General features: G+C 51.2%; 2 protein-coding genes across 4 annotated transcripts; one reads left to right on the top strand and one right to left on the bottom strand.

Moving 5' to 3' along the window:
• Positions 1-6,254: 6,254 nt before the first annotated feature.
• Positions 6,255-8,335, bottom strand: Tmem185b (transmembrane protein 185B). Its single transcript, XM_052736733.1, has one exon. The coding sequence runs from the start codon at positions 7,980-7,982 to the stop codon at positions 6,930-6,932; it is 1,053 nt and encodes a 350-aa protein (XP_052592693.1). The 5' UTR covers positions 7,983-8,335; the 3' UTR covers positions 6,255-6,929.
• A 17,871-nt stretch (positions 8,336-26,206) lies between these two features.
• On the top strand, positions 26,207-69,220 carry Ralb (RAS like proto-oncogene B). Of its 3 annotated transcripts, none has more exons than XM_052736730.1 (5): positions 26,207-26,398; positions 52,016-52,178; positions 59,943-60,151; positions 63,214-63,391; positions 67,702-69,220. In XM_052736730.1, the coding sequence occupies exons 2-5, from the start codon at positions 52,065-52,067 to the stop codon at positions 67,819-67,821; spliced, it is 621 nt and encodes a 206-aa protein (XP_052592690.1). In that variant the 5' UTR covers positions 26,207-26,398; positions 52,016-52,064; the 3' UTR covers positions 67,822-69,220. The 3 variants fall into 3 exon arrangements, with proteins under 3 accessions (XP_052592690.1, XP_052592692.1, XP_052592691.1); XM_052736732.1 differs by lacking the exon at positions 26,207-26,398 and adding an exon at positions 26,760-26,779; XM_052736731.1 differs by lacking the exon at positions 26,207-26,398 and adding an exon at positions 38,279-38,299.
• The last annotated feature ends 1,055 nt before the right edge of the window (positions 69,221-70,275 follow it).

Here is a 70,275-nt window from a genome sequence, read left to right as displayed (position 1 = left end):
CCCAGAGTTCTGACTCAGGTCGGCAGGCTCACTGACAGTGCCTTTATCCAGAGCCATCTTGCCATACCCTACCCCTATCTTGCTTTTTTTTTTAGTTAGTTAGTTAATTCATCAATTAATTTTGAAACAGAATCTCACTATTGTAGCTACATCTGACCTGACTCTGACTATGTAGACCAAGGTGGCCGTAAACTCAGATCTGCCGTCCTCTGCATCCTGAGTTCTGGGATTAAAGGTGTTTGTCACTATGCCTGGCTTCCCATTGTGTGTGTGTGTGTGTGTGTGTGTGTGTGTGTGTGTGTGTGTGTGTGTGTTTATGTATGGGTTTAAGGGCATCTATATACATGTATACATGTATAGAGGTTAGAGGACCACCTCAAATGTCATCCCTCAGACACCATCCACTTTCTTGTTTGAGACAGTCTCCCAGTGGCCTGGAACTTCTTTGAATAGGCTAAACTAACTGGGTGATGAATTCCCGGCTGTGCCAGGCTCTCCCTCCAACTGGCCTGCTCTGGAAAAAACACACCACCTCAGCTGGTTTTTCATACCAGCTCTGGGACTCAAACTCCAAGTGTACAGTTGGATAATATGAATCTTGGACCACTCTTTGAAGAGCACGTGGCAATTGTCTTTAATCCACACTTACCTGAAAATACAAGTCCTGACATGACTGTAGGGCAAAGGACCCAAGTCCATGTCTGGGTTTGAAGCCGGGTGGTGGTGGCGCATGCCTTTAATCCCAGCACTCGGGAGGCAGAGGCAGGCAAATCTCTGTGAGTTCAAGGCCAGCCTGGTCTGCAGAGTGAGTTCCAGGAAAGGCACAAAGCTACACAGAGAAACCCTATCTCGGGAAAAAAAGAAAAAAGAAAGAAAGAAAGAAAAAAAAAAAGAAAACCTACTAAAACCCACCAATCCCTGGGCACAAAAATCCACCAATCCCTGTGCAGGGTAAAAGGGCCAAAGAAAGAACACCTTGCTCCTGACTTGACCTCAAGCCTGGGACCAGGGCCAAGAGAAAAAAATCCCACCAGTCCCCGAGCTTGCCCCAAGATCAGGCCACAATAATCCCACCAATCCCATGCCACCCTGGACCGCTCTGCCCACCCCACAGGAAACCCTAGATAAAGCCGGCCTCCTGCTCAGTCCCTGCTGCTTCTCGCCAGAGCAGAGGCAGCCACCCTCTTGTGTCTGTCCCAACAAATCTCTTGTGTGAGGTTTGTTGTGTGGTGTGGCTTTGTGGTATTCCTTGGCTCCTGACTGCCAGGATGCCTTTCCCTTCAGAGCTGTAACACTTACAATGGCAAAAGCAGAGGAAGAGATGCCCCAGATGCCTGAGGTGGAGTCAGGGACAGCGGCTGGCAAAGGTTTAAATTGTCTCTTTTCCTCGAGGAGAGCGCTCTTCTTTGCTGAGAGGTGAGATTGTAGTGTGGGGAGCTTCATGGAGGAAGGTAGGTGTATGCCAGGCAGCTCAGGAATGGAGTGTGTGGACACTGGCTGGTTATGTAGCCTCGAGGCACGTTTCCTGTTTTGGAAACCCTCTATCAAGTGAGTGTTGGCATGGCCCTGTCTGCTTCACTAGACTCTGGTGACTAGAGGTAGGGAAGCCACATGACCTTGTTTCTCCAGCTCTGAAGGCTACAGAGAGAACCTATACCAAGGCCAACCCAGTCCTACCCTCCTCCTAGCCGACCTAGCAGGTAGTTACGTGACAGACTCTTCCTGGAGAGATGCAACACACGTCTGCTCACCCCAGATGCGGAGCCCACAACTGACCGAAGTACAGATACCACCAAAGCCCAACATGGTGGGCCAATGAGTTTTATTGGGGTTACTTACAGGAATATCAGTGAGGGATTACTTACAGGAGAATGGATGAGGGCTTACTTAAAGAAGCAGAAATGGCTCACAAACAGCTACATCACCGAGGCCCACTCCAACATGGGTGACAGCTCACAAAGCTGGGAACCTGGAGCCCAGGGCACAGCCTTCATGCAGCTCAACAGGTTGAGGAGTTCTTTCCAGGTCCCAGTTGGTCTGTTGGTCTAAAACCTCTTCCATACAACTGAGCTGGTTTCTGCTTCTTCCAGGCATCTTGTCTGGTCGAGAGTCTTATTTACAGCTAGGTTTTTCTGAGTCTTCTTGGCAGCTCTGTTCCCATTGTTTACTCTGGTGGAGAGGCCTAGTGAATCCTGTAGGTTTCAGGAACTTCCTGAAGCTATTTTGAATTATGTACTTTCTTGCTTGCCGGCCTTCCCTGCAGGAAGAACTGTTTCAATCTCCGAGAAGACTGTTACAGAGTATCAGGTGAGGAATTTCTATGGCGGCAGGAGTAACACTAGCAGTCTCTTTTCGAATCATGTAGCAAGTGGTTGTGGTTCCAGCGGCAGCCTCCTCACGACATGGTTCTCTGAGGTACTTAGTTAGCCCTTGACTAGGTTTCCAGGTGTGGCTTCCAGTGTCCCAGCATGTACTTCCTGCTGCCTGCTACCTGTGGGCTCCCTGTAGTGCAACAGCTTCCTCTTCTAACCCTGAGCCCTGGAGACTGTGGGGTGGTGGCTGCTGACCAGGCCACTGTCATCTCTGGCTTCCACATTTCCCAGTACCCTCTACCTGGATGGCCTTCCTCTACCATCCTGACTCTTCCAAAGTAACCCTCAGGGAAGCCCCTGGACTCTAGTGTTTTGTTTTTTTAATGTGTGTGAAGACATATGTGTGCAATGGAGGTGGAGGACACTCTCTGTGTCATCCTCAAGAATATGGGTCACCTCAAATTGCTTTGGAGCTTGCCAGATTGGCCAGGCTGTTGGCCAGCAAGCCCCAGGGACCCTCCTCCCTCCTCCCCCACAGCTGGAATTACTGGGATCCACCATGGAGCCCAGTGTTTTTGACATGGCTACAGGCTTGATCTCGGATCCTCATTAAAGGCTAGTACATTACCATGGCACCACTCCAGCAATTCATAAATGGCTTTTATTTTGATTTGCTTTTTGTTTCTGAGACAAGACCTCATCCCAGGCTGGCCTTAAACTGATCTTGTTTCTACTGAGGAGGGCCGAGATTGGCACCTTTGTAACACTGTCCTGCACAGCCCACTGTTGACAAAGAGATCTGAACACGGGGTCTTCCCATCTCATGTCAGATCCCAGCAGGTTCCTTCCAATGTTCGAAAAATACAAAACAATTGTAAGAGAAGAAAATCATTCATGATTTTGATGACTTCAAAGCCATCTTGTGACACTGTCAGCTCATGGCCTGACAGCTCCCTGTGTAGACGACATTATTGTCCCTTGGACAGATACTGCCTCACCTGACAGGCTTGACCATGTGCTTGGGCCACTGGGATGGAGTGGACTGAACATCTGTCACGTGTGAGCAGGAACTGTCTGGGCTTGCAGGCTTTGGCCTGGCCTCCTTGCGTCTACCATACAGGGCAAAGTCTAAGATTGCTGCTCCTTCGACCTGGCGTCCTGAGCAGGAAACATCCAAGAGACCTGGACCAGGTCCTAGCCTTGAGTGTAACCCACAGGCAACTTGCAGCTCCAGAGAGGGGTTTGTAGTTACAAGTCATTGAGATTTTTGTGTGTGCAAGTTGATGTGTGCAACAAATCACTACTGTTCACGTGAGTACATGTGCATGCGTGCTACTGTACTCGTGTGAAAGGCAGAGAATTTTCAGGGGTCTACACTCTCCATCATGTGATACAGAGATCCCACGTAGGTCATTGGCTTATGTAGCCAACACCCTTTTCTGCTGAGCCCCCTTGCTGGATCTTAAATTTCTTTTTTTTAATTTTGATCTTAGGTTCGCTTGTTTCTTAAGACAGTCTCTCATTGGCATAGAGCTCACCAGTTTGGGCGAGCTGGCTTGTAAGCCCGCGGGATACAAGCTCATGCCACCACACCTGGCTTTTGTGGGGGTCCTCATGCGTACACAGCCACGTGCTCTGAGCCAGTCACCCAGCCCAGCAGTGGGATCGAGTTGTTAAGCAGAAGCTATGGTTACAGAAGTGACACACACCTCACGGGAGTTTCTGTGCTGTGTGGCCATCACTCCAAGGCACAGCCCTGTCTTTTCGGCCTCGAGACTCCAACAGCTGCTCAGTCCTCCACTGGCACTTACCTAATGGTCTTGAGGTAACAGAGGCCTGCCTGTGGACAGCCGATTTGGGTGGGACTCTTGTAGCGTGCTTCCGAGGGCGGCTCCCCACCACCACCCACATTGTTGGGGGGACAGCAGGCTGTCGGTAGGGGTCTGTACTGAGGTCCACCAACCTCTTAACTATCCTGCAGCAGCGCCTGCTCTTCCGTCCCTAAAAATTTTTGATTTTTAAAATTATTTTATGTGTATAGGTATTTTGTCTGAAGATATGTCTGTGTGCCACATACATGCCTGGTGTCTGCAGAGCCCGGAACAGGGAGTTGGATCTTTTAGAACTGGAGTTACAGATGGTCGCGAGCCACCACCTGAGTGCTGAGAATTGAACCCAGGTCCTCTGGGAGTGCAACCAGTGCTCTAACCTGAGCCACCTCTCCAGCCCCCACCTTTATGCCTTACTAGGGCACAAGCTGTTGCTTTTCAGGTACTTTGGGGGGTGGAGTGCAGAAAGGGTGGAAGGAAATGTTGGGTGCCTGAGGCCCAGGGCAAGTTCACCCAGAAGCCAGCAGCATTCCTTCAAGCTTTTGTGTCCAGCTCCTCAGCTTCCTTCCTCCCTCACACAGGCACCTTGCTCTGTCCCACAGAAGACCACCCATCAGGGTCACAGGGCGCCCTGAGGCTTTGTGGAGAAAGCCGTTTCTCAATGATTCCCGTGTAGGAAGCATTCCACCCACTGCTGCTCACCACCGTCTCTCACATCGGCCAGCTGTGCAAACCAGCTGGGTTGCAGGCACACAGAACCCCAGGTAACTTTTCATGTTGTTATGCAGATGTTAACGTGGTTTTGAATGATGCTAACACAGTGAATTCATCTTGTTTGCGTGCATGTGTAAACCCAAAGTGAATGTCAGGTGTCTTTGTCTATTGCTCGCTACCTTTTAAAAATTTTTGTGTATGGGTGTTCCTCGTACACACATCTGTGCATCACTCATGTGCCTGTTGCCTGCACAGACCAGAAGAGGGCATCGGATCCCCTTGAACTGCAGTTACAGTTGGGAGCCACCACATAAGTGCTGGGAATCAAACTGTGGTCCTCTAGAACAGCCAGTGTTCCTGACTGCTGAGCCACCTCCCCAACCCCTCCCCCTTATTTTAAAATGTTATGTGTGTGACAGGCACATTTGAGGTGGCTCTCTTTTCACCATGTGGTCCCAGAGATCAAACACAGTAGCTTAGGGGCAAGCACCTTTCCCTACTGAGCCATCCATCCCTGGACACTCCACCAGAACCAGGAACTCTGTGCCTTAGAATGGCCAGCCATAAAACTTCAGGGAGCCAGCTGGCTCCACTGCTCCGGTGCTGAGGTCACACGTGCTGACTTTCACATGGACGCTGAAGATTTGAACATGGGCTAGCTTGCACAGCACACCGTCTTGACTGAGCTGTCTCCCTCGTGCTAGGTTTACCTCATGGCCAGAGCAAAGGGGGCAGTTATGTCCATGGAACCCGAACTAGTCATTGCTAGTAAGCAACTAATAAAAAGACACACACCCCCATTCTTCTTCTCGGTGAGATGAGCAATCCAGTTTAACTTCCATTTCCAAGTATTTATTTCTTCCCTATCAGAGCCTTATTCTGTGAAGGTCTGGCTTTGATTTCCTGGAGTGACTCCAGCACCTGAAGAAACACTGTACTCATCTTTTAAAAAATACCCTAAACATTTGTTCCCTTGTTACTGATGGACCAAGAAGGTTGGATCTTACAGTAAGACCTCATCCTGCTGGCCACTCTCTCAGCATTCCAACACAATTAATGCTTTACATTATGACAGGCCTCAGAAATGGCCAAACCACGTGCCGGTTATGCTTAAGAGATGATAGCACCTGTGAGGAGGAAGCTGAGGAGGTAAATGACTGTTATGTGGCCTGGCACCACACTGGAGCATGCCACCTATTCTCAGGGTGTCCCTTCTCTCTGGGGGCACTATGTCAAACCTTAAAAATCTGTAGCACTCTTGCATCTACCACTAATTGCTCTGATGCACCAGAATTCGTTCCTAGTACTTTGACAGCATCCCACATCAGGGACACCTCAGCATCTTATGTAGTCTTTAAGGACAGTTATAATAAACATGTATCTTCACACAGAAACTTAAAAAAAAAAATACTTTAACACAATACATTGGTATTGCCAAGAACTACAATTCAACAGAGAACACTGCTAAAACATTCATATAAATACTAACATGTGCAGATTCACTCCATTAGAAAATTCGTCTATTAGAATACTAAAGACCTATCTCAGCAAAGCCCACAGAAAACAACTATTTGAACAGTAGGAACACTAGAAATACCAACTATGAGGTTTATGGAACAGTGAGGGGAGAGAATTTGGTTCATTTGCCATTAAGTCACAACGGACACAATCTAAAATACAACTTTAGACTAGCAGTGTATAAAAATACTTTTTAAACAATACTTTTGGTAGGCATACGTAGCGCTTAAAAACAAACAGCTATGTAGTCTTCCGTCTTCTGAAGGCCTAGAAACAATCCAATTGACCGCCTTTGGCTAGCTTTTACGACTCGACCTGGAAAGCACGTTCTCTCACACATCATGTACACACACACACACACACACCGAGAGTAACACAGCCTCCTCCTTTGTCCTTGGTACACACTGACAATTACAAAGAGGCTTCCATCTCACAGAGGATGTAAAACAAGGAGAGCCCATTTCCAATTCCAGGGCTGGATGAACACAGAAAAAAAGCAAAGTGGAATTCATGGGTACATGGTTTCTATTTCACTTAAAGGCCCCAGCCTGTGAGTTTAGTCTGGCATATCAATGTTTAGCTTGGGAGGTGGAGGAACGTATTTTCCAGGACTCTGTGTTATAACTACCCTGGCCTTCTTTCCAAACATGGGAGCAATTTTCGGAGCTTCTGGAACCGATGAGTCTTCGGCATCTTCACGGTCTTCGTGATGGAGATCGTAAGAGATATTCCCATATTCTCTTAAAAACGGGAAAACTTCAAGTAGAAACTGACAGAAATCCCTGCGAATACCAAACCACCAATGATTGCCCCCTTTCCGCCTAAACGTCGTAGCCATCAAAGTCAGTAATGAGAGCCAAAGCGGGGTGAATATGGAAATGTATGAGAACGTATTGTGGTCATCCAGTCTGTGAACCAGCAGGACCTCAAAGGTGAGCAGGGGTACGACGATGGTGATCCAGCTGATGGCCATGGTCACATGTGTTCTTCGCTGCTCAGCAACCACATCCAGGGACCGCAGGAACAGGAGGGACCACACGATGTAGTAGAGAACCACCAGGCAGAGGAAAGACATGAGGATCCACAGGGGCACAAACACCACCAGCCATGGCCAGTGGATAATCCTGTCCAGCTTCAAGGCGATGAAAATGAACTGCAGGATGTTGACAGAGCACAGGATCTCCAGCTCCAAGGACCTGTCATGTCGGAAGCCCCAGACACAGGCAGCCACGGACACGGGGGAAACGAAGAAGAGCGGCATGAAGACCAGCAGCCAGAAGTGGGTGCCCCTCTCCACCCTGTCGCAGACTAGGATCTCAAACATGAGCAGCAGCAGGTGGATGCCCACGGCAATCAGCATGGCTTTGAACTCCACGCAGGCTTCACCCTCCGTACGGTAGCGAGGGTTGCGTGCCCACACGCCCGCACCCACTGAGGCGCCCACGATGACCAGGAGCTTCCACAACCAGATGGGGGCGAAGACCGCCCAGTAGCTCCACTGGATGATGCCGTCCAGGCGCAGGGGCAGCAGCACGGAGAAGAGCAGCAAGCAGGCATAGATGAGGAACTTACTGGGGTTGAAGTCCTGGAACAGGCCCCTGGGGTTCATGGCGAAGGTTGCACCCTCTCTAGATGCACATCCGCCCGCCGTGCGTGCGGAGGAGGCTGCAGACCGCCGCTCCGAGAGGCCGGAACACGTGCGCGCAGTCACGTGGCCCGGCCGGAAGCGAGCTGAGGGCACAGCGTGCGCTGGCCGGGAACGGTGCCGTGCCTACGCCGGAGGCGCTGCCCGGGCCCTGGAGCCCAAGCTTGGGTGGGTGCCCACGCCGCCTGCCTTCATTCCGCACCTACGGTGGCCGACGCCTCGCTGCGTGCGGTGTCAGGTGGGACCTGGCGCGCCGCCGACTCCGCAACCCGCGGGCCGCTGCCTGGGAGCGGGCCGAGACCTCCGGAGGACGCTTCCTGGAGGAGGCCGGAACATGGAGGAGGGAATGAGCTCACATCCTCCCGGCAGGCTTGGGGGCGGGGCCTGGGGTGGGGCGGGGTCCCCGGGGAGGGGCGGGGCCCGGGGCGGGGCGGGGCCGGAGAACAGAGGGAGCGGCGCTAGGCTCCCAGCAGGGCGAGCCTGTCACCGCAGGGGCGGGGCACGGGGATTGGGGGCCACCCCCGGGGGCGCGCAGTAGGACTCCTGCGAGGTGCGGGGAGAGGCGGCTGTGTGATGTGTGGTGCGGGAGTCTGGGTGTGCAAGAGCACAGGCGGGTGGCTGGCGGGCGTGGGAGTGAGAGCGCGCCGGTAACTGTGCAATTGCCCAGCACTGATGGACTTGCCGCGAGGAGCAGTGACTTTGACCCTGGGTCCGGTACGAAGGTCGGGTGTGCAGACAGTATATCGATTAGGACTGTGCCCAGGGCAAAACTCCCACCTTGGCAGGGCGACTAGCGATTCTCAGGCTGCTCCCAAAAGGTGTTGTCTAAGAGCGCCTAGGCAGTTAGCAGGCATCTTCTACCCGTGTCATGTGAGAAGTGGAGGGTGGGGACCTGGGAGGGTGTCAGACCCCCGACCCCCCATCCCCCAGTCCAGAAGCAGTTCCCTGAGGGAGCAGGTGAAGAAACTGGACCCGGAGAAGGCCTTGGTTAGCGGCGGAATTAGGACTTGGATTCAGGACTCCCAACCTTGAGTCCGTTTTTATTTATTTGGCTCTGCATGAGTCTGATTCTTTTAGAATTGTGTTAGGAAAAGGTCCCGTGGTCAAGAAATTTAGGTTGTAAGCCAGGCGCTGCCACCCACCGGCTGAGAAAGGAAGCAAATCCAACCCTCTCTCTCTGATAAGCTGTTGTGGGTCTGTGGTTTGGAGCACCATCTTCTCTGACCTGGGCCGAACTAGACGATTCTCCCCTCCCTTCTCCGCTGGCCCCACGCTCAGCAGAGCCCTGGTTGCTAGTCCTTTTTGCTTTTCAGCTCCGGGGTTAGCCTTCAGGTTCCCTGAAGTGGGTGTAGAGCGCAGACGCGAACATCTTAGGTCTTCAGAGGAAAACCAGGATGTAGTGGGGTGGGGTGTTGCCACTCTCTGCATAAGGAGGAAGGGCTACCCAGGGAGAAGCAGGGTGCCTTCATGGACCCCCAGTGCCCCTGCCCTAAGCCCTCCCAGAGAGAAGTGAGGGCCACCGTTCAGCCCTAAGCTTTCCTCAGGCGTGGTTGAGCATCGAGGAGTTGCATATGGGCTGCTGGAGGAGACCAGTGCCAGACAGCAGAGGTCTCCCCAGCCCAGTACCCACCACCAGTGCCCATAGCCAACTCTGAACAGACAGACATGTCTGCAAGACCCCTTAGGAGTGATGACCTTTGCTTAGGGGTGCTGTAGTCTGTTTTGCTTACTGGCCTTTTGGTTCTCCTACGTTTCAAAAAGGATGTTATCATAGAAAATGGATTTTTCTAAGTCTGTGGTGTGCATGTGTTTGCACATTCAAATGCTTGTGTGTGTATGTATGTGTGCGCGCGCTCATGTAGAGGCTTGAAATTCACATCAGGTGTCAACTTTGCTGGCCCACTGTATTTATTGAGTCAGGATCTCTTGCTGAACCCAGATCTTCTCCCGAATCCTAGCTAGTCTAGCCAGCCAGTTTGCCCAGGGAATCCCTTGTCTCTGCTTCCCAAGGACTGGATATAAGGCACTATCACCCAGCTTCTGTTCCACACAATGCAGGGCAAGCACTTTATCTCCTGAACCCCCCCCCCCCCCAGCACAGCTACCTCGAGGCTAGTACACAAACTGAAGCTTGAAATGACCCCTTTCCTGGAGTGCATTGCTCCAGGCCCCCAACTCGGGCCTGCCTTTTCTGAGGTGCCTGGCTTTAGGGGATGGAGAGCCCAGAGGGCGGGGACTAGTGTATTCTGAAGGGGGGTGAGGCCCTGAGAAGTGGCCTGCCCTGCAGTGTCCTCCCACAACCACCCGCACTGAGCTGCCTCAGTCTGAACCTCTGTCAGACTTGAGTCTCCCCTGAGCTCACCTGGTCACCTGCTGACGCCCTGTGTGGGGGAGGGTGTGTGTGTGCAGAGGACAGAGAATGCCGTCACTATTCACCTTAGTCCCTTGCAACAAGATCTCTCTCTGAGCCTGGAGGTAGGTTGGCCGACAGGCCCCAGCATTCCTGTCTCCCCCGACCCCTGCCCTCCGGTGCTGGAGTCACAGGCCTAGGAAGCCGTGCCCAGCCCCTTGTGTGGCTGTTTGGGATTTGCCCTCAGTAAGCACAAAGCCCTCCTCCCAGCCTCCACCCCCCAGGTGACACCTGGACATGCGGCCAGCTCCGGGCTCGAGTCTGGAGCCTTCCAAGGCCTCCGACCCTTGCTGAACGTGCTCTGGGTTACTTCTGCAAACCTAGGAAGTTCCTTTTTCAGACCCATACGGTTTAGTAATATCTGCTTTGTCACAGAGAAGCCGTGGGCCACTTGGTCTTTCCTGTCAGCCCGTCCCCAGACAGAGCGCATTCCCACCTCTGCCCACAACGGCAGGGTCCAGCTCCTGCATCTCCTCCACATACTGTGGAGGCCGAGGAGGCCCCGTGCTGTGGCAGCCTACCCAGCCTCCTCCTGCGCTATCTGTGACAGAAAGATAAGCTCCTCAGAGTGAGGACAAAGGAAACTGTGTGTGAAAACAGCACTGGTGACATTGTCACTTGCTGTCTCTGCGTCAAATTAGATGTCCCCTCTCCCAAGGACAGAGCCACTGACCTAGGACTTCACAGCCATCCTGCTGCTGTGACCTTGCTGCCTGTCATCCTCATGCCCACACAGCCTGTGTGAGGAAACACTGGAAAGGAGCAGTGGGGTTGAGGTGGCTGACACCCCCCATCCCCCATCCCTCCTCCTCCCCCCAGCTGAGCAGCAGAGTGTGGCACCCCACATGTAGAGCTGCAGGCCTGGGGGTTATTCAGACCAGGTGCTTTCGGGGCACCGTGTTTCAGATTATGACGTCACCCGAGGCCGACTTGAAAGGCTCTGCTCAACCCGGGCCGTGGACCTCCTGCAGCTCTCGGCTGGTGTGCCCCTGGGATCTGAGATTACTGCCCCCAGAGAGCCAAGCTTCACGAGGACCTTTGAAACCTAGGGTCAGGTCCAAGCAGCTTTTCCTGTGTGCATTCATTCCTTAGCTTGTGTATTAACTAGACACATACAGTCCAAACATCTGCCCTGTGACCCAGCGCTGTCCCAGACACGGGTGTGGCATTGAACTCCTCCCATGGCTTCCCCATGCTGGCTCCTTTCCAGTTCTAGTGGGTGTCGCCTCCTCCAAGAAGCCCTCCCTGACCATACCACCTAAAGTTGCCAGCTCCCCGCACGCTGCACCCTGATTGTTTTTCCTGTCTCTTTTGTGCGTGTGTCCGAGTGCCTGTGCACACAAGCCACAGCATGTGTCTGGAGGTCAGAGGACAACCCCAGTGTCCGTCCTCACCCTCCACCTTGTTTGAGGCATCGCTCGAGCTCTTGGGGTCTCCTGTCTCTGCCTTCTCTCACTCAAGTGCTGGGATTCCAAGTGCATGCTACTGTCCAGCTTTACATGGGTTCTGAGGACCCAAACTCAGGTCATCGTTGCTACGTAGTAAGTCCATTACCCACGGAGACATTTCTCCAGCCCTTTCTCCTGTTTCTTATGTGCTCACTAACAGAAAAGCACGGGAAGTACCGACTGCTCGAAGAAGGAGGAAGGTTTCCAGCCTTGCCACTTACAGAAAGAACGCCGTGGGCATTTGACGGCGCTGTGCCCTCCTTTGGCCCTGGAAAGGGAGGCTCCTGCCCTTTGCGTCTCCTGTTGTCATAGCATTAACATGACAGCTCACTTATTTTGTTTGGCATCTCTGTCTCGCCACAGTGGAGGGAGGACAGGTGTGTTTGCTTTGACTGTTTACCTAGGTACCATACCAACTGAAGGCAGGATCCTAGGCTGGCCTAGAAGTAAGCATGTAGCCCAGGACACCCTTGAACCTCTGCTCCTCCTGTCTCTGCTATCAGGTGTGCTCCGCTCTGCTCCGATCTGCTCCGCTCCACCCCACTCAGTTTTTACAGAGCATGGGGTATTTGCGTGTGCTAGGCCAGCAGTCTTCCAACAGAGGTACAGCCAGCCTGCTTGAGCCAACTTCAACTCACTGACAGATTTGCCTGAGGTGTTTCCAATACTTTTGATGTAGATTGAGAGAAGCTGTGAACTCTGACAGTTCTGTCCCTGCCCTGCAGAGCGGTAGTCCAGACTGCATTTCTTGGCTTTCTGTCTCCCTGAAGAGGCTGCGCATTGTTCTCCTTACACCAAAGATGCCGTCTTAGAGGCCGTTATCAAATGATCCAGCCTGGCTGGGCATCATGTCCCTTCTTTCACAGTCCGTGACACATAAATGGAATTTCCCGAGAAGGAAGAGCCACACCTGTTAAAGATCCCAAGGGGCAAAGGATTGAACTTGCTGATTGGAGAGTCAGAATGTTGTAGACCAGAGCTAGTGATCCTGGGCTACTTTTCACTCTCTTTGAAGTTCACTCATTGCGTAGTCCTGTGTGTGACTTGGCATCCGGTGACTGTCAAAACCTTTTCAGTGTGTTCTTAGCAGGCCACCAGCTTCCACTAGTGCCGAAGCTAAGCATGTCACCCGCGAGCATGGAAAGTCAGCTGTAACCACCCACCTGCGGTTCCCACCAGTGTGTTTGATTTGATTTCTTTGTTCTGTAACTAGTAAGATCTCATGTGACCACCTCCATGGTGGATCCACCTCCATGGCGGATCGCTGCTTTCGGAGCAGCCCGAGTCTGTGTTGAGGGCTGTGGACACTCGTTTGGCTCAGGAGTCAACTGTCTCTTTCCCTTTGGGATGAGAGCTGGGTTTTGCATCAACACATAGTGGTGTGTCTTATGTTCGCCAGTGTCCTAAATGTGATGAAACCCCACAGGTAGGAATAATTTTCAGTGGCCCATGGCTGGATGTCCTGCAGTGGCCACTTTAGCGGTTCATTCCAAGGTGTCCTGCCCTCACTCCACCCCTTGGCTTTTATGGTCACGTGTGTGAGTACAGGCGTGTGTATGTGTGTGTGTGTGTGTGTGTGTGTGTGTGTGTGTGTGTGTGTGTCATGGAAGAGGAGTGTGAAGGTCAGAGGACAGCTTGCAGGATTCAGTTTTCTCTCTCAACGGTGGAATCCAGGCAGCCCGCTGACTTCTCACCGCTCTACTCCGTCAGCGGTGGAATCCAGGCAGCCCGCTGACATCTCACCGCTCTACTCCGTCAACGGTGGGATCCAGGCAGCCCGCTGACATCTCACCGCTCTACTCCGTCAACGGTGGAATCGAGGGCAGCCCGCTGACATCTCACCGCTCTACTCCGTCAACGGTGGGATCGGGGGGCAGACCGCTGACATCTCACCGCTCTACTCCGTCAGCGGTGGGATGGGGGGGGGGGGCAGACCGCTGACATCTCACCGCTCCACTCCGTCAACGGTGGAATCCGGGGTAGCCCACTGAGCCATCTTATGAGCTCTAAAATGTCTCCAACGTCTTCATCTCCAGCTATGCTTTGCCCTGGGATTCTTCTCCTCAGTGAAGACGTGGGTGCTTAGTTGCACCTGACTGGAGGTCCCCGAGGGTAAGTGCGCTAATGCAGGGAATGTTCTGGAGCTGTGCCTCTGCCCCTCACAGTGACAACAGGATCCTTAAGTTCCTGGCTTTTTAAAACTGTGGATCTTGACCCCATATGTGTTCATGTCCCTGAATGTGGGAGCAGCAAAGATAATTTGGTAGTAGCAAAAGGTTTTTGAACTTCTAAATCAAACAGGCACTGAGTCCCAGTGTTTCTGTTTGATCCTTAAATTATGTTGCCAAAGAATTGTTTTAAAATAAATTTCTCTATGATTCATTGGTGAATGTTTGGTTTGTGTGCCTATTTTATATCCCTGTGCCCCTGTAAAAGTCTCCGGTGAAATGGAATTAAAAGTAGGGAAGTTGTAAGACCCGGACGGCAAGTGTGGTGAAATGTGGCCTGAGTTCCTGCCAGGCCGCAGAGCTTTGTGCTGAGATGGATGCACAGCTACCCTGGGAGGCAGAGCGCCCTTCAGTGTGGGGAGCACAGTGCCGATGCGCAAGGTTTGCCCGGGCTGTGGTTAGAGTGTGAAATCCTCCACGGACTCGTGGGTTTGAACACTTGGTATCGGAAGAGTGGGGCTGTTCTAGGGAGGTTGGGGAACCAAGAGGTGGAGCATGGCTAGAGGTGGTGGGTCCCTCGGGGTGGGCCTCTGCTGCTTGATCCATAAAATGAATTCCACCATGCCTTCTCTGCCCTGGCGCACTATAGCTCCTCAATAAATGTCCCTCGCGGGGCTCCCGTCAGGTATTTGGTTACGTCAGTGAGAAAAGCGGCTGTGGTGGTTGGAATGAGAACGGCCTCCACAGGCTCATGTTTAATTGCTTGGTCCGAAGTTGGTGGAACTGGTTGGGAAGGATTGGGAGGTGTGGCCTTGCTGGAGGAGGTGTCGCCTGGTGGGCTTTGAGGTTTCAAAAGGCCACACCATTCTCAGTGTGCACTTGTCCCCCTCCCCCACACACACCCTTGTAGAGCAGATGTAAGTCCTCAGCTACTGGTCCAGTGTCGTACCTGCCTGCCTGCCTGCTGCCATGCTTTCCACCCTTATGATCAGGGACTGACCCTCTGGAACTGTGAGTTCCAAATTAAACACTTTCTTTTCTAAGTTGCCCTGGTCCTGGTGTTTTGTCATAGCAATAGAAAAGTCACTAGGACAGAAGTTTGTACCAGGAGTAAAACATGTGTATGTAAAGAAGCTACACCCAGGAGTAAAGGCCTGCGGTGGCAGGCTGAGCGTGGGGTCTTTTGGAGGAATGTGGAAGACTTTGGACTAGACTAGGAAAGCAACTGAATGCTGTCATAGTTAGGATGCTATTGCTCTGATGAAACACTATGACCAAAATCAAGTTGGGGAGGAAAGCATTTATTTGGCTTACACTTCCACATTGTAGTCCATCACTGAAGGAAGTCAGGACAAAAACTCAAGCAGGTCTGGAATCTGGAGGCAGGAGCTGATGCAGAGGCCATGGAGAAGTGCTGGTTACTGACTTACTCCCCATGGTTTGCTCAGCCTGCTTTCTTATAGAACCCAAGACCACCTGCCTAGGGGTGGCACCACCCCAAATGGCCTGGGCCCTCTCGCATCAACCACTAATAAAGAAAATGCCCTACAGGCTTGCTACAGCAGGAGCCTGTGGAGACATTTTCTCAGTGGAGGCCCCCTCCTCTCCAATGACTCTAGTTTGTGTCAAGTTGACATAAAACCAACTAACATAAATGCTGGCAGTGGAACTTAATGGACACTCTTATGCATGTCCACAATGCCTCAGGCAGGGCAAAAAGAGATACAAAATATACAGTTTGAGGAGAAAGAGAGCACTGGGAAGCTTAATGTTGGGGCCAAGTCTTGCTGGAAGAGATGAGGCATTTAAAGAAAGGCCTGATGTGAAATGGAAAGAGAGAATAGTGCCCTCAGGGCAGGACCCCACCCAGCTAAGCTTCCAACTTATGAAAAGGATATACCTGGGAATCTTCTGCTCCTAAAGCAAAGGAAAGCTTATTCTACAAAGGAAAGCGTCAATAAATCAAAACATATACAAATGTAATTCACAGAGGGACCCAGGTTCCAGACCAAGCAGGCAGCCGGACTTAACAAGTTCATCCTCTTGGTTCTGGCCTAGAGTCATGAAGGATACAGGAGTAAACACATTGTGGAGTCTCCCTCACATACGTTAAGGAGAGCTGCTGAGGCCAGGTGTGTGCAGGGGCATTCCTGAATGGAGGCCTGGAGGCCGTTACATAAAGCTGTTAAAAAAAGCAACATGGATTGCCTTGGAGACCCCAGGGGACTGGAGCTGCCAGCGCTGTGGGCTGTCTGCCAGGGAGCCTGCAGACAGGAAGTGGAACCAGCCTGAGAGAGAGATGTGTTGCCGTCAGACGAGCTGGAAGGAAACGGACGTTGAGATAGCTAAAGTTAGGTTTTCCTACTGCTCCAGCACCGTGCCTGCCTGCCTGCCGCCATGCTCCCGCCATGATGTTCATGGACTAACCCTCTGGGACTGTGAGCCCCAAATTCAATGTTTTCTAAGTTGCCTTGGTTCTGGTGTTTTGTCATAGCAATTGGAAAGTAACTAAGACAGTAATTAAAACATCCATGGTAAAGGGGAGGGGCCTAAGGCCAGGAGAGCTCGGGAGCCTGGCCCAGGGGTCCTGGCAGCCTTCTGCCTCTCCATAGCCCTGCAGAGCAAGAGGCAGGTGGATGCTGGCACTAACGAGTGCCTGCAGAAGAAGAACTTGGAGAGTTCTTTTTAACTCTTGGTTAGCAGTTGTTTTTAAAGAATTATTGCCTAAGGGGGACCCAAAGCTCAGAGTAAAAGACAAAACACTGACTGCTTCTGAGGACCGTTTTCATTGAAACCACCACAGTGCCCGAGTGAGTGTATATGTGCGTCATGTGCATGCCGGAGCCCACAGAGACCAGAAGTCAGCAGAGTTACGGGAGGTTGTGGGACTGAACCTCGTCCTTTGCAAGGGCAGTAAGTCCTCTTAACCACTTAGCCATCTCTCTCTCCAGCCCCTGCCGAGTCTTTTTCCCTCTTGGGCCTGAGATCGGTGTTTCTGTCCCTGAAGCCGCACCTCCGGACAGCAGGCTTTGCAAACTTCCGGTGAGCAGACTTGGTGGTGGCCTAGTTCTGCCCCCACGTTCCAGTCCAGAAGGATGGACTGAGTTCTCTTCCCCAACACGGGGACGGAAGGAGACGCCGTGAGAGAACTGGATGGAGCCGGAGTCAGGCCCAGGCTGGGTGAACTCCCTGCCTGTATTCTAATGTCTGACTCCAGACACCACAGCAGGTGTTAGCGTCACCCAGAATAAACTCCCCAAGCAGGGCTTGCCATGGCTACTTCCAGACTGTTGAGTGGACCACGTCCTTCGTCCTGCCGTCTGTCCCCTGGCAGGGTTGTCTTTTTGCTTCCATATGCAGTGCAGAACCATGACTTAAAGCTTAGATGAAAGCAGCGTGTGTCCGTGTCGTCCGTGGTCCCGTTCCCCCCCCCCCCCCCCCCCCCCCCGGCTTCCCTTAGCCTATGGTTGGACCCTGCGGGCCTCAGGTAAAGGTCCCATCATTGTGTCCAGTACTCACACCACAAGTGCCACCAGGGCAATTCACGCAGTATGTCATGGGGAACCCAGGAACCCGTGTCCCCAAACTGGATTTGATCTTTTTGTCCCCACCCATCATCCGATCACCACCGTCCCCTTAGGAAATGAGCACAATCGCTGATGTAGGAGACGCCGCCCTAGCTCTGAAGTGGGGCTTGTCACTGTGCACGCATGCATGTGAAGACCCTGGCACTCAGACAGCCAGGGTGGCGGAGCTGGGCTCCAGCATTCCGGTTCTGAGCTGTTGGAGTGTGGGCTCTCACAGGCACACTGAGCACTGTATCAGCCACTTTTCTCACCGCCGTGACAGGTACCCGGAAGTCACATGGCATCCCCAGTTAGGATGCGGAGATGGAGGCTGGTGCTCGGCTCGAGTCTTCCTTTCCATTCTGTCCAGTACTCTACGGCATGGGATAGTGCTGCCCATTTAGAATGGGTCTTCCCGATACAATCCAATCTAGAAAGTTCATCATGGTCTTGCATAAAAGTTTTTCTTCTAGGCCATTCTTGATCCTGTCCAGTTGATAATATTAACCATCCCGAGTGCCTACTGTGTTCCGGGGTGGTAAAGGAATACGTGATTAAAGCCCCTGAACAGATCTCCTCCAGGGAAAGTGAAGGAGAGAGAGAGAGAGAGAGAGAGAGAGAGAGAGAGAGAGAGAGAGAGAGAGGAAGAGGACAGGCAATAAACATCTGTGACCACCTCAGGCAGCTGGAGCTGGATCAGGCCCTCCTGAGCAAGACAGAGACTGTAGGGACCCTGGCCCTCTGCGCCCCCTGCCCAGGTGTGCTGACCACACAGGGCTGATGGCCCAGAACACATGTGTTCGTTAGCAGTCACCCTGCCTGGTGGCTGGCCAAGTGCCTTTCCTTCAGGCCGCCCTGAGTGTGGATACTTGCCAACCCAGCACCAGGACTCAGACCCCAGAGCTACTTTCCCATCTAAGCCCTTTATGGAACACCCTGGACTGTGCTTACCAACCGGGGCTGTAGAATCCAAAACACAGTTAATATGCCCCATGGGGGGAAAGCTGGGTGGGGGTGGTTTGGCCAGTCTTCACGGGTTGAAAAGATGGAAGATGGAGGTTGGGGACCTGGGTCACTGGCTGCAGCCTCTGTCTTCCCAAGTTGATGGGAAGTGAATCTTGGGTGAAGAGGCTCCCTTGGCAGCCCTGCCTCCTCCACATGTTCCCACGGGGCCTTTTCTTGGGCGTCCAGCAACATTCATGATGAACATGAAGTCAGCTCTAAGGGGAGAGGCCTGATGTGTCAGTGGAGGTCAAAGCCAGCCACCTAGCAGAGCCCTGGGGGCCAGAGGGAGGATGAGCTTTCTGTCACGGACTCCTCAGGGGACAGAGGGCCTCAGGGACTGTTCTGGCTTGAATATGAAACGTCTTCTGTGAGTTCATGTTGAAGGCTTGGTTCTCCAGCTGGAGTGAATTTGGTAGACTCAAGGTGGCAGGAATAACAGGTGGAGGGGTTGGGGAGATAACATTCCGTGAAGTGCTTGCCTTGTGAGCACAAGGGCTGAATTTGATCCCCAAAAGCTATGTCCAAAAAAAAAAAAAAAGCGCCAAGCTATGGTGGCATGTGCTTGTATTCCCAGTGCTGGGGGAGTAGAGACAGGCAGAGGCTGTCTAGCTTACTTGGCAAGGTTTAGGCCAATGAGAGGCGCTGTCTGAATATATATACACAAATTAAAAGGTGAATGATGGCTGAGGACTGACAGATGAGGTTGTCCTCTGGCCTCTATACACATGCACACATAGATCTCATTTTGTAGCTCTGGTTGGCCTGGGACTTGTTATGTTGACCAGGGTGGCCTTGAACTCACTGAGATCTGCCTGCCCCTACCTCCTGCCTCTACCTCCCAAGTGATGCACCACCATATTCAGTACACTTTACCTCAAGAACTGTCTCTATTTCTTTCTGTCTGTCTGTTTTTTTTTCTCTCCCTGAAACAGGGTTTCTCTATGTAACCTTGATTGTCCTGGAACTCACTCTGTAGACCAGGCTGGCCTCAAACTCACAGAGATCCACTTGCCTCTGCCTCCCAAGTGCTGGGATTAAAGTCATGTGCCACCACCACCATCCAGCTCTATTTCTAACCATGTGTTTCTGGTACAATTCTTTGTCCTGGGACACAAGAACCCAGAGATCCCAGTGGGTGCCCTGGGGCTCAGATCTGTACCTATAACAAGGAAAAGAGACAGGTAAGCTCCACCTTTGGTGTGCTGTGGCACAAGCACACACACACACACACACACACACACACACACACACACACACACACACACACACACTCATCATTGAGACATACAGACTCTGGTTGTGGAAAGTCAAAGCTTCAGGGAAATGTGCAAGGAACCACTAAACCCTGAGAGAAGAACTGAGCAGTGAGGACAGTGGCTTGGTCTCACAGAACTGTCTCTGGACCCTGAGGTCACAGGACCTCGATCTGCACAGGAAGTCTGCAGGGATTTGTTCCAGGAATCGTCCTGAAGCTTCCTGTCTGCAAGGTAGGTGGGGATGGGGGTGTTTCCTGTTATTCCAGGATTTCTGCTGTTGCTGTAGTTCTTGAAATTTACACTTTGCTCTTCTCCAGACAGCCCCACTGAGGCCAGCCACTGTGGGCCGAGTCACCATGGGCTCCCTCCTTGGGCCTGTGTGTCTCAGGACCCAGCCTTGGCCTTCCCCCTGCTCCCTTCACTTCTCAGGCCCAATTAGGTGAGCTTTATCCCCACTCTCCCAGGAAACCTCCAGCAGCCTGCTTCACACTACCAGGAGGGTGGCTTGCACCAAAGCCTGTGAAATCTCCACTTGGGAAGCCTCGCTTCTGTACTTGTGAAAGGGGCCATGTGACTGACGTCATGGTGTGCCTTAGCCAGGACGCGGTAGACACTGGATGGAGGCATCTTTCCTTTCTTGCTCCAGTCAGGCGCAGGAAGACAGTGGTTAGATATAGTCTTCTTGGAGCAGGCAGGGCTGGGGTGCAAGACGCAGATGAACAGGGCTCACAGAGAGGCCTTTGGGAGAGTCCATTTCTGTTACTAAAGCTGGTAGGGTCAGAGCCTGGGCCTTGTGGCCCTAACAAGCACTGGTCCTCAATAGGTCTATTAAAGAGACAAGAAATATGAAAAGCAGAGAAAGATTTGTTCAGTGTGCCCTGGCAATACCCTCCCACCCTCCCCACACCCCAGGCCTGCATGGGGTTTAGGTTTAAATAGAGGGCCAGGAATGTGGATAGCTAAGCAGTCCTGGCCAAGGTGTGATCCTGCCCGTCACTGGCCTACCATTGTCTAGGTCCCATTCTCTCCTACAAGATGGTCTGACTAGTTGTCAGAACTGTGTGAAATCTCTTCCTCAGAGATGAGATCCCCGGTGATTGGTACCAGGTGCCAGTCTTTTCTTTCTCCCGCCAGAAGATTCCTGCAGAAATTCCAATTCTAAAGAGGCACGAGCGTCTCTTTAGAATATCTCCACTCCTGCCTGGATAGTCACTTTACCTGCATTAGAAGGGCAGGAGTGACAGCCACAGACAGCAGAAGGTTGGGGTGGGGGGTGAGTCACGGGACAGGGGAAGGAGAGGCAGCAAGGTCCAGGGTCCAGGCATCACGTAGCCAGCCTTAGGAGGAGGGCCTCCGTCTCGGGCGGGGTTGAAGGACTGAGTGTTATCAGGGACTGAGGGAGTCACCTAGGAAGGAGTGGCGCCCTGTGCCCTGGCTTGTTGGCAGGCAGGGAGGGTAGAAGAGCTGGCTGGGAGGTGTCATCCCTGACTCAGGATGAGTCAGTCTTTGCCCTGGACTCTGTCCCTGCAGCCCTTCCTGGGAGAGAAGGTGGAAAGTATGGGCTTGTTCTCCGGGTTGCCTTGAGTTTGGGCAGAGAAGATGGACGGGGCAGGACTTTCTTTTCCTTGTGTGTCTCCAAGTCTGGGCTTCCCCAGTTGGAATCCAGTTCCCTTGCGTGGTGCTGGTGACGGAACCCCCAGCCTGAGGAGAGCAGCCCAGGCACCCATCTGCTGAGCTCACCCCCAGCCCCAGCCCGGTTCCCACCCTCACCCACAGGTCTCCCACTCTCACCTTGGGGGCAGTAAGTCTGGTGTGCTGAGGCTTTGAATTCAGCAAAGATGGAGGAGGGCCTTCAGGTGGTACATTCTCCTGGGGCCTGGAGGGTGGGTGTGACTCCCTGTTTACTGCCCAACCAATGCCAAGGAGAGACAGAACTGCCTCCCAGACGCCCGTCAGGTGCCAGATTCTGTCTCCAGGTGCCTCCACCGCACAAGCACAGGGCTTACAGTAGGCTCCACCATGCCATGCACAGGGGAACCCAGCCTGGCCAGGGGCCTCAATGCCCAAAGCATCTTTAACATGGGCGACCACTGAGCCCTCCTCAGAGTATCTGCCCCGTTCTCGCTTACTCCTCTCCTGTATCCCCGGGAGTCATGTGCTGACTCGGGGGAGGGAGGGCTTGTGGCCTAGGTGACCACACAGGCTGCAGTTCTCTTTGTGTCAAAGCTTGGCAGCGGTTGGGGGATTTCTGGAAGGAGGGTGGGGGAGCCAGGAAGGAAAGCACCGAGGACCTGGTGTTTCCCCGGAATCTGGAAAACAAAGAAAGGATGGGGGTGGGGGTGGGGTCTGCCCACGAGGTTGTTTTTACCCTTAGAATGAGCCAGCCTGGGTCAGAAAGGGGAGGGCCAATGTCCTTCAACTTCAAGGGTTTCCCTCTAGTCCAGAATCTAGTGTGTGTGTGTGTGTGTGTGTGTGTGTGTGTGTGTGTGATTTCAGAAGCAGGGCGGGGCCTAGGGTGGAGGGAGGAGGCTCTCTGCACTAAATAGAAGTCAGGTGGTGGGCTCTCCTGGTACAGAAGGTAGACCTGGACTGAAGCATACAGATAAAGCTCAGAGAGGTGAAGAGATTTGCCTGAGGTCACACAGCATGTGCTGACAGAGCTATTTTTTAAAATTTACTTATTCATTCACGTGTGTGTACATGTATGTATGTACATGAATGTGCATACGTGTGTGTGCACATGAGGGTGCAAGTCAGAGGACAACTTTGGCTGTCATTCCTCAGGGACCATCCATATATATATATATATATATATATATATATATATATATATACACACACACACACACACACACACACACACATGTATATATATGTATAATGTGTGTGTACCTCAACATATATATGTGCCCTGTGTGTGCGCAGAAGCCTGAATATGTCAGAAGAGGGCATTGGGTCCTCCAGAACTGGAGTTACAGGCAGCTGTGAGCCGCCATGTGGGAGCTGGGAACTGAACCCAGGTCCTCTGCAAGAACAGCATGTGCTCTTAACCTCTGAGGCATCTCTCTGGCCCCAGTCCACCTTGTTCCTAAGACATTGACGCCGAGAACTCACAAGTAGTCTGGGGTGACTGGCTCGTGAGCCCCAGGAATCCTCCTGTCTCTGCGTCCCCAGCACAGGAGCCCCAGGTGTGTGCCACTGCACCACGCCTTAAACAAAGGACAGGTGGGTTCTGAGGGCTGAACTGCTGACCCTGCTTGTAAGGCAGGATTTCACCAACATTGCCACCCCTGCCACCAGCCCTGGGAGCTGCCACTGCAGCAGCCTAGTCTCTGCGGCTCCAAAGGCACAGTAAACAACCCCTCAATGGGAGGAACATACCCAGTCTTTTCTAGATCATTCCAAGCCCTCCTTCATCAGAATGGATTCTCCCTGTTCCCTCAGTCACACCTCCCACTACATGAGCTGCTGAGTCGTGGGGAAGGTCGGCCTCTGGAAACCGCCCTTGAGAGGGATGCGGGATGCGTGCAGTTACCTCCTCTGCCTTTGGGCAGGGCAGAGAACTGAGCTCCCAGGGAAGAGGGGAGCCTTGGTCAGAACCGGAACTGGAGCAGCAGCAGCAGCGCCAGTACCCATAGCTGGGAAGAAAGTAGGGGTCCAACGGTCCCTGTACCCATCACTACTACAGCCCTGTTAGACAAGGCACAGGGACAAACTCCCAGGCTGACCACTTCCAGCAGGGAAGGGCCCTCACCACTGGCTCCCTTCCTCCTCCCTGGAAGGACCCGTTCCTGATCCTGCCCTAGAGGGAGCACCCCAGCCACTGAAGTAGAGCTCTACTCTAGAAATGACAGATGGGCCATTTGTGCTCAGGAGTCATGGGGTGGCCCCAGTGAACCACAGACATGGAGGAAGTTCAGCGTTCCCTACTGCCCTGTTGGTGCTCACCAAACAGCCCAGCAGATGCTTCTGAAGGAGGGCGGGAGTGTGTAGAATCTTCTCTTGACACCATCAGCAGATTAGAGGACCCTCCCAGATCTGCCTGGGCATCATGCATTCTTGCTGTGGAGACCCCTGAAGCAGCAGCATGGAGGACAAGGGCCACCTGAGACCTGGCCTGAGGCATCTCAGTGCCTTTTCCATGGTAGGGCACATGTCTTGTGTGAGAGCCCCGCACCCAAGTCCTGCTTCTTCTCCGTGTCTGTCCCTCTCTGGTGGCCCTGGTTTGTCTAGACCTTCAACATGACTCTGCTGATGGGTCCCAGTGGGATCCATGCATTCTAGGGGCAGAGTGTGAGTCAGCCTTTCAAACAGCCCAGTGCATCCTGTTTGTAAGGGAAAGGAACAGCAGTCACACACTCTAGGAAAGGTGGGTCAGAGCCGGGGAGGCTACATGGTGGGGGTGGAGGTGGGGGGGTGGGCAGGGGACAGGACACAGGGAAATTCTGGCCCATCTGATCCTGGCCTGTCTGTGACCCAGCTCCTGCCTCTATCTCCTGAAGTACTCAATTCACTTGTGGAGAGACAGCTTTACCGTTTGAGCTATCTATCATTTGATCAAGGGGGTCTGCCTGGGGAAGAATTTCACGCACACGAAGCTCTGAGGTAACCTTTGCTGTCCCTCACTGTGGAAGTCCACCTCTGGTCTGTCCTGCCAACTCCATGTGTACCTACAGCTCAGAGGGGCTGCTCCTGCTGGCTAGCTGGGAAACCGAGACACGGTGCCCGAGGTTTGGTGACTCTAATCAAGTGACTGCTAGTCACAGGGAGGCATTCTCCTTTAGCTACACTTCCTGACTCCAGCAGGCTTTGGTGTGATTCCCCCAGGTTATGAACTCTGCATGCTGTTTTAAGATGCCTGGTGTAGGGTCTGGAGAGATGACTCAGCGGTTAAGAGCACTTGTTGCTTTTGCAGAGGACCCAGGTTCAGTCCCCAGCACCCACATGATGGCTCACAACCACCTGTCACTCCAGTTCCAGGGGATCCACACCCTCTTCTGCCCTATGCAGGTCCCAGGCACCCACATGGTGTGCATACATGCGATGCAGGTGAAACACCATCCACGTAAATCTATTTTTAAAAAGCTTCCTAGTCCTTCTCCCTTAGGACACCAGCTGGTTTTGTATCTTTCTTTTTAAAGCAATCTTTTAAATTTCCATCCATCCATCCATCCATCTATCTATCATCTATCTACCTATTTATTAGTGTGTGTGTGTGTGTGTGTGTGTGTGTGTGTGAGAGAGAGAGAGAGAGAGAGAGAGAGAGAGAGAGAGAGAGAGAGAGAGAGAGAAACAGAGAGACAGAGAGAGACAGAGCAAGTCAGAGGACAGCTTGAGGGAGCCAGTTTTCCCTTTCCATTATGTGGACCCCAGGGTTCCGCCTCAGGTTGAGGCTATCGTGCCTTTACCCTCCCGGCCAGCTGCCTTGCCCCAAGACCCCGTTTCCGCCTGTACTGTCAGTGGGAGGACTGAGTCTGTTAGGTGCTGGTACGGAACCATTTAAACAAAGCACAAAGCCTCAGAAACAATAAACATGTACCCTAATTTAGAATTATCAAGAAGAGTAATTACACAGTGCGGGCTACCGTTATCACTGTTTCCCTCCTTAAAGATTAGAGACAAGCATTGAATTATTGCCATACAGTGAAAGGCGCCTTGGCGGGGGGTGGGGGTGGGGGTGGGGGGTGGGGGTGTATCACACAACTGTGGCGGTGGGAAGTGGCTAGGAAAATCAATCCTAGTCGAAATCCTATTAGAAAATTCCAAGCTTCTGTGAGTAAGAGGGTGATGGCAGGGCAGCTTGTCTGTAGTTCTTGCCGCAGGCTACGGCTTGGGTGACGGCTCCAGCCCTTGAATGTGACCTAGGTCAAGGTAACAGCTGTAACTCCTTTACTAATAGGATGTGATAGGCCAAGCTAGAGGCGCGCCACCTGTAGTTTCCAGCTCCTGGGCAAGGGTCTCCAAAACTGCTTGTCCCCTTCCACACCAGGGCGCAAGGGCACACTTGGCCGCCTCGTCCTCCTCACTGGATTCTGTCTATCAGCTCTCTCCTTCTCGGTTTTTTTTTTTCCACTACTCTGGCCTTGCTTTGGCTTCCCCGGGAGTGCACCCGCCCACGCCCGGCGTCCCCAGACCAGTTCCCAAGCTCCGCCACTGCAGCAGCGGTCACGTGCGCTCGTCCCGCGGAGGAGCCAAAAGGAAGGAGGGGTGGGCGGGGCCGCCTCACGGGGCCACGCCCCTGCACTCAAGGCGCTTCCTCACTGGCGGAAGTTTGGAGGTGCCGCTTCGGATTGGTCGGTGGGCGTGGCCTCGGAGAGCGGAAGGGAGGGCCGGCTCTGGAGAGGCCAGGGTTGCCGGGCGGACCGCGGGAACGCGCTCCGGGGGGTGGGGACGCGAGCTCACGACTGCTCAATGACAAATCGAGTCGGAACAGCTGGGGTCCGGCCCCAGGACGGGGCGGGGCGCGCGTGAGAACGGCGAGTCTGTTTGTGCGCACGGCCGGAGCCGCGGTGGGACGGGTCCCCCAGGTAAGGATGCTGCGCCCCGCAGGGAACCGTAGGCGCGGGGTGCGCCCTGGGATAGGGAAGTGGTGCGCTCCCCGCGCGATCGCGGGCCTCCTAGTTCCACGTTGGGAGGAAGGGACATGTCCCCTGAAGAAGGACAACGCCCCGGGCCGCGCCCCGCTTGGCTTGGGAGGTGTCCCTTGGGAAAGCCGGAGGGCCTCCCAGCCGGATCTGGGGGTGCTGAGGACATGGGGGAGGCGCCCCAGTTTCTCTTCCTTTGCCGCCTGTCCTTCCCTTTTCCCACAAATGACCACTTCCTGCCTTTTCGGGCCTCCCGCCTGAGTTGGTCCGCTTCCTCAGTCCCTTTCAGAGCGATAAAATGTTGCCCAAACTTCTTTCTTAAAGGTAGGAACTTGTACTTGGGTGACCTGGGGGCTGGGTTCCTGAAGTTTGGAAGGAGCTTGGTTGGTTGTGAATTACTTTTTGATCCTATCCTCCAAATACCTTTCGGAGCGTGACTAGCATCGAAGGTGGCTTCTGGAAGCACGGTGGCTTGAAGGGTTTTCCCGGCACGGGCGTGTTGGCGCCGGGTGCATGGCTCCGACCTGGAGTCCCAGAGAGCGCCACACCCACAGCGGCGTCTTCCTCCCACTGTGTCCATTTCCGAGTGAATACTAGAACCTTGGGACTTGGATGATAGCAGGGTGTTCTTCTGGGAGAGGGTCTGGAGTATCCAGTGGACAGGTTATTCTTTGATTTGCCGTCAACCGCGGTTGACAGAGAACTTGCTCTGCCTTGATTCCCTAATCACTTTTCTTAAGTTTGGAGGATACTGAATGAACAAGGCTTATCAGAGAGGAAGGGAGGACATGCGTTTTAGATGTGCAAGTGAAGGTTGCCTTAAACAGAGCAAGATTCTTGGATGTCAAGCCTGAGAACACAAGCGGTGCCTCTTAAGCCTGGCTTTGTGAAGTGGTGAGAAGCAGGGGGACCGGGAAAGGAGGCGTTGAATATTGGAAGAACAGGAGACTTGAGCCAAGGATGGACGCTGGACCTTGTGTGTGTGAGACGCGGTCTTCTGTAGCCCAGGCTGACCTGGGACTTCTGATGTTCCTGCCTCTAGCCTTGAGTGCTGTGGTAACTGCGTGCTCTACCATGCAGTGCTGGGGATGGAACCCAGGGCTTCCTATATATGCCCAAGAGTTCTACCATCTGAGCCAAATCCCCAGCCTGATTCTGGAACTTTCTTAGTGCTATGGTCCAGAGGAGGCCCTTTCTCTTCTCAGAACTCCAGCATCAATGCAGCCGTGAAAACGTTGGTCACCCACCCCCACTGTCAGTGCCAAGTCCAGTAGGAAGTGTTTCAGATACTCTCTGTGGGGGTGGGGGCGGTGCTAGGATTTGATGAAATGCCCGCCAAGAGTCTCGTGCGGAGGCTCAGTGGTTAACGCATTTGCCTTGAGAGTGTAAGGACTGGAGTTTGGATCAGCAGCCTGTGAAGCTGTCGGAGTTGGTGGGGTATAGTCTCTCTGGGCCTTCACAGGGGATGTGGAGATGCTGTTCTCTTCTTGACTTTGCTTCTTGTCTACCGAGAGGTAGATAGCTTCTGTTATCATGTACTCCCTCCGTGACACACTGCTTTGCTACAGCCCCCAAAGCAGCAAGCCAGGGAGCCACGGGCTGGAGCTGGGATGTATCTGTGCATATGTGTGTATGTGTGTGTATATACATACATATATATATATATGTATTTTAGATTTATTTTTATTTGTACGTTGTGTGTGTATGTATGTGTCTATATATATGTATGTATTTGTTAGATTTATTTTTATTTGTTGTTGTTGTTGTGTGTGTGTGTGTGTGTGTGTGTGTGTGTGTGTGTGTGTGTGTGTAGTTGGACCCGGGCCTTGTGCACGACCAGGCACACACTCCACCAGTGTGGCACCTCGGCCCCTCCCCTTCCTTTCCACTTACTTCCCACTGGAAACAGTGGCTGCTCTTATCTGAGGTCCCAGCAAGGTTTTACTGTGCCTGAGGACGTGTTTTTCCAGGCTTCTTTGTGAGAAAAGTGTGGGTGTGAGTTACTGGATAGCTTTTGGAAAATAGGACCTAGACACATAAAGATAGGAAAATGAGCCCATTGTGGTGGAACACTCTGGTAGAATTTGCTGAAGGAGGTGGAGGCAGGAGGATCACAAGTTCGAGGCCAGCCACATTTAAGCCGGGAGGTGGTGGCACACACCTTTAATCCCAGCACTCAGGAGGCAGAGGCAGGAGCATCTCTGTGAGTTCAAAGCCAGCCTGATCTACAGAGCAAGTTCCAGGACAGGCACCAAAACTACACAGAGAAACCCTGTCTCGAAAAACCAAAAACCAAAAAACAAACAACAACAACAAAAATATAGGAACATGAGAGTTGTAACTGTAAATGGAGTCTGGAGAGTTCTTGGTAGGAGGTGTTGTGTGTTCTGTGTGTTTTGTCTGTGTGTTTGATTTGGTACTGGGGATGGAGCCTCAGAGTTTTAATTCTTAGGCTAGGAAGATGCCCAGTGGTTAAAGCACTTGCTTTGCAAGCAGTAAGATCTGGAGTTTCAATCCCCAGAGCCCAAATTAATGCCCAGTGGGCACAGCAGCCTGCTGAACTTCAGCATGGGAAGGTGGAGACGGGCTCCCTGGAGACAGTGGGCCAGAGCCTGAGATTCACCAGATCAGTGAGCTCTGAGTCAGATTGAGGGTGATTCCTGACGTGAACTTCGGCCTCAACATGTGTGGTGTGCAGAGCAGCCTCAACATGCAAGTGCACATGTGTGCAGAGTGACCTTAACATGTGTGCACATGTGTGCAGAGCGGCCTCAACATGCATGTGCACTTGTGTGCAGAGCGGCCTCAACATGTGTGCACATGTGTGCAGAGCAGCCTCAACATGCATGTGTACATGTGTGCAGATCGGCCTCAACATGCATGTGCACATGTGTGCAGAGCGGCTTCAACATGCATGTGTACATGTGTGCAGAGCAGCCTCAACATGCAAGTGCACATGTGTGCAGAGCAGCCTCAGCATGCATGTGTACATGTGTGCCGAGTGACCTCAACATGCATGTGCACTTGTGTGCAGAGCACCTACAGCACAAGCAGATAGTACACATCTACGTAAACTCATACAAAAAATGGAAGAAAAAAAATCTTCATTCTTGCCTTGAAGTTCTTCAAGGTTCCTGCCTTGGCTTAAGGCTCCATAAAAAGTTTGATGTAGCACGAATTGTTAGATGGTCTTTTTAGTAAAATCAAACCCGGAGCCAGGTATTGGGGTGAACGCTAGAAGATCAGAGAAGCAGAGCAAGCCACAGCCACCTCACCTCGCCAGTTCCTCAGCTGATCCTGTTTCCTCAGACTGGAAGCCTCTGAGTCCTCATCCAGAATGAATCTCAGCTGAACTGCTGCTCAAAGCCTAAAAGCTTAACCAGCATCTAGTTCCTCATTCTCATGCTTTAAATACCTTTCTGCTTTCTGCCCTCACTTTCTGGGATTAAAGGCATGAGTCACCATGCCTGGCTGTTTCCAGTGTGGCCTTGAACTCACAGAGATCCAGATGGATCTCTGCCTCTGGAATGTTAGGATTAAAGGCGTGTGTGCCACCATTTTTTGTCCTCTATATCTAGTGGCTGTTCTGTTCTCTAACCCCAGATAAATTTATTAGGGTGCACGATATATTGGGGAACACAATATCACCACAGTTCGAAGCCTGGGAGTTTGTGCTGTATCGTTCCATCATGGTGAACCTCTCTGGATTCTGTGACTAACCCTCCCCCATTCATCTCATCCTTGGAGACTTGCCAGCTTGAGGCACTGTAATGACAACCAGAACTATTGGGATGGAACTCTGTGAACTGTTTCCAGGAAGGCAGAATACTAGAACCTTACTTCCTGTGCTGCTGAGGATTGAACTCAGGACCTTGTGTATGTTAGGCAACTGTTCTACCCCTGAGCCATTCCCCCTAGCACAGGAGGAGGAGTGTGTGTGTGTGTGTGTGTGTGTGTGTGTGTGTGTGTGTGTGTGTGAGAGAGAGAGAGAGAGAGAGAGAGACAGACAGACAGACAGACAGACAGACAGGGTCTGTCATTTGTCTGAACTTTGCCATGTAGGCCAGGCTAGCTGGTCTGTGACTTCCAGGAATCCAGTCCTCTCGGCTCCCCATTCTGCCAAGGCTAGGATTTCAGGAGTATACTACTCCAGGCTTTCTAACCTGAGTTCTGGGCATTGAACTCAGGTTCTTCCACTTGCAAGGCAAGTGCATTACCTGCTGAGGCATCTCCCAAGCCCCGAATCCCACTGTTTTTTATTGGTTTTATTTTTTCTTTCTTAATTTTTTTAGTCCCCTGTGCTAAGAATTAAACGCAGGACGTTGTGTACACTAGGCAACTGCTTTCTCACTGAGCTAAATCTCCATCCTGGCTCCAATTACTTCTAAACAGCACTTGCTAGTAAATGAGCAAGAAATTTGTTTTCTTTTTTTTAATTTAATTTTATATTTTTTATGTGTATGTGTATGCCTGTGTGAGATTATGTGTCTGATGTGTGTGCAAGAGCCAGAAGAGGTCAGAACAGGTTGTCAGATCCTGGGAAGGTATACGAGTCACCATGTGGGTGCTGGGAACTGAACCCAGGTCCTCTGGAAGAGCAACCCAGTTCTCTTAACCACTGAGCCATCTCTCCAGTCCCAACTGTGAACTTCTGATCCTCCTGCCTCTTCCTACTCAGTGCTGAGCTAACAAAGGTACACCTCCGTACATGGTCTACATGGTTCTGGGGATCGAACCCAGGACTTCACGTATGCTGAGCTCACATTCTGCAACTGAGTTGCGTCCAGACTGCCACTGGCCTTCTTGAAGACTAGCTTCCACTTTTTTTTTTTCATTTTTTAAAAGCTTTTGTTTGTTTTTGTTCTGAGACAGGGTCTCTCCTGTAGCCCTGACCATTCTGGGAACTCCCTCTGTAGACCAGATGTGGGCTGAGTCATAGAGATCCCCCTGCCTCTGCCTCCAGAGTGCTGGGACTAAAGTTGTACTGCTACACCTAGCTTCTTTAAAAAAAAAAAAAAAAAAAACAGACTATACACTGTTGAGATGTTTTTTGTTATGGTGCTTCCCAAAGCATGTGGGTACTGTAAGGGATAAAGATACATCTGGAGTTCCTGCTGTTCTAGAAACTTCCATATCATACTTGGAACCTCATTTCTTTCTTCCAGTTCATTGTCAGGCCCGAGAATTAATCAGCCAAATGTGCAGCAGCTTTAGAAATTAGAAATTTAAAACTTGCTGGTCCCCAAACTAAATGAAATGCAGAGATTCTTTTAAATCAACTCTAAAACAAGTTGGTGAAAAAAAAATCATTGACAAAGTGATCTCCTTGGTGTAGAGCTTAAATGATTTTTGGTCTGTGTAGGTTTTTAATAGACATTTATTTGTTTTGGTGTGTGGAGACTGAATACACGTGTATGTGTGGAGGTCAGAGGACAACTTGGATTCTCACCTTCCAACCACGTGAATCCCAGAGATAGGACTCAGGTCGTCGGGCTTGTCGGCAAGTGACCGCTGAACTGCCTGGCCAGTCCCTCTACCTTACAATCTGTTTTCTCTTCTGAGACAGGGTCTCACTGTGCAATCCTAGCTGGCCTGGAAGTCATTATATAGACCAGGCTGGCCTGGAACTCAACAGAAGTCCACCTGCCTCTGCCTCCCAAATGCTGGGTTAAAGGCATTCAATACTGTGCCCAGTCACCTTCCCATTTTGAGATATGGTCTCTCATTGAACCTGGGGCTAGCCCTTTCTGCTAGACTGGCCAGCCAGTGAGCCCTAAGGATTGTCTTGTCTCTGCCTCTTCGGTTCCAGTCCAGACACATCACAGCACTCTGTTTACTCGGGTTCCGGGCATGTGAATACCCACTGAAGCATCTCCGCCGGCCCCGTGCTCTGGTCTCCTGTCACAACGGGCTGCAGGGGTCTGCCTGCTGCTGCTGGTTTTTGAGACAGGCTCTCCTGTAGCTAAGACTGTCCTTGAACTCCCTGTGGAGCTGAGGACAGCCTGATCCTCTTGTCTCCCCCTCCTAAGAGCTGAGATTACAGAGGCACACCATGCACCAGCTTTGTGTGGTTCTGGAAATGGAACCCAGGGCTTCAACCGTGGGAGCGAGCACTCTGCTAACCTGGGCCATATTCGCCGCAGGAAGGAAGCTCTGGTAAGGGATTGGGAGAGGAAGGAAGGGCTGCTGGGGAAGGACCCTGTTTAGAAGGAGGGTTTAGATTTTACCAGTGGTGAACCATTCGAGTGCTAAACACATTGGCGTTTGCTGGTTTAGAAAATTCCCCCGGGCTAGGGGGTCAGTTTATTTGTTAAGGGGCTTGGCAAGCAAACACAGGACCTGAACTTAATCCCCAGAACCCGTGCTAAAACCAGACAAGGCTAAACAGAGCTGGCGCGGCACCTTGAGTGTGTTATCCCAGTGCTGAGGAGGTGGAAACAGGCTTTCCAGGGTTGGTCCAGCCGGTCTAGCCTAAGCAGTAAACTCCAGGCCAATGCCAGACCCTGTCTCAGAAGTAAGGTGGAGGTACAGGGGTGTGGCTCCATTGGTAGAGTGCCTGCCTGGAGTGTATGAATCCTGGGTTCCATCCCAGCACCACATAAAACCAGGTGTGAAGACGCACACTCACAGCCCCAGCTCTGAGGTGGTGCAAACAGGAGCATCAGGAGTTGACAGTTGTCCTTGACAACATGGAGTTCAAGGACAGCCTGGACTGCATGATAGTGTCTCAGGAAAAAATATAAAGGAAGAAAACGATTGAGGAATACACCTGATGTTGACCTCTGACCCCCGTGTGTATACACACACACACACACACACACACACACACACACACACACACACACACTTGCAGGGGCCTGTGTGGACAGTGGCTTGAAGAGGGGCTGAGGTGGCACCAGGGCTGTGGCCGCTGTGGCCGGTTGCTGCAGTCTGGTTGGGGCAGAGAAAATGGAAGAGTGGGGTGGATGGGAAAGGTCCTTTGGAGGCAGAGTCAGGAGAACCAGTGAGTAGAACCGGGGAGAAACAAGGGGGTCTGGAAGGACCCCCAGACCTGCTTGACTGACGTCTGATGTCCTGCTCCTAGGCTTGAGTTGCTGTTGTGGGGGTGGGGTGGTGGCGAAGGAGTACATATTCTGGTTTCCCTCCCTGGTTGTTGTGATAAACACCCTGACCACAAGCAGCTTAGGGAAGAACGGGGTTATTTGACTTACTTCATGGAGGGACATCAGGGCAGGCGCAGCAGAAACCGTGGAGGATACATACCGCTTGGAGACTCTCAGGCTCACAATTAGCTTGCTTTCTTGTATCACCCAGGACCAACTGCCCGGGGAATGGAGCCACCCACAGTGGGCTGGGTCCTCCTACATCAGTTAACAATGCAACAGTCCTCTACAGACCTGCCCACAGCAGTCCTCTACGGACACTCCCACAGGCCACTCTAATCTGATCAATCCCTCAAGTGAGACTCCTTTCTCAGGTGACTCTGGGCTACGTTAAGTTGACAGCTAACACTGACTAGGTTACTATTTATGTATTTATTTAATTCATGAGTGTTTACGAGTGTGCACTTGCACACTCACAGGACAGTTTTCAGGAGTAGGTTCTCTCCTTCTGTCATGTGGGTCCCAGGAATCGAACTCAGCTTGTCAGCCTTGGCAGCAAGTGTCTTTACCTGCCAAGATATCTTGCCAGCCTGAGGAGCAGATTTTTGGGGTGGAAGGATGAAGAATGGAGAAATCTATTTTGGAACTGTTGAGTTTGAAAGTCCTGGAAGACAGCCAAATGAGGTGTGGCCACAGGAAGGCAGAGGGGCCTGGGCTCTGCCCTGGGGAGGCACAGGAAGCCGCCTGGATGGATGTGCTTAGCTCAGGGAGGGTGCGGAGGGGTGAGAAGAGTCGTACGCTGAGCCAGAACCAGGGAGAAAAACCCAAGTGAGAAAAAGCCCTAGAGAAGGGACCAGCCTGGGGAAAATGAGTCTGAAGTCTAGAAGGACAGGCACTACCAAGAGGGCACAGGGGACATCAGCAGAGCCTCTGGGGAGTGAGCGCCCCTCGTGGTGTGGGATTAAAACTGCATCTTACAGGAGTTACATGAGGCTGCTTGTGTGATTTTTTTTTTTTTTCTCTTGAATTCCTTCCCTGGCCAGCTTGCTAGTGCAGGTACTGGGAACCGTGGTGATGGGGGTGAGAGGCAGGGGGGTCTTTGCGAGGGCCTGGTAAGGTGTCACCCAAGCCTGGGGCAGCAGTGGAGCCCAGAAAGAATGCGCTGGGTCAGCGCTTAGAGGGGTCAGGAGGGCAGGTGGAATCTGAGCGAGTGAGTGGACAGACCGATGGCAGGTTTGGGCTGTGGTGTTTGGAGGTGATGTCCTCCCCAGGTGTTTTTGAGCCTCTGGTCCCCAGTTTGGTGGTGCTGTCTGGGGAGGTCTGGGGGTGGGGTACAGCCTGTTGGAGAAGGCCTTTGAAAGCCTTTTGAGCTAAAGACTCACCCATTTCCAGTTTGCTCTCTTAGCTTTGTGCTTGTAATTCAAAATGTGAGCTCTCAGTCGCTGCTCCAATCACCATGCCCACGATTGCTGCCGAGCATGCCCACTGCCATGAACTCGAACCCTCTAGAACCATAACCCAAATATTTCTTCCATAAGTTGGCCATGGTGTTTTGTCACAGCAACAGAAAAATAACTAATACAGGACTCAGAGGGGACACTGAGTCAGAATGTCTTTCCTCCTTTTTTTAGGTAAGAGATTTACTAAAAGAGTTACTTAATGCTGTAGATGGGCAGACAGACAGACAGCAGCATATCGGGCCTCTGAAGTGAGATCAGGTCCACACGGCAGAGTGAGGGTCCCTTCTTACACATTTTAGAGGAAGGGAAGGCTCTATATATACTCTGTGATTGGTAATCAAAGTGCATGCTTGAGCCCAGGCTGCCTCTGACTGCTGTTAACTTGGGGTCTGTGTGCAGAGTCAGCTGTGGGGGTGGGAGGTGGGAGAGCAGGAATCTAGGAAGTAAGTCAAAGTAAGGAGAGCTTTGCTACCTGGTGTGGCCCTGGCTAATGTGAAGGACGGAGGTGGAGTGGAGGGCCAGAGGAGAACCCGGGTCAGGTGAGGTTCGTGGCATGGGGGTGTGGGGTTGCGTGAGGGAAGGGGTGCTGGAGAAGAAGCCTGGAACTTAGTATTCCTAGGGCTGTTCGAGTCAGAGCCTGGGCTCAGCAGCCCGTGGTCAGTATGCCAATTAAACAGACCGGTGACAGTGAGAAGTAGATAAAGGAGATTTGGTCAATGTGGCCACATTGGGAAGAGCAAAGAGGTCCAGTGACCCCTGTAAGTCCATCTTCAGGGTGCCGGCTGGATGTTCAGGCTTAAATAGAGATCAAGAGGTGTGCAGAGCCAAACAGTCCTGGTCAAGGTGTGGTCCTGCCTGTCACTGACCCGCATTGTCTGGGCTCCAGTCTCTGCCTCAAGGTGTTGACAGGCTGTCGTCACTGTGTGAAGTCTCTTCCTGGAGACAAGCCCTCCACCCCCTGCCTGGCACCAAGACCTCCGTCTACTTCACGAGGCAGCTCGATAATCCTGGGGAAATGCCAATTTCATGGGGTCATTGTCCGACTATTCTCAGAGTCAAAGAGGCACATGTCCCTCTTAGAATGTTCTCATTCCCCCCTGCACCTGCATGAACAGGGTGGTTCCTGAGGACGATGACGTCAGAAGCAGAATTAGAATTAGTGTCCTCTGTCCATGAGGAACGCCGGCAGGAAGGAGGTCTGGCCGTGACAGGCACAGCACAGGACATTACAACGGGAGGCTAAGCCTTAGCCATATGGGAATTTCACAATAAGGAGGGTGAACAGGAAGTGGCTGGGGGGAGGGGCAGGGAGGAGGAGAAAGGACACTACACACAGGGCTGGGGAGGCCAACATCATAGGTCCTTTTTTTTTTGTTTTGTTTTGTTTTTTGTTTTTTGTTTTTCGAGACAGGGTTTCTCTGTGTAGTTTTGGTGCCCGTCCTGGATCTCGCTCTGTAGACCAGGCTGGCCTCGAACTCACAGAGATGCGCCTGGCTCTGCCTCCTGAGTGCTGGGATTAAAGGCGTGCACAGCCACCGCCGCCCGGCCCAGGTTGTGGAGTCCTTAAGGACAAACCTGTAGAGGAACATTCTTAGAATAGAAGAGTGTCCTTCTAATCCCTGCTGGTGTCCCCACTGTTTCCACCGCACAGCAGCCTGCCTCTGCCGTCAAAGCAGTGACATCATCGCCTGTTGCCAGGGGCCTTTCTACCGTCAGCCATGGGACACGTGCACCCCTTAAAAGTGCCTGCCAGCCAAGCTCGCTCTCCTGCCTCTCTTCTTCCTGTTTCTCTGTCTGTCTGTCTGTCTGCCTGCCCGCCTGCCTCTCATGTCCCCACCTTCCGCTGTTTCACTCTCCCCCTCCTCCAATAAACCCCTTGCACAGCCTCTGCCGCATGTGGCACACCTGGCAGGGCCCCACTGCACTTTTCTTTTTGATCCTTTCACCAAGAGCTTGGGAACAGTGGGCCAGTCGTTGCCAAGGCGGATGCAGGGTTGAGCTGAGAGACCTGGTCGTGGGGAAGCATGGGACATCCTCATGCCTGTCCCGGAGGAGGCAGAGCTATGCTCAGGGTGTGCTGGCCCAGCGGCGGAGTCCCATTCTAGCACTGCCCCCCAAGCCTTGGCAGAGGAGGCAGCTCCTTTTGCTGTATGCACGGCCTAGGCAGGAAGAGGAAAGACATTGCCATTAGAGCAGTCACAGCTGAGGGTGCAACCAGGACAGGCAACCAAAAGGGCCCGTCCACTTGTTTGGGGCGGGAACATTCTCGGTGTTAAAAAGGAAGTGAAGGTGACCCAGCAAGGCAGCTTCTTCCTTTTTTCCCTTTCATTTATTTTTATGTTTATGGTTGTTTTACCTGTGTGTATACAGCACCCACAGAGGTTAGAAGAGGGTGTCAGATCCTCTGGGACCAGAGTTACAGGCAATTGTGAGTCACCATGTGGGTTCTGGGAATCGAACCTGGGTCCTCTGAAAGAGCAGTCTGTGCTCTTAACCACTGAGCCCCAGGCAGTTCCTATTTTTGCGAAAAGGGCATGTCATCACCCAAACCAGGAGAGCAAGGAGCTAACATGGCCAGGATGGCCCCTGTTTTACCCCTGTGGCAAGGGGGAGCTTGGCTGTTCCTCCCTGGCTGTGGTTCAGCCTCGCAGTCCACTCCCAGTTGGCTCCTGTAGAAGGCAGCTGTATGTAAATGGAGGGAGGACAGGCATCAGGAGTCAGCAGCCCTGGGCCATCAACTTCTGGGAATGCATAAAGCAGTGGGCGGGTAAACAAAAGTATTACAAGGTGGGGGAGATGAAAAGATTTGAATTCCTCTGCATAAAAGTTGTAGGAGGTAGGGAGATTTATGAAATATTGACCCTTGGCAGCCAGTCCCCTTTGATAGAAAAACTAAAACCCGTTTCTCCAAGCTGAGTACAGAGGTGTGCGTGGGACTGGTTGGTACTCAGGAGGCTGAGACAGGAGAATCTTGTAAGCCTGAGAGTTGGAGGCCAGCTTGGGCAACATGATGAGACCTTATCTCAAAACAAATCCAGGGGGCGGCTGGAGAGATGGCTCCCCGGTTGAATGTTTCCTGCTCCCGCAGAGGGCCCCGGATTCCATTCCCAGCTCCCACAGGGCAGCTCACAACCTCTGTAATTCCAGTTCCAAGGGGTCTGATGCCCGCTTCTGGCCTCTGCAGGCACTGCATGCATGTGGAGTACCAGAAGTACGTTCAGGCATTCGACATAAACAAGCGTTGAGGGTGTGGTTCATTGGATTTGATTCCCAGCACACAGGTAAGATAGCTAGGTGTGGCGGGGCTGGGGAGGGAGAGACAGCCACTTCCTTTAAGAACCAGGACCCTGACCTGCCTTCACATGGCGTTGGCCTGGAGATGGCGCCTTTCTCTGCATTTATGGACTATTCTAGTGAAATGTGAACTTGCATGTAAAAATCTCTCTTTAAAAAGATGTTAGTAATTAAACGTTTGAGGGCTGGGGCTCAGTGTTCCAGAGCATGTGCTGCTCTGACAGAGGACCTGCGTTCAGTCCCCAGCACCCACACCGAGCAGCTCACAACCACTTGTAACTCCAGCTCTAGGGCACCCAACAGCCTCTTGCGGCCCCTGGGGGCACCTGCACTCCCGTGTTCACCCCTTCTTCACATATACACATAATTAACGGTAAACGTCTTTAAAAAACGAACGCAAAGTGGAATGTTTTGAAGACACCGAACAGGCAGCATGCTCCCAGGCCACCGGAGTCCACAGACTGGCAGCTGTAAATCACAAGCAGTTCAAGTGATGCCGAGAGGCCGAGTCAGCACAGTGAGGGAGACAGAGCAGAGGCGAGGCGAGGGCCTGGCTCAGCTGCCGGAGTAACCGCACAGCAGTGATGTCCTCGGCTGCCTTCCTGGGGGTGGTGTCTCCTTTAGATTTTAGTGTTTCCCTATGAATTCCCCTGGCTGGCCCCGGACACATCCGCTTTATGTTTCCTTTAAAACAAAAAGGGGGTTATTTTTAGTTTTTAAGCGTGTGTGTGTGTGTGTGTGTGTGTGTGTGTGTGTGTGTGTGTGTGTGTGTGTATACAGGTGCCAGTGGAGTCCAGAGAATGGTTTTGGAGCTTCTGGAGCTGGAATTACAGGCGACCCAACATGCATGCTGGGAACTGAACTCGGGCATGTTCCTGATGAGCGAGCCAACCTGCTTTTCTTCACCGCCCCCCTTTCCCTCCCTCCCCCCCCCGCCCCTCCTCCCTCCGTCTCTCTTCCCTCCTGTCTTCCTTTCTGTTTGGGGACAGGACCTCATTAAGTTTCCAAGGATGGCCTGGAACTCCTGCTCCTTTATCACCTTCTGAGTCCCGAGTTTCTAAAATAGTGAGTTGTTTCCTTCAAGGTAATGAACAGAGTGCTTTTAAAATATTATCTTTTTATCTATTGTGTGTGTGTGTGTGTGTGTGTGTGTGTGTGTGTGTGTGTGTGTGTGGTGTGTGTCTGGATATGCGTGCCTGTGCATGCATGTGTGGAGCTCAGAAGCCAAAGTTGGCTCTCTCCTGTTGCTCTCCATCTAAGTTTTTGAGTTAAGGTCTGTCATAGAAGCTGGGGCTCTCCAGTTCAGCTAGGTTGGCTCCGGGGGTCTGCCTGTCTACACCCTCCCAGTGCTGGGGTTACAGAATGTGTTGTTGGAGCCGAGTTGCTGGGGATCTGAGTTCAGGTCCTCATGCATGGCAGACACTGCCCTGTAAGCAGAGCCTTCTCCCCAGCCCTGAGTTTGACTTTGAGTTTTGCAGTATCACTTGGGGTAAAACAGTCTCACTAGTTCATATTGGAGCAGGCTGTTTGAGGAAAGAGAGACTCATCCGTGAGGCTCATTCCAGTTGAGATGGTCATAATTTGGTTGCAGCAGGAAGTGGTCTAATGAAATTTAAAAACTGTCATAGTTAGGGTTACTATTGCTGTGATGAAACACCACGACCAGAAGCAGCTTGGGGAGGAGAGGGTTATATGCCCTGAATCACAGTCCATTGAGGGAAGCCAGGGCAGGGGCTGATGCAGAGGCCCTGGAGGGGTGCTGCTTACTGGCTTGCTCCCCGTGACTTGCTCAGCCTTTTTTCTAATAGAACCCAGGACCAGCAGCCCAGGGATGGCACCTCCATGGGCCGGGCTGTCCCCCATCAATCATTAAGAAAATGCCCCCTAGGCTTGCCTACCGCCTGACCTCACAGAGACATTTTCTCAGTTGAGGCTCCCTCCTCTCAGATGACTCTAGCTTGTGTCAAGTTGACAGAAAACCAGCCAGCACAGACATGGAATTTGTCCTGGCATTCACTTACCCTAGGGTTGTTTAAAATTCAGTACTGTGTGTTTTTGTGTGAATGCAGCATGCATATGGAAGGGAGCCAGAGGACAGCCTGGGTGCCAGCCCTCACCCTCCACATTCTCTGCTGTTTCCCCACTGTGCACTCAAGTTAGCTGTCCTGGGAGCTTGGAGATTTCCCCCTTTGCCTTCCAACTCCCCATAGGGCGCCTGGGATTAGAGGTGCTCATACTACACACCCAGCTTGGTTGCTTGGTTGCTTTCTTTCTTTCTATATATATATATATATTTTTGTCTTTTCAAGACAGGTTTTCTTTGTGTAGCTTTGGAGCCTGTCCTGGATCTTGCTCTGTAGTCCAGGCTGGCCTTGAACTCACAGAGATCCGCCTGCCTCTCTGCCTCCTGAGTGCTGGGATTAAAGTCGTGCACCACCACTGCCTGGCTCACACCCAGCTTTCTACACAGCTTCTGAGGATTCGAACTCAGGCCCTGCACACTTGTGCAGACTTTTCATATTTCCTTCTGTGTGTATGTGCATGTTTACACACATTTTTGTGTGTGCGCACTTGTGTGTGCAAGAGCACATGCATGTGGAGACCAGAGGTCAATCTCTGGTGTCCTCAGGGGCCACCCACCTTGTGTTTTGAGAGAAGGTCTCATTGAGACCAAGGGCTTGCTGAGGAGGTAGGCTGGCCGGCCAGGGAGCCCCAGAGTCCTGTTTTCACTCCCACCCAGTGCTGGGATTACAGGTACGCACCACCAAGCTCCGAGTTTTCTCTTAGGTGCTGGGGACCAAACTCGGGGCCTCATGCTTGCATGGTTACAGTTTTACTGACTGAGCCGTCTCTCCAGCCCCCACAGACAGACCTTTAAAAATAGGTTTAGTTTTAATTCTGCACGTTTGTTTGTCTGTGTGTATGTGTGTGCATGTGTGTCCAGGTGCCCAAGGAGGCCAGGAGAGGCTGTTAGAAGCCCTGGAACGAGTGTTATAAGTGGTTGTAAGCAGCTCACGGTGGGTTCCGGGAACTGAACTCCAGGATGCAAGGGCAGCAAGCGCTCTTAACTGCGGAGAGTTTTTCCAGCCCTCAGATTTTTTCAAACAAATGACATCACAGCTTCTGCTTCCTGCAGCTTGCTTCCCACCCCCTCCTCTCATTTAGTGATGCATCCTGGACCCTTCCCAGGACAGTAGGTAGGGACCTTCCTTTCTCTGTAATAGCTGTATACTCCAAACACTGGCTCTTTCATAATTTATACAAATATTTCTAGTTAGTGGATTTTTTCCAGATTATTGCATTGTATGTAAACAACAACAAAAATCCACTTTCTTGCACACTTACATCTCAGCGCGTGGGACTTATCTTTGCTAATAGTTTCCATTTCCCCATACGTGTGTGTGTGTGTGTGTGTGTGTGTGTGTGTGTGAGTGAGTGAGTGTGAGTATGTATGTAGCTAGAGTTTTCCTACCTGGCCCACAGTCAGGACAAATCTCTCTCACCTGCCAGTCCCACAGCCGCTCAGACCCCACCAAGTAAACACAGAGACTTATATTGCTTACAAACTGTATGGCCATGGCAGGCTTCTTGTTAACTGTTCTTATAGCTTAAATTAATCCATTTCTATAAATCTATACCTTGCCACGTGGCTCGTGACTTACCGGCATCTTCACATGCTGCTTGTCATGGCGGCGGCTGGCAGTGACTCCTTCTGCCTTCCTGTTCTTTCTTTTCTCCTCTCTGTTAGTCCCACCTATACTTCCTGCCTGGCCACTGGCCAATCAGTGTTTTATTTATTGACCAATCAGAGCAACACATTTGCCATATAGAACATCCCACAGCACTCCCCCCCCCTTTTTTTTCCAAAAAGGAAGGTTTTAACCTTAACAAAGTAAAATTACATATAATTTGGGAATTTGGGTGTAGCTTCTCTTACTACTTCCTGCTGGAGGGGGGCGCTGTATGGGGACACAAAGAAAATTTTAGGATTATGTAATAGTCCATGAGGCTGTATTGTCTGAGCCAGTTGCCTTGAAACCATTCTGGATGTTGGATCATCTGGGCCATGGTGTTATCGGAGACCTTTCAGGGGGTCTTGGCTGGTCAAACCTGATGTATCTTAATCTGGAACAAATCCATAGCCTCTGGCTTTCTGTGGGAACAAAAGCAGAGCCTCCTTTCCAAGGCAACACATCCTTATATCCAAATTTTGAAGTCCAGGTATCTTTAAAATATACATATTGGTTTAACTCAACATCTTTTATGATCAAATGTTTTTCTGCAGTTAAAAATCCCAAAGACAACACAATCCAGATTCTCTGTGTAATATTCATTGTAAACTATTACATCTGAATCAGTCTTATTGTGAATTTCTTGCTTTAAACTGCAGCATTTGTAAGACTGAAATGGCGCTATGGCTCCTGGCTCCGCCCACCTCAGCTTCCCAACATGGCGGTGGTACGTTTTCCACCAGCTCTGGGAGCTATCATGGGTCTATGCTTTTATCCAAGCAGCGTATAGCCCAGAAACCTCTTTTTTTGTTTTGTACTAGCAAAGGCTAAATCCACCACGCAGCTTAATGTGCCACTTGCAGAGGCCTCATTCCCGCCATACGGCAGGCGCACACTAGGAACCTGCCAGTAGCTCAAACCGGCAGCTGCCGCTCATTTGAGAGAGACAATTAGGAAGCTGTTTTTAGCTCCGTTTTAGAGTCTTTTCTCAGGTTTTAGATGGAAACTCTTGCCAACACGTTGGGCGCCATTTGTAGCTAGAGTTTTCCTGCCTGGCCCACAGTCAGGACAAATCTCTCTCAGCTGCCAGTCCCACAGCCACTCAGACCCAACCAAGCAAACACAGAGACTTATATTGGTTACAAACTGTATGGCCGTGGCAGGCTTCTTGCTAACTGTTCTTATAGCTTAAATTAATCCATTTCTATAAATCTATACCTTGCCACGTGGCTCGTGGCTTACCGGCATCTTCACATGCTGCTTGTCATGGTGGCGGCTGGCAGTGACTCCTTCTGCCTTCCTGTTCTTTCTTTTCTCCTCTCTGTTAGTCCCACCTATACTTCCTGCCTAGCCACTGGCCAATCAGTGTTTTATTTATTGACCAATCAGAGCAACACATTTGCCATATAGAACATCCCACAGCACTGGAAGTCACTGGACCCCTTGGGTGCCAGTTCTCACCCTCCACTGTGTTTGAGGCAGGGTCTTGTTCGCTGCTGCATACTCCAGGCTAGCCGGCCTGTGAGCTGCTGGGGATTCCCCTCCCTTTGCCTCCTGTCTCACATGGAGTGTTGGGGTGACCAATGTGGGCTGCTGCACTCAGCTTTATGTGGGTCCTGGGGATCTGAACTTAGGTCCCTCTGCTTGTGCGCAGGCGCTTGACTGGTCGACCATCAGCCCCTAGTTCTTGCTTTTAAACGCTGGCCCTCCCGTCCTGTGATTTTGCTCCTGTGATTGTGGCAGAGCTGGCTCCTTGGGCCTTTGAAGAAGACCACGCTCTCGTGGACAAAGCTGCCGGAGCAGTAGCTTTAGGGGCTGTCCAAGGGCGGGTTGTGTTTCCTGCGAACTTCAGCACCCTCTCTGTCGAGTGTTGTAGGGAGAGCCTTGGCGGGGTCAGGAACACTGAGATTGCAGGTGAGCACCACACACAAGGCAGGTTGCAGGACTTGCTTCTTGTCACGTGAGTCTAGGATCATGCTTTGCCTTCAGCTGAAAGTCTCTTCCGTTCGCTTTAACTGGAACACGTTCAATTCTGTAGAACCGGCAGCATTTTTAAAGCAGGGCGTCTTTGATGTGTCCTTATGGTTAAATGTCCTCAGAACATAGTCGGAGGCTCAAAATGCCCACAGGCCCTACACTGGTCATGCTAATTTTGATCTGCTCATCAAAAGTATTATCCAACTTGGCCATCCCATGCTTACTACCTTTATTCTCTATAATCAAGAAGGAAAGGGTGCTGGGTGGTGATGGCACACACCTTTAATTCTAGCACTGGGGAGGCAGAGGCAGGTGGATCTCTGTGAGTTTGAGGCCAGCCTGGTCTGCATAGTGATTCCAGGACAGCCAGGGCTACACTGAGAAACCCTGTCTCAGAAAACCAACCAACCAGCCAACCAACCAACCAACCAACCAACCAACCAACCAACCAACAAAAAACGGACCTGAGTTTGATCCGTAAGTCCCTTCTGGTGGAGGAAAGAACCATCTCTTGCGAGTTGTTCTCTGACTCCATGGCACACACATACCCACACTCCTTACTACCCTACCACAGTGAAATAAATGTGATGATTTTTAAGAAAGTGATTCTGTGAGATATACCATAGGCTTAGGATAACTGATACCATGCAGGTATCTTTTATTTTTAAATGTTATTTATTACTATTTGAAAAGATTTTTATTCATGTATACTTGTGTGTGCAGGTGTCCTGGGGGCCAGAAGGGGATGCTGGCTTCCCTGAGCTCACAGCTGCCTGACTGATGTGAGTGCTGGGAACCGAACTCTGGAGGAGCAGCAAGTGCTGCCCTCACCAGGCCCCCAGTCCTCCTCCTCCTCCTCCTCCTCCTCCTCCTCCTCCTCCTCCTCCTCCTCCATTCTGTCTGTAGGGTTAGCAGCTAACAATGTTGGTTCTTTCTTGAACTAGTCTTTCTTTTTTCAGTGTCTTTAATGTGTGTTGTGTGTGTGTGTTCTTATTTAGATACCTGTTCTTACGTTCTCCAGTCATTTCGGGGCTCATTTGAAGGGTCAGATGATGGTGTTTTGTTTTAAAGGCAAAGGTTGTGTTTCTGGAACGGTTACCTGCAAAGATAAAAACAAAATCAGCCACAGTAAATGGACTGTATGTGGTTTAAACAGGGAACAGTTTCTTATCTTTAGAGCCAGGCCAGGAGGTGGATGTGTCAGGAGTGGCAGACATTTGGCCACCACCCATGTCTCAGGTCCCTCCCTGATCCTAGCGAGACAGCTGCCTGTGGCCTGGCCTGGCAATCTCAGCACTGGTTACTTCTGATTGGCAAGTAAGCAACACAAACTAGATCCGGAGGGATGGCGAGGAGGCTGGCAGCACGTCTTCCCAGCGCCCACACGGTGGCTCACACTGCCTGTAACTCTGGCTCAGGGGATCTGGTGCCCCTGGCTGCTGTGGACACCAACACTCGTACGCATGTGCTCCCACATGACTTAAGAGGTGGATCTCATGTGTCTCACTCTGCTTCACACTGCCTGTGCAGCTGAGGTAGGCGTGAACTTCAGCTCCCACCCCAGAGCGCTAGGATTATTAGGTGTGTGCCTCCGCACAAGTTTATGTGGTGCAGAGACCAAACCCGGACTGCCAGGCCAGCTCTGCGTGGACTGAGCCACAACCCAGACTTGGAGCAAAGACTTCAGTCTCCAGTGATTGCAGAAAAGACTTCATTGGTGATTATTTCCTACAGAAATTGACTTTACTTAAAACAAAATAAAAACAAACAGACAAAACCCAGGGGTGAGGGGTGTTGGGGAACTTCTCATCGGTAAGTGTCTGCCATGCACTCGAGGACATGAGTCAGATCTCCAGACTCACAGGGGAAGGCAGGCATGGCTGGGTGCACCTGGGACCCCAGCACTGGGGCACGCAGACACGGGGTCCTGACGTTCGTTCCAAGTTCACCAGGAAACCCTGTCCAAAAACTAAAGCGGGGCTGGTGAGATGGCTTCCTGCCGAGCTTGCCTCCCAGATTCTGGAACCCGCATGCTGGAAGGAGAGAACCAACTCCCACAGACTACCCTCTCACCTCCACGCATGTGCTGTGGCATGTGTGTACACGTGTGCACACACAAAGAAGGTGTTACTGTAATTAGAAAACAATTAAAAGTGAAGGTGGCAGATGGCTGAGGAAAGAGACCCGATGTTCACTTCTCACCTTCACAGACATATGCATGTGTATCTGTGCACACCCCACACTAAGAAGTACAACGTGCGCGTGTGCGTGCGCGCACTCACACACACACACACACACACACACACACACACACACACACACACACACACACTAAGTGCATAACTTGGTGTCTGCAGGTGTTTGAAAGGACCCTGCCCTCACCCCAGCCCAGACACATGTTGGCTCATTTCCATCAAGTTCACAGAAATAAGGTTGACCGAGAAGTATTGGACACTTAGGTGGTGTGGGAGCTCCAGCCTCATTTGCCGGCCTCAGCTCTGCCAGAAATGGTTGATGGCTGTAAACGAGGCCAACGGTATCTTCAGGTTCCTAAATCTCAGCCTTGTGGGGCGCCTGTACCCCCATCCCTTCTATTTCTATCCCCGCTCAGATGTGCTTAATTATCTAGTTAATTGCTTAGCTCACTCATTAAACAGCACATAATTAGTGCAGGGGGAGTAGGACGATGCCTGGTGTGGGCAGGAGCCTGGAGAAGTACAGGGGAGAAGAAGGAGCGAACATGTCTACGCCTTGACTTCGAGCAGCCCAAGGCCCTGCCTGGAGCCAACACCAATGCTCAGGGACCCCAAGTCATCAAGAAAACAAACTATGTTCAGGCTGCCTGATTTCAAAAGCAGATAAAGAACCTGGAAAATAGCTTGCAAAACTAGGCATGTGACCGCAAAGGCTCTACATACAAGAATGTGTAGATGGAGATACTAGCCAGAAACACGCAGTTAGCCGTGATTACCAGGCCAAGTGTGGTGGCGCATGCCTGTAATCCAGCACTCAGGAGGCTGAAGGGGGGAGAATCCTGAGTTCCAGGCTAGCCTGAGTGACACAGTGAAGCCCTGTCACAAAAGAAGACAAAAACCAACATCGCTCCAGCAAACGAAACAATGCCCACAAAGAACACAGCTTGGGAGTTGGCTCAGTTAGATAGGATTTCTGTGCAGGGGTGAAGACCGGCCGGCATTTTGATTCTAGAACACTTGTAAGAGCTAGGCACGGCGGCCACATGGCTAATGCTTGGGTGGTGGAGACGGCTCCCTTGAGCTTTCCAGTCAGCCAGCTTAGTAGAAACAGTGAGCTCCAGGTTCAGTGAGAGACCCTGTCTCAAAAGATGAAGGTGAGTGGCCAGGTGTGGGGACTCAGCCTTTAATCCTAGGAGGCAGAGGCAGATGGATCTCTGAGTTCAAGGCCAGCCTGGTCTACAGAGCAAGTTCCAAGACAGCCAGGGCTACACAGAGAAACCCTGTCTTGAAACACAACAAACAAACAGACAGACATCAGCTTGCGCCCTTTCCCGTTCACTGTCTGCCTCCTCCTGTGGTTCAAGCCGTGAGCCCTCACCTTCTGTTCCAGCCCCTGTGCCTGCCGCCTGCTGCTCTGCTTCCTGCCATGAAGGACTCTTATCCCTCAGGACCGTGAGACCAATAAACCCTTCATTCTATAAATTGCCTTGGTCATTGTGTTTTATCACAGCAATAGAGAAGTAACTAAGACAGACGCAGAGGCAGGGGGATCTCTGTGAGTTCAAAGCCAGCCTGGTCTATATAAGGGTTCCACACCAGTCAGGGCTAGAGTGAGACCCTGTCTCAAAATGTAAAATAATTTTTAAAAAGGTTGAGGAGCCAAGGAGCTGGCTCCTCAGTTAAGAGCGCTTGCTGCTCTCCCAGAGGACCCCACTCAGTTCCCAGCGCCCAGGTGGGGCGGCTCACAGCTGCCTGTAACTCCAGCTCTAGGGGATCAGATGCCCTCTTCTGGCCTCCGAGGGCACCCACATATTTGTGGCATACACAAGATAGACACACACATACATACACATAATTAAAAAAAAACATGATGGAGAATTACAAAAATACCTGATGTCAACCTCTGGCCTCCACATTCTATGCATACACACTATACACACACACACACACACACACACACACACACACACACACACACACACACGCTCTATCACACACACGTGTACACACATATACAAACTCATGCAGACACTATACACACTATAACACATATATACACTATACATATATATACACATACATACATATGCACATACTGCACATACATGCATACACATACTATATACACACAAACACACTACCCATATTGTACATACACCACACATACTATATATATCCACATACACTATACATACACAACACACATATACATGCATATACATACATTCACATGCACTCAAACATACACACATGCACACACTATACACACATGAACACACTATATACACATACTTGCATGCATACATATGCATATACACATGCACACATACACACTATACATACACTCATGAACACACTGTACATACAGACAAACGCTATACACATAGACATACACATGCACACACATACATACTGTTCATATACATGCACACACATATGCACACATACACTCACACTATACATGCATACACAGTGTTTTAGGCATTCTGAGTAATTCTTTTTCAAGTCCACCTGACTTTAATTTCTTTTTCTTAAGTTTAGACAGGGTCATATGTACCCCAGGCTAGCCTTGGAGGGTTTACATGCTGAAGATTTTTTCCTCTGTCCTCTGGTGTGCTGGGATTATTACTCCTGCTTCGTCCATCAGGTCTTTCAATGACGTCCGTTTCCTCAGGGGTTGTTTTGTCTCTAGAGGTGATCATGTTCTATGACATGTATCCGAGAAGCCCTCTGTGGGCGTGTGCTGACTTCTGTTTGTACCCTGGTGCTGGAGGCCGGGACGGCGAGTGTGTGCTGCTTCCAGCCGTGAGTTTTGCCTCCTTCACAGAGAGGTTCTGAGGCTTTCCGTGTATCTCAGGCCGTAGCATGCTTTGCGTGGTAGTTGCTTGGCTCTGGCTGCAGCTTTTTAGGGAAATCTCCCCTGCAGCTGGGCTCTGGTGACCAAGGAGCCTCTCGGTTGTCTTTTTTTTTTTTTTTCCGAGACAGGGTTTCTCTGTGTAGCTTTGGTGCCTTTCCTGGATCTCACTCTGTAGCCCAGGCTGGCCTCAAACTCACAGAGATCCTCCTGCCTCTGCCTAAAAAAAGGTTTTTTTTTAATTTGATTTATGCATGTGGATGTTTTGTCTGCTTGTACATGTGTGTACTGTGTGCTTGCCTGGTGCCTGCAGAGGCCATCAGATCCCCTGGGACTAGAGTTACAGACAGCTGTGCGCCCCCTTGTGGGTGCTGGGAATCAAACCCGGGTCTGCTGGAAGATCAGCCAGTGCTTTTTTTTTTTTTTAAAGGTTTATTTATATTTAATGTGCACTGGGGTTTGACTGTATATATTCTGTGTGAGGGTGCTAGATCCTCTGGAACTGGAGTTACAGACAGTGGTGAGCTGCCATGTGGGTGCTGGGAATTGAACCTGGGTCCTCTGGAAGAGCAGCCAGGGCTCTTAACCACTGAACCATCTCGCCAGCCCCCAGCCAGTGCTTTAATTGCTGAGCCAACTCCAGTCCAGTCCCGTCCCTGTGTCTCCGTCTCCCTCCCCCTCTACACTCCCTCACTTCGGGAGACAGGTTCTCACTGTGTCTGTGGATGGCCTCGAGCTCACTTTGTAAACAAGGCTAGGTTAAAGGCATGCACCACCAGACCTGACTCTTTTAATCTATTCTCATTCTCTCTCTCTCTCTCTCTCTCTCTCTGTCTCTCTCTCTGTCTCTCTCTCTCAGATTTATTTATTTATTATGTATACAGTGTTCTGCCTGCATGTTTCCCTCCAGGCCAGAAGAGAGCACCAGATCTCATTACAGATGTCTATGAGCTGCCATGTGGTTGCTGGGAATTGAACTCAGGACTTTTGGAAGAGCAGCCAGTGCTCTTAACCCCTGAGCCATCTCTCTAGCCCCTTAATCTATTCTCTTAAAAAAGTGATTTATTTTGTGTATCGAGGGTATGCCCATGCCACAGCACATGTACAGACATCAGAAACAACTTCTGGGAATTGGTTATCTCCTTAACTGTGCAGGTCCTGGGGACTGAGCTCACACTGTCTTGCTTGGTGACAAGCATTGTTATCTGCTAAACCATGTCACCAGCCCTCTATTCTGCTCTTTACTTAAAGATGGCTCCTTTAGAGTCTCGGTTTTTCAAATGAGAAGTTGCCTCACTCTGAGTCTTCTTGGATAGTCATGTGTGCGTGCACGCATGTGTATGTGTGTTGGTGGTGGTCGGGAGCAGAGGCACGTGAACAGGAGAGGAGTGAGAGTGAAGAGCGCAGATTGAAGTCCCCGAACTGTCCCATAGCACCTGTCTGACTCAGGAGTATTCGGGATAGAAACTTGAACAGTTCACCCACTTCACCTTCGGGAAGCTCCGTGGGGGCTGCTGTCATTTTAAAACTGTGTGGGAGATGGGGAGGTGGGAGGTGGGAGATGGGGAGGTGGGAGATGGGGAGGTGGGAGATGGGGAGGTGGGAGATGGGGAGGTGGGGAGATGGGGAGGTGGGGAGGTGGGAGATGGGGAGGTGGGAGATGGGAGGTGGGGAGATGGGGGTAGGAGGTGGGAGATGGGGAGGTGGGAGATGGGGAGGTGGGGAGATGGGGAGGTGGGGAGGTGGGAGATGGGGAGGTGGGAGATGGGAGGTGGGGAGATGGGGGTAGGAGGTGGGAGATGGGGAGGTGGGAGATGGGGAGGTGGGGAGATGGGGAGGTGGGGAGGTGGGAGATGGGGAGGTGGGAGATGGGAGGTGGGGAGATGGGGGTAGGAGGTGGGAGATGGGGAGGTGGGAGATGGGGAGGTAGGAGGTGGGAGATGGGGAGGTGGGAGATGGGGAGGTAGGAGGTGGGAGATGGGGAGGTGGGGAGATGGGGGTAGGAGGTGGGAGATGGGGAGGTGGGAGATGGGGAGGTAGGAGGTGGGAGATGGGGAGGTAGGAGGTAGGAGATGGGGAGGTAGGAGGTGGGAGATGGGGAGGTAGGAGGTGGGAGATGGGGAGGTGGGAGATGGGGAGGTAGGAGGTGGGAGATGGGGAGGTGGGAGATGGGGAGGTGGGAGATGGGGAGGTGGGGAGATGGGGAGGTGGGAGATGGGGAGGTGGGGAGATGGGGAGGTGGGAGATGGGGAGGTGGGGGGGTGGGGAGGTGGGAGGTGGGGAGGTGGGGGGGGTGGGGAGGTGGGAGATGGGGAGATGGGGAGGTGGGGAGATGGGGAGGTGGGAGATGGGGAGGTGGGAGATGGGGAGGTGGGAGATGGGGAGGCCGGAAGACAGCCTGTCAGTCTTCAGGCGCCTTCTACTTTTCGGCAGTCTCGTTGTCTGGAACTTCACACAGTAGACTAGACTACCAGGCCACCGAGCCCAGGCATTCACCTGCCGCCCCCTATCCAGTGCTGACACTGCGAGGGTCCCTGCCTCCTGAGTGCTGGGAGGAAAGGCCTGAGCCCCAGGCCACCCTCCCTAGTGGTGCAGGCTTGGGGCGTCCCTTCCACTCTCCTTTCTCAGCATTGCCCTCTCCTGGCTCCCCTCGGGTAAGTGACTTCAGAGTTGTAGCCGTCCCAGCCTTCCTCTCCAGGTTGAGTGTTTGTGAAGTGCAGGGGAGGGCTGAGAGGACTGACTGCCCCCTACCAACAGCCCCAGAGGATCTGACATCCTCTTCTGGTCTCTGAGGGTTCTACACTTGTGCACAACCCCCCGCCACACACACACACACGTGCACGTAATTTAAAAGTGAATGTTAAAGTGTGGCAATGGCAGGTGTCATTTGATTTCAGCTGGACGGAAGGCCCACCATCTTTCCGTTCCTGTCTCTGTCACCTGTAGCTCTCCATCTGGGCCGTCTGTCCGTGTGTCATCGCCTCAGACCAGCAGGATGGCCGCCAACAAGGGCAAGAGCCAGGGCTCCCTGGCACTTCACAAGGTCATCATGGTTGGCAGTGGAGGGGTCGGCAAGTCGGCGCTGACGCTCCAGTTCATGTATGACGAGGTAAGAGATGCCGCACGCCTTCCCGAGTGACTGTGCCCGCTGCGTCTTTGTGTGTGGCCGCTTCAGCTGTGTTCTGTGTCCACTCCCCCTTTGTCCTTGGAGTTTTTAAATAGCTTCAAGGAAGGAGTCTCAGCAGGAGATTCCAGCTGCTGATACAGCAGTGATTTTAGCTGAAGTGGGAATGGAAGGCGTCTCTCCACATGCTGTGTTATCAGTGTTCTGGGTGCTTTCTTTGTGACAGGAGCATGGGAAGAGAGAGACCTCTGTATAGGTGCTATAGCTTAAGTTTTTGTTATTTTAATTTGTGTGTATGTGGAAAAATGAGTATATGGGGGTGGGTGGGGTGTGTAGAAGAGTGTAGTTGCCTTCAGAGGCCAGAGGAGGGCGTCAGATGACCTGAAGTTATAGGCCGTTGTGAGTTGCTCAGTGTGGGTTCTGGGAACCAAACTCCTGTCAGCTCCAAGGGCAGCAGGTACTCGGCACTGGTTCATCTCTCCAACTCCAACTCTATTTTTTTTCCCCACCGAGACAGGGTTTCTCCGTGTAGTTTTGGTGCCTGTCCTGGATCTCGCTTTGTAGCCCAGGCTGGCCTCAAACTCACAGAGATCCGCCTGGCTCTGCCTCCCGAGTGCTGGGATTAAAGGCGTGCGCCACGACCGCCCAACCCAACTCTAATTTTTAAAGACAGAGTCTCAAATGGCCCAGGCTGGCTTGGAACTCACTGTGTAGCCAAGGATGACCTTGAACTTCTGATCCTCCCACCTCCCCTGCTGGGTTGATAGGCATGTGCCACCTTACCTGGTTTGTGAGGCTCTGGGGATGGAGGGGCTTTGTGGGTGAGAGGTGAGCGCTCTACCAGCCGAGCTACTCCCCGGCCTCAGGTGCTATGGTTTGAGTCTTGAGTGTCTCCTAAGGGGTCCTGTGCTGAAGAACTTACCCTCAGCCTACAGCACCCTAGGAAGCAGAGTTCAGCCAGAGGAAGTCAGGTCACTGGAAGTGTCCTTAGAAAGAGGTGTTAGCATCCCAGCCCCATCCTGTTTTTTCTCTGCTTCCTGGTTTCTGCTGTGTGTTCTCGTCACCATCATCTGCCTCACCACAGGCCCCTAAGAACTGGGGAGCGAAACCTCTAAAACCATGAGCCAAAGTGAATCCTTTCTCTTTCATTAATTCTGTGTGTGTGTGTGTGTGTGTGTGTGTGTGTGTGTGTGTGTGTGTACTAGTGTGTGTGTTTGTAAGTCCACAGAGATATGGAAGCCCAGAGGACAACCTTAATTGTCGTTCTTCAGGAACTGTCTACCTTGATTTTTGAGATAGGGTCTTGCTGTGGATTATGTTCATTGTTAATAAATAAAGCTGATTGGCCGATAGCTGGGAAAGATTGAGCACGAGAGCCAGACTAGGAGAATTCTGGGAAGAGGAAGGGTGGAGTCAGAGTCGCTGGGAAACCTCAGAGAGCAAGATGAGAATGCTGTACTGAGAAAAGGTACCACCACGTGGCAGAGTGTAAATAAGGAATATGGGCTAACTTAAAGTGTAAGAGCTGTAATAAGCCCGAGCCATTGGCTGAGCATTTATAATTTATATTAAGTCTCTGAGTCAATTATTGGGAACAGGCTGACAGGAGAGAAATGTCTGATTACAGGGTCTCTGTCCTGGTGCTCTCTGAGGCTGGCCTGACTGCCCATGAGCACCTGGGATGGCTTGTCTCCATCTCCCAGGACTGAGATCACAAGAACACACCACCATGCCCAGCTTCATATAGGGGGTCTGGGATTGAACCCAGGACTGGTGGTTGTAAGACAAGCACTTTTACTGAATGAGCCATCCCTCCAACTCTGGTCCTTCTTAACTCTTACATTGGCAGCCAGGTTTCAGCCTGGAGTTTAGGTAGAGATAAATCAGAGCCGAGGCAGAGCTGTGGAGAACAGGAGAGAAGATTCCCGACGTTCTGGTGATTGAGGCATTGTGCCAAATCTGAGATCAAGTTCATGCTGAGCCTGAATCCTGTTGAAGTCTAAAAGCTGTTCTCATCATAGCCTCAGACATGGGAGAGACTAGGAGAGCCTTGTCTAGATGTTTTATGATTGTATATGTCTGCATGTATGTGTGCATGTCACAGCACACTGGAGGTCAGAGAACGATATGGAAGAGTTGGGTCTCTCCTAACTCAACTTTTCAGGCTTAGAGACAAGCACCCACTAAACCATCGGGTGGCCCCAAATTCACTCTTTCATCATGTACAATCCAAGCAGGTGTGGTGGCGTACACCTGTAATTCCAGCACCCAAGAGGCTGAGGCAGGAGGATCACAAGTTTGAGGCCTGCCTGGGCTGCATAGCACAGCCCCATGTGAAAAAACCAAAGTGTGGAATAATGAATGTCCGGGGTATGTTCCTGTTGTGATAGTAAACCATGACAAGAGCCACTCACAGAAAAAGGGCTTGTTTTGTCCCACACGTCCTGGGGAAGGCGGCCGGGGGGCGGGGGGTGGGGGGCTGTTCACACTGCAGCCACACTCAGGCAGCGGAGAGTGGGCAGGAAGTGGGGCAGGCTAGAAAACCCCAACCTCTGGTGACCCACTTCTTCCTGAAAGGCTCTGTCCCCTGACAGTTCCACAACCTTCCCAAACGGCGCCCCCGGCTGGGGACCAAGTGTTCCAGCACAAATACTATGCCCACGCTCTGGCCTGCCCTTCTCATTTCTGATATTGCCCTTTGGTTTGTCCAAGTTTTACATTTTCACAAAACTTCATGACTTTATGTGTATTGGTGTTGTGCCTGCATGGATGTCTGTGCACCACATGCATGTAGTACCCACAGAGGCCAGAAGAGGGTGTTGGATTTCCTGGAACTGGAGTTGTACACAGCAAGTTGAGATGCCATATGGGTGCAGGGAATTGAACCCAGGTCCCCTGAGAGCAGCCAGAGCTATCAACTGCTGAGCCATCTCTACAGCCCTGGAAGTTTTAAGTTTTAGTGAAATCCAGTTGTGTGTGTGTGTGTGTGTGTGTGTGTGTGTGTGTTTCCATGGGGAAGTGCATGTGGAGATCAGAAGAAAACTTGCAGGACTCAGTTCTCTTCCTCCGGTGTGTGAGCCACAGGGATGGAGCACCTCTGTCTCCTGGCCCCCAGTTTATTTCTCCTTTGTTACTTGTGCTCTGGTGCCAGTCCTGAGCATCCATCTTCAGGGCCAGACTCATGAAGGGTTGCTCCCGTGTGTCTTTCTGAGTTTCCATTTTAGTTCATATCTAGATCATTGCTCTGTTTTGAATTAGTCCTTACATTTTACATGCACTGCGTAAGAAGTCCAGTTATACCCTCTCTTGTGTTCTCCAGTTCTTCTCATCTGCTTAGCTATTAATTTTTCTTTCCTTTTTGTGAAAAAACAATTTATTTATTGACATGTATCTGTGTTTGGGTATGTGACATTTACATGTATCTGTGTTCGGGCATGTGACATTTACGTGTATCTGTGTTCGGGTAAGTATATGTATTTGGGTATGTGATGTGAGTGCACATGCTTTTGAGAGCCAGAGAGGCTTCAGACGTGCAGCTGGAGTTCCGGGTGGTGGTGAGCCAGGCACCTCGGGTGGGTGCTGGGAACCAAACTCAGACCGTCTGGAAGAGCAGTGAGTGATCTTTCCTGCTGGGCCGTCGTCTCCTTCTTTTCAGTTTTTTCTTCTCTTTTTTGGGGGGATGGGGAGGTACTAGTTGTTAAACCTAAGGCCTCACACATGCCAGGGTAGCACTGTGACACTGAGCTGTATATATGCCCAGCCACTTTCAAATCTGTAACTTCTTATTTTTAGTTAATTGGCTAATTTATTTACTTGGGGGACTGGAGAGATGGCTCCGTAGTTATGAGCACTGGCTGCTCTTCCAGAGGACTTGGGTTCAATTCCCGGCCCCCTCATGGTGATTCACAGCTCCAGCTCAAGGGGATCTGACATCCCTTCTGACCTCTACAGACACCAGCACTCATGTGCACACGCGCACACACACAGACACACATGCATATAATAAAAAATAATTAAAATTAATTTATCTATGTCAATGTGGTTTTATTTCATGTATTTGAATATTTTGCCCGTGTGCCTGGCCACCATGGAGGTCAGATGCAGGCATCGCATCTCCTGGAAGAGATTTGCAAAAGCAGGAAGTCCTCTTGGTCACTCACCCATCTCTCCAGACCTCAGTTTGGTTTTCTAAGACAAGCTCTCTATGGGTAGCCTTAGCTGTCCTAGAACTCACTCTGTAGACCAGGCTGGCCTCTCAGAGATCCGCCTGCTCCTGCCTCCCAAGTGCTGGGATTGAAGGTGCTCAACACCACCGGCCCGCTTCTATCCCTCATTTTTTGTTTTTTAAAACATATTTCAAATTTATTCCTTGACAGTTTCGTATATGTGCATAATCTGTTTGGATCATATTCATTACCTATCACTGTCTCTTATCATACATTATTATACATTATACATTCCTCATCACTGTCTCTTACCTCACTTCCTGCTCTCACGTCTTAGTCCTAGAAAGTCTCCCATCTATTTTCATGTCTGTTTTGTGTGACCCACTGAGTTCAGTTAGGGTGCTGGCAAGAGCATCGTGGGGGTGTATTTTGAGGCACAGTCTCATTAGATTGCTCAGGCTGGCCCAAAGCTTGCAGTCCTCCTGCCTCAGCTCTCGAGTGCTGGGCCTGGCTGAGACGGCTCAGTGGGTAAGGCAGTCACTATGCACGTGTCGGGAATCACCATGCAAGTGTCAGGAGTCACCATGCAGGCGTGGGCAATCACCGTGCAAGCATGGGCAGTCACCTTACAAGCATGGGCAGTCACCTTACAAGCGTGGGCAGTCACCCTGCAAGCGTGGGCAATCACTGTGCAAGCATGGGCAGTCACCGTGCAGGCATGGGCAGTCACCATGCAGGCGTGGGCAGTCACCTTACAAGAGTGGGCAGTCACCATGCAGGCGTGGGCAGTCACCTTACAAGCGTGGGCAGTCACCATGCAGGCGTGGGCAGTCACCATGCAAGCGTGGGCAATCACTGTGCAAGCATGGGCAGTCACCATGCAGGCGTGGGCAGTCACTATGCAGGCGTGGGCAGTCACCTTACAAGCGTGGGCAGTCACCATGCAAGCGTGGGCAGTCACCGTGCACGTGTCGGGAATCACCCTGCAAGCATGGGGACCTAAGCTTGAACCCTAGAGCCTGTGTGAAAACTGGCTGCACTAGCATCTGTAACTCCAGCACTTCTGTGGAAAGGTCAGAGGTGCAGATGGGAGACTCCAGAAGCTCCTGGGCCAGCCAGCCCCGCATGTGCACAGTGGCAAGTGAAAGGAAGAGAGACCCTGCCGCAAAAACAAGGTGCGGATGAAGACTGACGCCTGAGCTCGTCCTCTGACCTCCACATTTGTAATGTACTGCAGCAGTGCTCTCACACACACACACACACACACACACACACACACGCACACACGCACACACACACAGACGTGCACACACACACATGCACACACATGCACACACACTCCACGTTTGTAGTGTACTGTAGCAGTGCTCACACACACACACACACACGCGCGCACACACACACACACACACACTCCACGTTTGTAATGTACTGTAGCAGTGCTCACATGCACACACGCACACACACGCACACACGCGCGCACACACGCACACACACACTCTACATTTGTAATGTACTGTAGCAGTGCACACACACACACACACACACACACACTCACTCCACATTTGTAATGTACTGTAGCAGTGCGCACACACATACACACACACAGTTTGTTAAAGTCTCATAAATTGGTTAGCTTTTTCTGTGTGTCTTCATTACCAAATAAACATTTAGGAAGGCTAATTTGCTTCTATCTTTCTTTTTAGCAGCTTTTGAATTCGTTGTCTTTTTGTGGATACATCCCTATGTACATACATAACGATCTCTACTCTCCCCAGTGACCCTCTGCAGGACGCGCTGTGTTCTAGGTTTTTCTGCATGCCTGTGTCTAGTTCCTGTCTCCTTTTTTGCAGTAGTATAGCATTTTGCTGTGTCGCCCGCTTTTGCTGAGCATTTGAATAGACCGTCTTCTGTGATGCCACTTGGTCCACGGTGACTTCCGTGGTTTTGGGCCAGCATTTCTGAGATTAGATTCCTAGAAGCAGTGTGGGGGGCGGGTGGAACAGAGGAGAAAGTACTCACTTTACCGGATGTTGACAAATCCTTCCCTGTGGGATGGTCCTGTCCCTGTCCCACAGAGAGCAAAAATGTCTCCCCTTAAGCCTGTGTCTCAGAATAGCTGTCTCCCTTCCTCCTGCTCTCTTCCTTCCCTCCCTCCCTCCCTCCCTCTCTCCTCTCCCCCCTTCCTTTTGAGCTAGTGAGGGGGCCTCTCTCCATCTGTGTGGTTCTGAGGTCCTCTGTGGATGGGGATGCCTCCCCGGCCCGAGGATGTTTGGGAGGAGAGAGCGCTCTGCACCGTGGTCCTCATCTGTCAGCGCTTGCGTTTGCCGTGCTCTGTTGAACCTCCCTTGTCCTTCATTCTTGGGAATCTAATTTATCAATTTCTTTTTACATGGCTTCTGGACTTTGAGTCATAGTTAAAAAAGGCCTTCTCTACTTCAAGGTAATAAGGTCCTCACCAGGTCCACTTTCAGTGCTGGACTGGATTTGTTTATTTCATAATTTACATGTGTACGTGCATGTTCATGTATGCAGATGCATGTGTGGGGGGGTGAACATGCATGTGTGTGTAGGTGCTTATGTGCCTCTGGAGGTGAGAGAACACCTCCAGGTAATGTTCCCCAGTCATGGCCCACCATGTTTTTTGAGACAAGATCTCTCGTTGCCTGGGGCTCACTGAGTAGGCTGGGCTTGGCTGGCCAGTGGGCTCCGGTGTCCGCCTGTCTTCACATCCCGGCACTGGGATTGTAAGCATGTACTACTCCCGTGTCTGCTTTTTTTTTTTTTAAGATTTATTTTTATTATTTTTAGTTATGTGTGCCCGTGTGTAACTGTGTGGGTATGTGCATGTGAGTGTGGGTGCTCATGCAGGCATTGGACAGCCCTGGAGCTGGAGTTACAGACAATTCTGAGCCACTCGAGGGTGCTGGGAACTGAACTTGGGTCCTCTAGGCGAGCAGTATGTACTCGTAACTGCTGAGCCATCACCCCAGCCTCTGACTTTTTTTGTTGTTTTTAAATGTAGTATGTGGGAATCGAACTCAGGTCCTCATGCTTGCTCGTCAGCACTTTACCCACTAAACCATCTCCCAGCCCCCTGCTGGTTTTACTCTAAGCTTCTGGTTCCTCTCGCCAAATTCCTTCGGTATGATTTTTATACTTCTGTTCATTATGAGTACAGGCTCCCGTCTCTGACCTTTTCCTTGTTTGTCCTGCCTCTACTGTTGAAAGCCTTAAAAGAAGAAAAAAAAAAAGAACCCAGAGCTATCAAGAAAGGGAGGGTTGCCAAGCATGGAGGGGTTGCCTGTAGTTCCAGCATTTGGAAGGCTCAGGAGTTCAAGACCAGCCTGAGCTACATAGTGTGGCCTTGTCTCAGAAGGGAGGGAGGGAGGGAGGGAGGAAGGAAGGAAGGAAGGAAGGAAGGAAGGAAGGAAGGAAGGAAGGAAGGAAGGAAGGTTTGTATTCTTCAGTGTCTCCTCCAGGATGCAGTGACTCCAGGCTCTCAGCCAGTGCAAAGCTGATCTTAAAGCATTCAGATGTAGAATCAGGGGCCTGCTATACTCCTTAATTCTGTTTTTTCCAGTTTGTAGAAGACTATGAACCCACCAAAGCCGACAGTTACAGGAAGAAGGTGGTCCTCGACGGAGAAGAGGTCCAGATAGACATTCTGGACACAGCCGGCCAGGAGGACTATGCAGCCATCCGAGACAATTACTTCCGAAGCGGGGAGGGCTTCCTGCTTGTGTTCTCCATCACTGAGCACGAGTCCTTCACTGCCACAGCCGAGTTCAGGTGTGTTTGAGCAGAGCTGGGTCCTTGACTCCCTGCCAGGAGGGCCGAGGCTTCGAGGGATCTGGGGTTGAGCAGAGTGGAGATGTTGGGCCCATGATGAGGAAGAACTCAGCCACAGGGTTTTCTGAATCTTGGTACACTTTGATCCACCATTGCGTCCATCTCTTTGTGCATCCATGTTTTAGGATTTCTGAAGATATCTTTTTTAAAAGATTGATTGATTGATTGATTCATTTATTTATTATCTATCTATCTATCTATCTATCTATCTATCTATTTATTTATTTATTTATTTATCTAGGTTTTTCAAGACAGCCTCTGTGTAGACCTGGCTGGCCTTGAACTCAGAGATCTGTTTGCCTCTGCCTCCAGAGTGCTAGGATTAAAGGTGTGTGCCACCACACCCAGCTTACTTTTATTTTTATTTATTTTATGTGTATGGGGGTTTAGCTGCATGTGTATTTATCTGTGTACCACATCCATGCCTGATGCCTGTGGAAGCCAGAAGAGGACATTGGATCCCCTGGGACTGAAGTTACAGAAGGTTGTGAGCCACCATGTGGGTGCTGGGAATTGAACCTGGGTCCTCTAGAAGGGCAGTCAGTGCTCTTGACTACTGAGCCATCGTCTCCAACCACTGTGTGAGTGTGTGAGAGTATGGGGAGCACAGACGTGTGTATTTGTGCTACAGGGAGTGTGTGGAGGTCAGGAGAAGACTGAAGTGGGTTCTCTCTTACCATGTGGGTGGGTTCCAGGGATCGAACTCGGGCATTCAGGCTCGGTGCCAAGCCCCCTTCTCTCTGAGTCATTGCCATAGCTCCCAGACCATGCTTCAACAAGTTCTTTCTTGATACAAAACCAGATGATTCACCAAAGGTAAAGAGAGTCAGCTAAACGTTTCCCACGAGTTTGAGGGTGGCCCTGGTGAGCCGGGGAGGCGTCAGGGGCTGAACTCAGCCAGTCTAGTAGAGCAGGCAGATGATAAGGTAGGACCTCTAGTGCTTGTGGTCTCAGACCTCCATAGAGCTGAAGGTCTGGTTTTCTGCAACTGTGGTGTGTATATGGAGGAGACTGATGGACAGAGAGGTCTCAGCGTGAACAGTTGCCTCTGTTTGTAGATTTCTTTATCTTATCAGGAAGTTTCCATGTGGATAGTACTCTTGTGATCACAACTGTGTCCTCTTCACAGTCTGATTTTGAGGCCATTGAGGATAAAACAGAGTACATGTGCACACTGCCTTTTTACTCTCCAATTCCTATATTAGAATTATTAAGCATTTTTGTGAGCTGTTGCTTTGAGTTTGATGAGGTTTTTGTTTTATTTGTTTTATGTGCATGGGTGTTTTGCCTGCACATATGTCTGTGCAGCATGTACACGCAGAGCCTGCAGAATCCAGAAGAGGGCATCAGAACCCTGGAACTGGAGTTTCAAACAGTTGTGAGCTACCATGTGGGTGCTGGGAAGCAAACCAGGTTGCTCTTAACCACTGAACCATCTCTCAGACCCTGGGTTTTTTGTTTTGCCTTTTTTTTTTTTTTTTAAGGCAACGTCTCATGTAGCCCAGGTTAGCCTTAAACTTACTATGTAGCCAAGATGACCCTGAGACTTCTGGTTCTACTGAGTCCTGGGATTACAGGCATGTACCACCATGCCCCATCTAGAGAGTGCTGGAGATGGAACCTGGGGCTCTGTGCCTGCAAGGCAAGCACCCTGCCTTGGGCCACATCTCCAGCCCCTTTTAATTTGTCTTCATTCCTGAGATTCCCAGAGGGTCCCCTCCCTTCCTTCTCCTCTCCCTCTCCACCTTTTTCTTTTTCCCCATAAATTGGAAACCCTGTTGGGATGCAGACTCCTGGCCTCCTGTGTGGACATCTCTTTTGTAGGAGTGTGGGATAGAGAAGTCTGCAGGTGGAGAGAGACCAGATGATCATGGTGGGGGGAAGCTGAGGGCTAGCCTAGGAAAGCCCGTGCCAGTAGAGACTCATTTTAAAATACTCCCCAAATGGAGCGATTTCTCTTGTTCCTTAGCCAGGCTTTTTAGATATGCTTGTAAACACCAAGGCACACTACCAGCTATGTGTAAAGCTGAGTTCTTATGCTTATGCTAGCTTTAAAACAAAACAAAACTAAAGCCACTTTATTTGTGTGTTTGTGTATGGGCACTGTCACACATGCCATGGTGTGGAGGTTGTCACACATCCATGGTGTGGAGGTTGTCACACATCCATGGTGTGGAGGTTGTCACACATGCGGTGTGGAGGTTGTCACACATCCATGGTGTGGAGGTTGTCACACATCCATGGTGTGGAGGTTGTCACACATACGGTGTGGAGGTTGTCACACATCCATGGTGTGGAGGTTGTCACACATCCATGGTGTGGAGGTTGTCACACATCCATGGTGTGGAGGTTGTCACACATCCATGGTGTGGAGGTTGTCACACATGCCATGGTGTGGAGGTTGTCACACATCCGTGGTGTGGAGGTTGTCACACATCCATGGTGTGGAGGTTGTCACACATGCGGTGTGGAGGTTGTCACACATTCATGGTGTGGAGGTTGTCACACATCCGTGGTGTGGAGGTTGTCACACATCCGTGGTGTGGAGGTTGTCACACATCCATGGTGTGGAGGTTGTCACACATCCATAGTGTGGAGGTTGTCACACATGCCATGGTGTGGAGGTTGTCACACATCCGTGGTGTGGAGGTTGTCACACATCCGTGGTGTGGAGGTTGTCACACATCCGTGGTGTGGAGGTTGTCACACATCCGTGGTGTGGAGGTTGTCACACATCCGTGGTGTGGAGGTTGTCACACATCCGTGGTGTGGAGGTTGTCACACATCCGTGGTGTGGAGGTTGTCACACATCCGTGGTGTGGAGGTTGTCACACATCCGTGGTGTGGAGGTTGGCGGATAACTTCCAGGAGTCGTTCACCACTCACCTCGTGGGTCAAGCTCAAGCCATCCTGGGAAGCAAGCACCGGTCTATCTGCTGAGCCGTCCACTGGCTCCTCTTTAGCTTTTCTTAAACACACTGTTCTTGATGTCTCACCCATAGGGAACAGATCCTCCGAGTTAAGGCCGAGGAAGATAAAATCCCACTATTGGTCGTGGGCAACAAGTCTGACCTGGAGGAGCGGAGGCAGGTGCCCGTGGATGAGGCCCGGGGCAAAGCGGAAGAGTGGGGTGTGCAGTACGTGGAGACCTCAGCAAAGACCCGTGCCAACGTGGATAAGGTAGCACGAGTTCTGGAGGTTTCTTGGAAACTGGCTTTTGCTGTCTCAAGACCCAGCGATCTCACTCGCTTGGTTCTAATTTTATTTTAAGTGTGTGTGTGTGTGTGTGTGTGTGAGAGAGAGAGAGAGAGAGAGAGAGAGAGAGAGAGAGAGAGAGAGAGAGAGAGAGAGAGTGTAGGTACCCAGTGAGGCCAGAAGAGATCACAGAGGGCCCTGGAACTGAAGTTGCAGGTGGTTGTGAACTGTCTGACGTGGGTACTGGGAACTGAGTTCAGGTCCTGCAGGAGTGGTCGTGTTGTTGACCACTGAGCCACCTCTCCAGCTGCCACTGCCACCGCCACCACTCCTCCTCCTCCTTCTTCTCCTCTGCCTCCTCCTCCTCCTCCTCCTCTTTTTCCTTTTTGACAGGGTCCCATAATGCCTGGGTCTGGCCTCCAGCTTGGTGATGTAGCTGGGGTGAGCCTGCAGTTCTGATCCGCCGGCCTCCATCTCCAGGCACTGGCCTTGCTGGGGTGTGTCACCACAGTGCTCTGCCGTTTTCTGGTTTTCTGGTTTTCTTTTTTCCTTCTGACAAAGTCTCACCCAGGCTAGCCTAGAGCTCCATATGTAGCTAAAGAGGACCTTGACCTTCCGGTCTTCCAGCCTCCACCCCGTGCACGCCCCTTTGCTGGGATGACAGGGCTGGGAGTAGAACCCAGAGCTTCACACAAGCATGTGCCAGCCTGTGTTTTCCTTTTACATCAGAGTTCAAGGTGTTACCTCACAGCTGAGCTTTTCTCTCTTTCCACGTGCTGTGGTGTGGGTTCTTACTTCATATCCTGGTCTTGTGAATTCAGTGCAGAGTTACGACAGGCAGAAGGGCCGTGTCTGCACCCAGCCTAGCCACAGATCTCTCTCTGTCGCCTCTTCTCAGTTCGCACCGTAGCCCAGGCTAGTGCTGTGGGATGTCCTTCCTTCTTGCTTTGTGCCCTCCCAGGGAGGGCTGTGTGACCAGCTAGTTCTGCAGGAGGGCCGAGTGCTCTCCATTAGGAGGGCTTAGCTTTAAGCAGGGGCCAAGTGTTGACCACACACCTCTCCATAGCCTGGGGTACAGTGTGGATTGTGTTCCATCATCAGCTGCTTTTTGGTTGTCTTAGTTAGCTAATTTATTTATTTTTAAAATTACATGTGTTTCTTTGTGTGTGTGTATGGGGGGGTACATATGTGCAGCTCTGAACTCACATGCCACAGCACACATGTGGAGGTCAGAGGACAACCTATGGGCTCTCTCCTTTCATCATGTGAGTCCCAGGGAATTGAACTCAATTGCTAGGCTTGGCAGCAAGTACCTTACCCACTGAGCCATCTCCCTGGCCTCTCTGTCTGTCTGTCTGTCGGTCTATCTCTGTCTGTCTGTCTGTCTGTCTATCATCTATCTATCTATCTATCTATCTATCTATCTATCTATCTATTTATCTAGAGATAGGGTCTCATCTAGTCCAGACCAACCACTCCATGTAACAAGTACTAGAATTACAGGTGTGGAGCGTTACACTTGGTTTATGGGGTGTCACAGTGGAACCCAGCTCCGCGTATGGTAGATAGCACTCTACCAGCTGCCACACCCCAGCATCTGCGTTTTCTTTACATTCTCATCTGAACTCTCATCCTGTGGTGCTCAGACTTCCATTCTTCTCTTCCTGCCAGTTCCTAGCTGGGGGAAACACTGGGGCATCCAGGTAGCCTTCATCTTCTCTGGATGAGGAGGTGGGTACACGTTTGAGACGTGGCCGCCCAGTGTAGTCCTGGCTGGCCTCTGCCTCCCACGCCTTTTATCTTTTAAAGCCCAAGAAGACTGTCTGATGATGGTAGCACAGGCCTTTGATCCCAGTTCTCAGAAGGCAGAAGCAGGTAGATCTCTGTGAGTTCAAGTCCAGCCTGGTCCACATAAGGAGACCTTGTCTAAAGAACAACAACAAAACAAAGCAGAGACTTTCTCAACATGAAAATGCTGATGCTGCCTTTGAGGGGATGGGACTCGATGAATCTCTGGGGTATCTTGTGGTCGGGGGTGTTACACATCATTATCTCCCCTCCTCTCCCTGGACAAACTCTCACCTGCCAGGCAAGACCCAGCGGGAACTTTTAACAGGTGGGCAGTACTGTTTTCTTGGGTAAACACTTTCAGCTCAGCCCAGGAACAATGTGGGTACCATTTTCAGTGGAATGCACCCACACATCTCCCCTGCCTTTTAGCACAGGATGAAACAAGTCCATCACTTTTGACCTATGGCTGTGGCTGGCAACAGGGGTGTAGAGGTCAGCCTGAGGCACTTGGGATTCCCTTCCCTGTGCCTGGGGCTCGGGGTAAGCTCATGTGGTGTGCCACACCAGAAGAGCTGGGTTGCCCTGCTTTGTTTTTGAAGCAGCCCAGGCTGGCCTCAAATTTGTTATATAGTCCAGGATGACTCTGAATTTTGAACCTTTCCAGATCTGTGGCATCACACATGACTTGTATTTTTCTTTCTTATTTGTTTGTTTTTTTAAATTTTCTTTATTTAAAAAAAAAATGATGGGGTCTCATCTACCCTAGGCTAGCCTCCAGCTCATTCTGTAGCCGAGAAGGACCTTGAACTTCTGGTCCCCCTGCCTCTGCCTCCTGAGTGCTGGGATTACAGGTGTGCACCGCCGTGCTGGGGATCCTTCCCCAGGGTCTTGCTCACGCTCGACAGGTGCTCCATCAGCTGAGCCACACCCCCAGCCCTCAGACTCCATTTTCACCTTGGTCTGTGTCTGAGCATCAGATCTCAGAGCTGGGAGCGATAAAAAAGCCTGTGTTCCTTGTCACCCTTCCAGCTTCTGTGGGAAATCTCCAGTGTGTCTTTGCAGCCAACATATTTTGTCTGCTGGAGAGTAATCAGCCCCTTGGTAATTGTTGGTAGCAGAGGGCAAAACCCAAACCTCACTGACAAATGATAACGCCTGTCTAGATAATACAGTGGCTTGTCTTTCTTGATAAAATTCCTCTTGGCAGTGGAATGGGGTTGGGGGTGAAGGGGCGGGGTGGGGGCAGGGAGGTGTGGGGCAGAGTGTAGGTGAAGAGGAATGCTGGGACAAGACCTCTCTTTCCCTCTTCTCTACAGCTTTCCAGCGCAGGAACCTGCCTTCCTACTTCCCATCCCTTGCTTTCCCAGATTCGCCTCTGCAGGCTTTGAAAGTAGGGTTTGGGCAGGGGCCATCACTGGCAGTGGTACCCTAGCCCTTGTGGTCAAATGAGGTGTCAGGGAGCAAAGCAGACACTTGCCTTTTCTTTTCTTTTTTTTGTTCCTTTGTGGTGTGTGTGTGTATGTGTGTGTGTGTGTGTGTGTGTGTGTGTGTGTGTGTGTGTGTGTGTGAATGTGTGTGGTGTGTGTGGATGTGTGCATATGTGTGGTGTGTGTGTGTGTGGTGTGTATGGTGTGTGTGGATGTGTGCATATGTGTGGTGTGTGTGCACATATGTGGTGTGTGTGTGGGGGGGTGTGCATGTGTGTACATATTCATACAGTCATATGTGTGGTGTGTGTGCACATATGTGGTGTGTGTGTGTGTGTGTGTGTGTCAATGTGTATGGTGTGTGTGGATGTGTGCATATGTGTGGTGTGTGTGTGTGTGGTGTGTGTGTGTGTGTGTGTGTGGTGTGTATGGTGTGTGTGTGTGTGTGTGTGTGTGTGGTGTGTATGGTGTGTGTGGATGTGTGCATATGTGTGGTGTGTGTGCACATATGTGGTGTGTGTGTGGGTGTGCATGTGTGTACATATTCATACAGTCATATGTGTGGAGGTCAGAGGACAACTTGTGGGAGCCAGGACCTTCCGTCACCATGAGTGTCTCAACTATTGAACCCAAGTCACCAGGCTGGATGGCAAGGGGCTCTACCCCATGAGCCACCTCGCCTGCCCATTAGCTTTTCTGGAAATGGGAAGTGTAGACGCACAGGTGCCCACTGCCCTTGGGAGAAGGAGGGCTGTTTCACTAAAGCTGCTTTGTTTATTTATTTATTGTTGATACTTTGTTTTTAATTGGGCCGGGCTCATAGAAGTAAGCTTGGGGACTGGGGATGGACTCAGTTGTCCTGGGGTTCCATCGCCAGTGCCATGTGACCCAACCCAGGGAGGACCAGGGGCTCCTGGCCACGCACAGTCAATTGGAGGCCAGCTTGGGCTACAGGAGCCTCTACCTCAAATGAATGAATGATGAATGAATGAATGCACACTTGAGCTTTATGCCATAAGATCCAAGTGCACTGAGCTGCTCCTCTACTCCTTCTCCCTTTCTCCCCTCCCCCGCCAGGTCTTCTTTGATCTGATGAGAGAAATCCGAGCAAAGAAGATGTCGGAAAACAAGGACAAGAACGGCAGGAAGAGCAGCAAGAGTAAGAAGAGTTTCAGAGAGCGATGCTGCTTGCTGTGAGCCGTGAGCCGGCCAACGACGGAGCGCAGAGCCGGAGCTGCGGAGCATGAGGCCAGAGGCGACTCCAGCCTGGCTTCGCTCTCCACAGCTGCATTCACCGTCACTTCTTTAATGGGACAGACGTCTGTGTATCAGTGGCTGGCAGAAGTCACCTTTGTGTGGTAGATCTGCTGACTTCGGCAGGAGCTTTGAGAATCCCCCCCCCCACACACACACCCCAACCATGACAGCCACCAGCTCTGGGACCTGGAGATCCCAGACAGCTGAGTTGGGATGCCAAGAGGAAGTATTGCCACAGTATCTCATTCTCCCTAGTTTTAGGACGCGACCATCTTTTGTTTGAAAATGAAAATGCCTCATTTTAGCTGGGCATGGTGTAAGGCAGGGAGGGTAGCCTGAGTTCAAGGCCAGCCTGGGCTACTTAGCAAGAGCCTGTCTCTAAAAGAAAAAAATTTATGTCTTATTTTCTTAGGTTTTAGAAAAGGGTCTCTGGTAAGACCCTTTGTCAGTTCTTATCAGTTTAGAAGTACACAGAAAAATCTAAGCTCTGGTAATACTGAAAAAACAAAAGGATTCTTTTCTTTCTTTCTTTCTTTTTTTTTTTTTTTGTAAAGATAAACTTCGGTGGCTTGGAAGCAGAATTAGAAAGATGAACATCACTTGGGCCAGATAGGCTGAATCAAGCTTCCTGGCGTTTGAAGGGAAAGTGGGGTGTTGTTCTCTTTGTATTTAAATGCCAGCCAGGTGCTGGCCGTGGGCTTTCTCTCCTCAGCACCCTGTGTAGTGAGGGAACTTTCTTTGGGGGGATGTAGGCCTGTCCTCATAGCGGGCTTGCTTTTTCTGACTGGGTCGTGTTCATATCTTCCGTTCCCCTCCCACACCAGCCTTATCCCTGGGTTCCACTCCGCTCCGCCAGCAGGGAACAGGCAGTCCTATTATTCTGTTCTTTTTCTTTCTTTTGAAAAATGTGACCAGTTCGAATTATGTCCCAGAACATAAAGCGAGTGCCAGCCCTGGCCCGTCTGCTCCCTTTCCGGACACCCACTGGGTAACTCCCAATTCACAAGTAGGGGAAGGCCTTCACCTGCAGCTCCCAGCAGCTGGTTCTGATGGCACTGAGATGAGCCAGGTCCACAGGCTGGAGCCCACTCCCTGGTTATCTGGAAGGGGACACTGGACAGCAGGCTGCCACTGAGCACACACACTCCTCCCGTCTTTCAGAAGTGAACATTTCATGTTTAGGTGCCGAACGTGAATCTGGGTGGGGAGAGCAGGAGCCCTTCGCCTGGGTGATTTTCAGATGTTGTGGGAATGAAGGTCTGATCCCTGGAAACCGATCTTGTGTCACTTCCAAAGAATCATGGGCTTTTTTAAATAAAAAAAAAAAATGCAAAATACACTTTTCAGGATTTTGCCCCTTTGCCTGGGTGCCGCCGCCACACGGAATGCTCATGGAGAGGAATTAGCGGGTAGTCGTTATTGTGCTACGGTATCAGACAAGCATTACTTCAGTGAATCCCACGGGCTGGGAAACACAACCGTAAACATAAGCAATAACTGTAACTTCATCTCTCCTTTGGGAGACATCTCCATCCTCCTTAAAATATAAAGCCTTGAAGATGATTACACTCGAGTGCTAACAGCCCCATCAGTTAAAGATTTTGCTGACATAAAAAACATGCACGTGAGGCTAGAGAGGGGGCTCAGTGAGTAAGAGCCATGCTAAGGGGCTGGAGAGATGGCTCAGCAGTTAAGAGCACTGGCTGCTCTTCCAGAGGACCCGGGTTCAATTCCCAGCACCCACGTGGCAGCTCACAACTGCCTGTAACTCCAGTTCCAAGGGATCTGACACTTTCACACAGACCTACATGTAGGCAAGATACCAGTGCACATAAAGTGAGAATAAATCATTTTTAAAAATTAAAAGTACATGCTATGAAAGCATGACGTGGGTTTGAATCCCCACACAGATAGAAAAAGCCAGGTCTGTAACCACAGTGCTGTGGGAGTGGAGACAGGAGGATGGCTGGGGCTTGCTGATGGTTACTAGCCATCCCCTGGTCCAGTGGAGATCCTGTCTCAAAGGGATGAGGTGGAGGATGACAGAGCCCGAGACATCCTTCTTCCTCTGGTCTCTGTTCTTGTGAACATAGTTGCACACACATGCCACATACATGTACTATTCATACACATGTAAAGCATCAAGGTAATTACACTGCCTAGTAGATGAATCCATCTTGGTTTCACTGATGGAAATGTACTTATTAAGCTAGATAAATTGTGGTATGTAGATTTATTTCATGTGTGTGTCTGTGTGTACGTGATAGGTATGTGTGGGCACCAGCGCCACAGTGTGTGCAGGGAGGTCAAAGGGCAGACAGTTTGTGGAGTCGGTTCTCTCCTTCCACCTGTACACAGGTTCTGGGGTCAAACTTGGGCCATTAGGCTTCTTTG

Source organism: Peromyscus californicus, unplaced genomic scaffold, assembly GCF_007827085.1.
Source record: "Peromyscus californicus insignis strain IS unplaced genomic scaffold, ASM782708v3 Scaffold_14__1_contigs__length_90479793_seg_2, whole genome shotgun sequence".
NCBI lineage: Eukaryota > Metazoa > Chordata > Mammalia > Rodentia > Cricetidae > Peromyscus > Peromyscus californicus.
The sequence above is the reverse complement of the archived record's forward strand: the minus strand, read 5'-3'. Positions and strand labels throughout refer to the sequence as shown.

Bases quoted from the DNA above. Each gene is read 5' to 3' on its own strand.
- Ralb (XM_052736730.1), top strand. From the start codon at position 52,065: ATGGCCGCCAACAAGGGCAAGAGCCAGGGCTCCCTGGCACTTCACAAG. The intron at 60,152-63,213 runs GTGTGTTTGAGC...TCTCACCCATAG, and splicing joins ACTGCCACAGCCGAGTTCAG to GGAACAGATCCTCCGAGTTA. The intron at 63,392-67,701 runs GTAGCACGAGTT...CTCCCCCGCCAG, and splicing joins CCCGTGCCAACGTGGATAAG to GTCTTCTTTGATCTGATGAG.
- Tmem185b (XM_052736733.1), bottom strand. From the start codon at position 7,982: ATGAACCCCAGGGGCCTGTTCCAGGACTTCAACCCCAGTAAGTTCCTC.